The sequence below is a fragment of the Populus nigra genome, chromosome 2 (assembly GCF_951802175.1).
Source record: "Populus nigra chromosome 2, ddPopNigr1.1, whole genome shotgun sequence".
Taxonomy (NCBI): domain Eukaryota; kingdom Viridiplantae; phylum Streptophyta; class Magnoliopsida; order Malpighiales; family Salicaceae; genus Populus; species Populus nigra.
Window position 1 is genome coordinate 36022878 of NC_084853.1, and position 62294 is coordinate 36085171.

The 62294-nt window shown below is 31.6% G+C and overlaps 4 protein-coding genes across 4 annotated transcripts; 2 read left to right on the top strand and 2 right to left on the bottom strand.

Moving 5' to 3' along the window:
* The first annotated feature begins 6141 nt into the window (after positions 1–6141).
* LOC133681588 (large ribosomal subunit protein uL18-like) lies at positions 6142–9007 on the top strand. Its single transcript, XM_062104674.1, has 9 exons — positions 6142–6287; positions 6802–6871; positions 6954–7045; positions 7181–7307; positions 7387–7466; positions 7558–7674; positions 8038–8172; positions 8298–8467; positions 8744–9007. Exons 1-9 carry the CDS (start codon positions 6285–6287, stop codon positions 8844–8846), a joined length of 897 nt encoding a protein of 298 aa, XP_061960658.1. The 5' UTR covers positions 6142–6284; the 3' UTR covers positions 8847–9007.
* Positions 9008–11833: 2826 nt separating this feature from the next.
* Positions 11834–14634, bottom strand: LOC133683077 (peroxisomal membrane protein 13-like). Its single transcript, XM_062106590.1, has 5 exons — positions 14541–14634; positions 14050–14286; positions 13479–13774; positions 12582–12674; positions 11834–12442 (listed from the first exon to the last, which is right to left on the bottom strand). The coding sequence occupies exons 1-5, from the start codon at positions 14563–14565 to the stop codon at positions 12227–12229; spliced, it is 867 nt and encodes a 288-aa protein (XP_061962574.1). The 5' UTR covers positions 14566–14634; the 3' UTR covers positions 11834–12226.
* A 6109-nt stretch (positions 14635–20743) lies between these two features.
* Positions 20744–28000, top strand: LOC133682640 (uncharacterized). The gene is made up of 7 exons (XM_062106072.1): positions 20744–21358; positions 21454–21553; positions 23751–23813; positions 24938–25052; positions 26216–26298; positions 27016–27077; positions 27519–28000. Exons 1-7 carry the CDS (start codon positions 21081–21083, stop codon positions 27622–27624), a joined length of 807 nt encoding a protein of 268 aa, XP_061962056.1. The 5' UTR covers positions 20744–21080; the 3' UTR covers positions 27625–28000.
* A 12832-nt stretch (positions 28001–40832) lies between these two features.
* On the bottom strand, positions 40833–42952 carry LOC133681944 (cytochrome b561 and DOMON domain-containing protein At3g07570). Its single transcript, XM_062105156.1, has 4 exons — positions 42622–42952; positions 42149–42548; positions 41287–41576; positions 40833–41191 (listed from the first exon to the last, which is right to left on the bottom strand). Exons 1-4 carry the CDS (start codon positions 42793–42795, stop codon positions 40961–40963), a joined length of 1095 nt encoding a protein of 364 aa, XP_061961140.1. The 5' UTR covers positions 42796–42952; the 3' UTR covers positions 40833–40960.
* Positions 42953–62294: the final 19342 nt, after the last annotated feature.

Consider the following 62294-nt stretch of genomic DNA (forward strand, 5'->3'; position numbering starts at 1 on the left):
TGTAACTCAACTAACTTTTATTTAACAGTGAATTATTGTGTAGTTATGTTAATTATTATATAGACACTAATGATGATGAAAAAAATCCAGCAGGTTCGTATTAAATTAACATGTCACTAGACAAGTATTTCAAGCGTAAATCCTTTGAGGATGAAGAGTCAATCAAAGTTTCAAGTCATGTAACTCCATCAAGTTCAAAGAAAAGTCATATTGAAATCAACCCTGACAATTATAATGTAAGTTTTTTTAGTTTAAAAGTATTTTTAAATTAAGTTTACTTGATATGAATTAGTATATATGTTTTGAATTGATTTATAATGCATATCTATATAATATAGTATTTGTTAATAACTTGCCTCCTCATTGAAGAAACTCTAGCTCTGCCACTACCAATCATATTAAAAAAAATTAACAAAAAAAGGTTTTAAGATGAGTTTTTAAAAAATTATTAAAATAATAATATATTAAATTAACATGGGTTAATTTATTAAATTTGTAATTCAGATATACTAGAAAAGTAATGAAATCCCCAAGCCTTATATCTATATAAGTTTTTCTTCTACTTCATCATGTTCAAAGCTATAAGTAGGGGGTGATCATTTTTTGTTCGGTTTAGTTTTTATAAAAAAAAAAGTAACCAAACCAAAAAATTTTTAAAAAATCGAAATCGGTTCAAACCGACCAGTTTCGGTTCGATTTTTTAAAACAAAACCGGTTCAAACAGGTTTGGCTCGGTTTTTCCAGTTTGGATTCGGTTTTTTCGGTTTCAGGCTTGTAGAACTAGTCGGTTTTTTCAAAGTTCTAATTGGCTTAATCAGTTTTTTTTTCATAATTCGATTTTTTTGGTTATTTTTTTCTGGTTTTCTCGGTTTAATTAGTTTTTCAGTTTTTTTACTCACCCCTAACTACAAGTCTCTTTGGAAAAGTACAATAATCAATGACAAATGGATATTTCAATACATCCAATTCAATACAGGTCCCTAGCTCTTCTAGATCTCCATCAACTCACTTATGAACATACTAAACAATGTTATTTTAGTTATACAAAAAACAACTCTACACTCTTTTACTCACTTGATGAAAATACATAATAGCTAGCTCCATTATGTGCACCACTGCATGCACAAAAACAACTCTAATTCCTTGAAGGAACAGAAGATATCAATGTGCTAACAAATAAGTATACGAACATTTATACTCCAACTCACCTAAAAATGCATTATTGCTATCAGAAAAGCTCCTTAATAAATGGTTAGCGCCATCAATCTCATTTTGAATCTCGCTCGTATGCTTTTAATAAAAAAAATACTTAGATGTAAGGTGAGATTAGTAACTACACAAGCTTTTAAAATTGAATATCGCCACCTCCACCAAGTAGGAAATTCTACACATTATCATTAATATTTGCACATAAATCTCTTTAAAGATTGGGTCTCCACAAAAGCTAACTTGAAAAACTATGATAGTCTTATAGACCCAAAAATGTATATATAAAACTTGATAAATATTTTAGAGCTTGTAACACAAAACAATGATGTTATGTGTGAAATTCTCCCGACAATATTTTATGGATATGCTCGGATATGGTATCATAAACTTAAGGTTGGCTTTATCATTGGCCTTCATGATTTATGCATGAATCGTTTTAGTATAAGCATACCAGTAAAAAAAGTGTCACTAAGCTCTTTCCATCACACAACAAGAAGATAAAAGTACCGAAGTAAATCTTTGGGGGTTTAACGAGAAAATACCTAACATGAAAAATTTGCTTGAACTCATTGTCATTGAAGCCCTAACTAGTGGGGTCTACAACTATTTTTTATAAGAATGATTGTATAGTCTTCCTAATTGGACTCTTTTTAATATAAAACAGGTGATGAAAAAACATACTTGAATAGAGAAAGTGAATGTGATTAGATAAAAACACCCTTGTTTCCATCTATAGAGAGAAAAATCTCTCAATTGTTATCGATCTTTTAATAGGCCTACGGCATCCAAAAGAAACATTAAGGGATCCATCCACGATCACCTAACTTTCCATGAACTCCTGACCACATCTCTGACCATAATTAGTGCTTAAGCATTCGATCTTATCAAATATCATTTTTTTCTCACTAATGATTATTTTTTGCTCACACTTCTCTACCAATACACAACGAACACTATAAACCAATGAAAAGTACTAATTTCTCCACCGATAATTTTTATTTTTCTCTACTCACTCATCACGAGGCACTTATAATTCTACACATCAAGGTACCTGCAACACCACTTTTTTCTCACCATGAGTTACCTATGATGCCACACTTCAGGAGGTGAGACAACATGACTAAATTTTATATAATATATTGGTCACCATATAAGAAACTCCAGGTGAACTCAAACCTATAACAAATTCAAGCCACACAACAAGTTCATTCATAAATAGAACACACAATTTCTTCTACACTCATACTATTTTCTATTTTTTAATGCATTATTTATCCTTGTATATTACTCACTTAAGCACTAAAATGTTATTTTTATTAACAAGGGATTGGTTTGGTAGGATGCATCAAACCTAAAGACATTCAAGCCCAATCACCAAGTCTACAACGTAGCCCTCAAAGCCCATTTATATGTGAAGTTTGTACAACTTTATCGGTGCGGTAATGAAACAATGAAATGAAGAGAAACTTGTATATAAAATAAAATAGTAACCATCTAGGTGGTGGCCTAGTGGTAAGAGCTTGGGACTAAGAGGTTTGCTCCCTCTGTGGTCTCAGGTTCAAGCCCTGTGGTTGTTCATATGATAGCCACTGGAGACTTACATAGTCGTTAATTTCAAGGCCCGCGGGATTAGTCGAGGTGCGCGCAAGCTAGCCCGGACACCTACGTTAAACTAAAAAAAAATAGTAAAAGATGATGGCATTCTTGATTGGTTTGCATTAGCTGCTTGTATTAAACTTAAAGTTAACGGTTAGGATAATTTCAAATAATACGATGGAATTTAGTAGATGAAGCTTGTCGCACGTGTGCGGCGTCGCGGCGATCGCCCTCCACACTCAATTGTGTGTGGTATCAGGAAAATATAAGGAGACAAGGAATTCTTGTCTCTTATCAGTGTAAAATGGAATGAGAGTCGCCATCTAGTATTTTGGTCACTAGGAACCCTAACTGGTCTCAGAGATCGAGTACGGAGACTGGTTGCGTAAAGGGAAGGTATTAGCACCCCAAATACGCCCTACCTAAGGTAAGCTGCATTGTTTTATTTGTCTGATCAAAATCTAAGGTTTGGTAGCGTTTTCTAATTGTTTGTCCTGTCTATCTAAGATTCAAGAAAAGCCCTCCTAAAAAAGGAGGTTCTTATCTTAATGGAGTAAAACCTAACTATTCTCGTCAAAAATAAAAATAAAAAAAGCTATCTTTTTAATATCAGGAGTACGTTTTACATATAAATTCGTAATCCCGGATATTAAAAGAAAACAAAATAATTTTTTTGGATTTTTTTGAAATATTGGCCAAATTCTCGTGACTTTAATAAACTGGTTATTAAAGCCAAAATGCATGCTAAAATATTTTTTGAAGTTTTCTTTGTTGTATGAAAATATGATGTAATTTTTTCTTTGAGAGACTTGGCCGTATGCATGAAAACAAAAATATATATTTTTTTTTAAGTTTTGACGGAAACCGGGTATTTTAATACCAGATTTGTATTTTTACGATATAAAAAATACAGACCGATATTAATCAAAATGGCGTAGAAAAATACGCGGGAAAATCACACATTTTCAAAAATGATTTTTGAATATAATTTTTTTTTAACTGGGCTGACCCGACCCAAAAAGAGGCTAGGCCGAAATCAACCCAAAAAATAAAATCGGGCTAGGACCGGCCCAAAAGAGAACCTACTCGTGGCTGGACTCAACCCAGCCGCGTGGGCTGGGCTGATGTTCCAGCCCAAAAAAACCCAACAGGTGGTTACTGGGCTGAGCACAGTAACCCGTTATATATAATTAGCTGGTTACTGTGCGCAACACAGTAACCAGCTAATTATTTTCCACTTTGCTGCAGAACGTGAATTGCTCACGTTCTGCATGCAAATGGTGAACACAACAGAGGAGCCAGAAAAAGGGAGGAGATTACCTGGAGTGAGGGAGCGTGGTTGCTGTCTCCGGTGGTGGTGGTGGCGGGTCACGGTTGAGGACGATGGTTCTTTCTCTTCTCCTGCATGCTTCCTTTTCACTCCGCTGTGTTTCCTTTCTCTTCTCCTCTTCGTCTACCTCAGCTTCCCCCTGTTTTTCTATTCTTCTTTTATTATCTGCTGGTGGCTGTGGCAGCTACTGGGACTGCTGACGGTGGCTGGGAAACCAGGTGGCAGTTGCTGTGATGGTGGTTCTGCGGCGGTTCTTCTTCTCTGTTCTGTGTTCCTCCCTCTGTCTATTTCTGTTCTCCTGTTGCTCTCGCTTCTGCTGCTCCTTCTTCGATCTTTAACGATGGTGGAGCGGCTGTCGTTGGTGGTGCTGCTGGGTGGTGGCCGCAGGCCACGGTGGAGAGAGAGGAGCAGCTGCTGGGAACTGAGAAGGATGATTTTTTTTTTAACTTTGGACCCGAAAATCCCCCCTGTTTCTGCTTCGTTCCCTCTCTTTTTCTTTTTTTTTCTCTTCTATCTGGCCTCTGTTTTCTATTCCTTTCTCCCTTCTCTCGTCTTGCTTCCCTCTCTGTCACTGCCCTTCTCTTCTTCTCCAAAATTTTGCCACCCTCTTCTCTTCGTCTCTCTTCCTCTATTTATAAGCAGGAAAAGAAGGAGCCCCCCTGCTCTGTCCTATCGTGGTGCAGGGGGGAAAACGGGCTGCCTTACCTGTGCAGGGTAAGGTGGCCGGCTGTTTGCAGGGCATGGTGTCCCTCTCTTTTATTTATCACGTTGGCAGGGTATGTGGGAGCATGGGCTGTTGTCAGTTTTATGCAAGTGGGAGGGAGATAAACTGAGCGGGAAAAGATTTAAAATCTTCTTCTTCCCTGCCTCTGCATGGGCAGGGAAGAAGGGGAACAGTGCCGTTCAAAACGGCACTGTTTTGGTTTTTTTTTTTTAAGGAAAAGAAATGTAATTTGGAAGAAGAAAAAAAATTTGGGAGTGACCCAAAAATGGGTTATGACAAAGCTAATCGAGTATTGTTTTTTGTTTTTTTTTTAATTTTAATATATCTCAATTAATATAATACAATCAAATTTTATTATTAATAAATGTGAAAATATTTTTATTATTGTTTTGTTTATTCTTGCATTTCATTCAATTTAACAATGTTAATTTTTTTTCTCTAAATGAAGATAAATCAATAAAAAATAGACAACACCCTCAAGATGAAAAAATAAAATATTTGTTCATGTCAAAATATAAATAATATTTTAAGAAACAAATTTAATCTGAACATGATTTTCATTTTTCTAATTTTCTTTAAATAGAAAATAATATAGTGTAAACACATTTTGTAGTTTTCTGAATTGAAATATGCATAGAAATTTTAAGAAATGAATAAGTTTTTTAATTTCTCAATGAAAAATAAAAACTGAGAATGGAGTAAAAAATTAGGATTAAAAAATGAAAAACATTTTTATCTACTGAAAGTACCATTTTATTTTGATTTTTGTTGTTTTATTAAAAGCAAACCAGTATTCATTACAACTTTAGATTTAGAGACATTCGTCAATAATATTAACTCTATGAAGTATTGAGAATTTAATAACAAAATTAATCACTCAAACACAAACTATAGGACAAACCATCAAAATCTGCTGCAGCAGCAATAATAATAATAATAATAATAATAATAATAATAATAATAAATTTTAACTAATATTCAGATTTTTAAAAATTAATTAATAATGCTATTGAAAGGATTTAGGACCTATTTAAAAATATAATTACGGTAATTTTTTAAAAAAATTTTACTTAAAAATATATTAAAATAATATGTTTGAAATTAATACATTAAAATTATTTTAAAACACCAAAAACTATTAATTTAAAAATAAAAAAAATTAATTTTTTTTTAAAAACTTTTTAAATATAAAAACAATCTCGGAAACGATGGAAAATAAGTGAAAAACAAGGGATTGATTTGTTGTTTTCAATAAACTGGAAACCCTAAGCCGTACCCGATTTATCAAAAACAAATCGTGGCCGTTGATTTGCATCGTTGAGACACTAGGGTTTTACTAGTATTTTAGCAGCAGCACCTTTCTTCTGCTCCCTCGTTTTTTTCCCCTCTGAAGCAGGCTCTGCTGCTACCCCCCGAGCATCACCAATGGTAAGTCAATGCCTTGATTTAGCAACCTATCTTAACGTTCTTCTTGCTTTCATTGCTGTTATCTAAAGATTTCATTCTCGGTTTTGCTTTTTCTTTGTTCTTTCATCTTAGATCGTTTGCTATATTTATTCTTGCTTAGCATGGCTTGATGCTCTGGTTTCATGTACTAGAAAAACTGAACTGATGGAGTGAAATGATTGGCTTAGGCCCAGTTGAGTGATTATTGTTATTGTATAACGAGTTGAAGTTTGGCAAACAAGCTGTTCAAGTCGTATTTTAGGGGATGGTGTATGAATTATTGACAACGAGATAGTAAAGTTTTTCTATATTTGATTCATGTTGAGATCATTTTTGTTCCTTTTGAGATTCTTCTCCCTACTCGACTGTTGTGATGATACCATGAAACTTTTCTTAACGATGGTGTACCAATATAAACATATATGTAATAGAATGTTTTTGAGTGCTTGTTAAGTGATCAAGTATTGGCTGTGATAATGTTGATTGCTCATAACAGGCATTTGCCAAAGCCCAAAAGTCGAGAGCTTACTACAAGCGTTTTCAAGTGAAATTCAAGAGAAGACGAGGTGTTTTTTTCACTTATTTCAGATGGATTTCCATCTTTTGGCTGCTTCTTTCTTGACATAAACATCTGTTTGAATTGTGCAGAGGGCAAGACAGACTACAGGGCGAGGATACGTCTTATCAACCAGGACAAAAACAAATACAACACTCCAAAATACCGTTTTGTTATGCGATTTGTATCCAGTTTCTAATTTTACATTATCAATTTGTTTTCGGTTTTTCTTTTTTTGCTATTTCTGTTGGATATCTTGTTCTAATAGGTTATTTATTTATTCCCCTTTCTAATGTTTTCACCTTAACACCCATATTAGACTAACAAAGATGTAACTGCACAAATCATACATGCTAGCATGGCCGGTGATATTGTTGTTGCAGCTGCCTATTCCCATGAGCTACCCCGCTACGGCCTTGAAGTGGGTCTCACAAATTACGCAGCAGGTATAACAATCGGTCTCAGAATACTTGAGGTCTTTGTTTCTCACAATCAGGTGCTCTAATTGCTTCTGCTACATTCCAGCTTACTGTACCGGGCTTCTCTTAGCCCGTCGAGTTCTGAAAAAGCTTGAGATGGATGAGGAGTATGAAGGAAATGTTGAGGTATATGGCTGATTCACAGTGTTTTATCAATATGAAAATCGTTCTATTCTACTTGGGTGGATTGTAAGATATGTATTCTTCCTGTGTACAGGCAACGGGAGAAGATTATTCTGTTGAACCAGCAGATAGCAGAAGGCCTTTCCGTGCTCTCCTTGATGTTGGTCTCGTGAGGACAACAACTGGGAATCGTGTTTTTGGTGCTCTTAAGGTATGCAGTATTCTTGTCGTGTAGTTCAGCTTAAAGCAAAGTCAGAGGAAAACAAGTTCATTCAAATATCTGTTTTGGGCACTCCCCACTCTTCCTTATATTTTGCTGACTTTTTTTCCCTCACAGATCAGTAATGCTCTTCTATCAGTTGTAATTGTGAAAAAATGGGTCAACTCTTTAATGAAATCTGTAGCTGTGAAAACAAAATTTAGTAGACAAGTCCTTATATTCTTGGTCATGTCTGTCCAAATAATTTATGAACTTGTTTACAAACGTGGAGATCTTGTTACTTCTGTGGCCTTGAGGGGCCTTGAGGATACAAACCAATTAATAACAGGACATTGGCATTCTTTTCAAATTTAGGGAGCTTTGGATGGTGGACTTGATATTCCTCATAGCGACAAGAGGTTTGCTGGATTCAACAAGGATGGAAAACAGCTTGATGCTGAGGTTCACCGCAAGTACATTTATGGCGGTCATGTTGCTGCGTATATGAGGGTAAGGTTCCTATTTGTCTGCTAACTAGGGAGATTGTGTGATTTTGCTGCAACTTAATTACAGGCAGGACACATCTCTGTAAAGACTATTTGTTCTCCTTTTAATTTTATTGGTAACTTGTGCAGAATCTGATGGAAGATGAGCCAGAGAAATATCAGTCTCATTTCAGTGAGTACATTAAGAGAGGCATTGAACCTGATAACATGGAGGAGTTGTACAAGAAGGTCCATGCTGCTATACGTGCGGACCCTACTGCAAAGAAGAGTGAGAAGCAACTTCCAAAGGAGCACAAGAGGTGTGATTCTCCCCCTCCTTTAGCACAAACTCTTGGCAAAAATGTGTTGCTTGTATCAATCATGATACCCAATTTGAAATTCCCATGAGCTTTTTTTTTTGTTTGCTTAATAGGGATGGGGACAGTGACATGCTAATTGAGCTGCGGCTCATTGGCAATGTTCCTTTTAGTTGACTGTATTTTGGTGACAACTTTTCATGAAGACCATTCTGGATATCTCTATTGATGAATTTCTTCATCATGATTTGTTGTTTACAGTCTTGATTTTTTCTGCAGATACAACCTGAAGAAGCTGACCTACGAGGAAAGAAAGGCCAAGTTGGTTGAAAGGTTGAAGGCTCTCAATTCTGCTGCTGACGATGATGAAGATGATGAGTAAATTCAGAAGGAATTTATGCTTATCCAAACCTAAGACTTTGGTGGGTTTTTTAGTAAGATGAGGAATAGTTATTTTCCAATTTTATCTTGGATTGATTAGGGCTGATGCCAGCAACTTTTGTCATGATGATCAACGAAATGGATGGCACTTTTTTGAGAAAACCATTGGGTGCAATTTAGTGTGGGTTAGCTGCTTATTTTGATAGTTAAATTATCTCTGTGACTAGAAGATTTACATGCAAATGGGTATGCCTTGGCTTTTAAACTCGATGTGAATTCGGTGTTCTTGTGCCCCGCAACCATATTGCTGTTGGTTTCCTTTTTTATCTACAGTTACAATACGGATCAGGAATGTGCTATGGGGACTGGGGATCACACTATCAGTGGACTTTGTTGAAACTATGAGTCCAAGACGAATGCATTTGGAAAAAAGGGTAGAGAGCTTATTGTCTGCAGTAGTGTATTTGGTTCATTGCTTATTTTCTGGAGAAAAGATGTTTTTTAAAATGAATTTTTATTTTTTTAAAATTTATTTTTGATATTAGTATATAAAAATGATATGAAAAATATAAAATAAATTCAGTGTTTTTAAAAGTATTTTTAAAACGTAAAAAAAAGCTTTCAGTTGTTAATCCTCACCTATAAATAACAACATCCACAACTATAAATAGCAATATATAGCAAATATTTTGTGGTGTTTCTGAGGTATAAATCTGAAATAGACATGAGGCTGGCCGCGTGGAGCTGAGGAAGTGCATGTTCAGAACAAGGGTGAACCCATGGCCGAGTGGAACCGAGAAAGTGCATATTGCCTGTCACTGTTCCGGATCGCACAGAGTCGAATTTCTTTCATAATTGTTGATTGTTGTAACCATGTTCTTGTGTTTTTGTTTGTTTGAAATTATGGTAATGATGATAATTTAAAATATTTTTTATATAAAAATATATTAAAATAAAAAAAATTATTTTATAAAAATTATTTTTAAAATAAAAAGTTTTTGTTATTCGGCCTTTTCATTTATATATATATAAATTATTTAAAATATTGATGTTTTAAAAATGAAATTTGCTTAAAAGATATTTAACAAGGTTATATGTCTATAATATTATATTTAAAATATTTTTATTTTATAAAATAAGCTATACATTAATATATAATATAATAAATTCTTTTTTTTTTTCTATAATTATATCTTTTATATTTCATTCTTTTATTGTAAATGGTCAAATAGATACATTCAATGTGTTATATATATATATATATATTAAAACATATATAAGTTATTCTCCAACTTATTTTTCACGACATAGCTAAATACTGGAAACTGTTTTTCAATTTATTTTTCATGATACTGTCAAATATCAGGAATTTACTTTATATGAAAATCACTTTTCAAAAGAAACTATTTTTTAACAAACAAACGGAGCTAATGATTGTTTTGGATTTCACAATAGATCAAGGAATAAAAACATTGGATTGTAATGAGTGCCAAAAGTTTTCTATTTTAACTATTTTTTTAACTTTATCCTTTTGAAGTGGGTTAATTTAGGATTGAACTTGATGATTTCTTTCAATTAGCTTTGTATGGAGTTACCGTGACATTGAAGAAAAATATTAGCTATCGATTGATGCTCATTTGGCCACATAAAATTAGATTTCATTAATTTAGAACAATTGAAGGTTTAAGGACTGAAATTGAAACCAAAACAAGTGTTTAGGGATTGAATTAAATGAAAAGAAGAGAAGTGGTTGGTGCGTGTAACCCATGTGTCAGCTTGTGAAAAGGGCCGCTGTAATTGGGCAGAGCATGCGATGGCCATCAAACTTTGGAGATGTCCTTCCCTGATGTCGTTTGAATCGTCTTGACAGTTCTTCCTTCCAAGATGACGTGTGATGATGTTAGTGCAATAGTTTGGCTCTGGCAGACCATTCTTTTTTTCTTCCTTCTTCTCTCTCTTGTTCTTGATTTTCATGTCTGATTCTCTAAAAAAAAGCAAAGTGAGTTGTTATATGTTTTTAAATATCAAATTTGATCATTATTATTTGGATATAATCCTTTTTTTTTCAATTGCGTCCTTCAAACATGAGTTAGTTTAAAATTAAGCTTCGTAATTTCTTTAAGTTTGCTTTCTATGAGGTTATCTCGGTATCATAACTTAGATTGCAGGTTTGATATATTAACCTGAATTGAATTGAGTTTTTTTTATCATTGTTTTAAATTGATTTAAAAAAAAATCACTCTTCAAAATTAAAAATATTAGATTAGTTATGAATTAAGCTTCATTAATTTTTTTTTTTGTGGGTTATTCCTGTAACATGACTTGGGTCATAGGTTTGAAAGCTTAACTTGGATCACTTTTTTGGGTTATTTTTTTAATTGATTTTTTTTTTCATTTCATCCTCAACATTATGCTGGGTGGGAGTTGGACTTCATTTTTTTTTTCAATTTGTTTGTTTTTTTAGTTTATCCTGGTCTCATAACACATGTAAATTTGAAGAGTAACCCATTTTTTACTCAGATATTTTTTTGTGCTTATTTTTAATTGATTTTTTTTTAATTTTATTATTAAATTAAGCTTCATAATTATTTATTTATTTATTTTCCATAAGATTATCTAGTTCATAACTTGACTGGTTCTTTTTAGGTTTTTTTTTAATTAAATGTTTTTTTTATAAGAAAAAATTCATCCTTCTAGAATTTTGATAATTGAAAATTAATTTCATAATTATTTCAATTTAATTTTCATTGATCAATTTACTTTTTATAGAATTAAAAAATATTTGCTCCTGAAATACAAGTTGACAACGCTTGAACATTATTTTTATGCTAAAAATAAATTGATCCGACTTGCGGGTTAGCACAAACAAACAATCTAAATATTTCCCTGGAAAGTCTTGGACAAGCAGGGGATGGCGTTGCGAGATGCTTCTGGGTTTGGGAAATCATCATCCATTTATAATTGTCACATGATTCACTGCAAAGTATATGACGCAAAGAGGAACACATAATATTCATTATTCAAATTGCATTAATGAAAAGTTGAAGATACCAAGACAGATTATCAGCCATCTCTTTCTAACATCATGGGGGTGGTATCCATATCTTCTCAGTAACTTAAGGTTTTATGGTACAAAATGAGCACATACAGCAAGACCATGATATATGTTCTGTGGAGGACACAATTGGTTCTTCCAGAGAGGATTATTAGCAAACGAAAGACGCGTAGCAAAACCAACCTGGGAAAGTAGGTACGGCATTTTCATCATAGCAGGCCGGAACTAGAAAGGTAGGGGTGGTATGTCCTCCATCTGAACTGCTCCATCATACAGCTCTAGAATCTTGTGATTTCTCAAGAAAAACAGATATAGATTTAATATGCTCAGTTGCTAGGACTGTCTCCCCATACATTATCCCATGCACCACTTGGAGCAGCCTTTGGCCCCTCAATGTAGTTCTGATTCCCACGGGGGTTGTGGGGGACAGGGAATCCATCAGGTCCTGGCCCTTGAACCTTCCGGGGCTTTGATTTGATTCCCAACAATCTCAAAGCAAATCTAGCCAACTCTCCATACAATAACCCTGTGCGATCAAAGAGCTGCAAGCGACAATTTCATGAATCATTGTGCAAGGACATTGTCATGAAGCACAACTAAAATGAAGGTACATGAGGGCTCACTTTGTAATATCAAGTCTATTTTCAGAGAAAGGAAAAGTGGACATTTAACGAGCTTAACCTGAAGAAGGGCAGACATGAACATGTGGAATGCCTGAGTGTTCTGGTCAATCAAGAATGATATCCGGCCAAAAACATTCACAACACCTTGCATCTGTCGTACAGTTCAAAATAACAAAACATCAAACAATTGAACCTTGCAATGGAAAGGTACAGCAGGTTAAGAAATGATAATTTATCTATAAAGTCACCATTGCTAATTTACATAACAAATCAGATGTTAAGTTCAATATGAACGGGTGCATTTACTTCTTTCTTTTTAACCTAAAAAGCTACTCTTGCATCGCAGATATTTTATGAGTAAAAGACTTGTCAAGCTGGTATTGTAAGACAGCACATAAGGAGACAATGAATATTGCCCTTCAAATACTAAGAGACACCAATCATGGTCCATCTGATGGTTCTCGATGAAATACTCTGCAAGTGTGAGATTAAAGAATTGTAGATGTGCAAACTTCCATAGCACCAAACAATCCCTGTGGATTTTAATGGCTTGTAATTCTATTCTACAACCATGGCCATCAATAGGAGCACAGTGAAGGGCCATTTTATAGATCTATGAAAGCCAAACGTCATTCCTTAGAATGAAAAAATGTTTATAAATGCATAGTGAATGAGACAAAGCTATAAAGTACACCACTATTTTATGGGCAGCATGCTCTAACAGCCACTGTTCGGCATTAGAGGTATCAAATAATGAGAGCAGATTCCATTAAACAGCCTATCACAAGGTAAGTTGAAGGATTGACCCAAGAAGAAACATATAAATGTTATTGAGAGCAAACTTTTTCCTCTCTACAAAACGTACTGGTATTTGACCTGGTGGTGGTCTGTGGTCATAAATCAAAGCCAAAACAACAAGAAGAAAAAAAGACAAGAAAAAGGAGAGATCCCTTACAACTCGAAGAAAAGAAACCCAAAAGCTTGGAGGTGACGGTGGAGCACCAAAGGGATTATTTGGATCTTGATCACCGCAAGGACCCATGCCCACTCCATAACCACCCATTGGGCCACCAAGACCGCCACCAAGACCGCCACCGTACATGCCTCCATTATACATCCCCCCGTAACCTCCTCTATATGAACTGTTCCCATACATCCCACCACTATACCCTCCAGCTCCACCATACGAAGAGCCATACATTCCACCATAGGAATTTCCATACATTCCCGTACCGTACCCATTATTATAACCTGCAAAAAAATAACAAAACCCACACATGAAACTAGTCAAATAAAGCAGCAAAGCTATTATCCAACCCAGCAGTCACCTTTAATCCGTATCATATAGCTTTTAATTTTAATCTTCAGTATACCAAGACCCTATTACTCCCATTAAGTACACCGTTGTGATTCAATCAACAGCCCACATGAATTCAACATCATTTGTTGTGAATTTAACATAAATCACAGATTACTTGTTTACCATTTGCACACACTTGCAAACATAGGAAAGAAAAGCGAAATACCCGAATACATGGTTCCAGCGTTCTGTTGCTCCCAGGGCCTAGTGGGAACAGGTCTCCCAAAAGAATTAGCGGTGGCAACTGTATTCCCACCAGTAGCAGGAACAATTTCTCCCGGTTTCGTTGTTCCAGATGCCTCAACCACGTCACTCGTGCTTCCAGGGGATGGCGGTTTAAAAGGTGTAGGGCCAGATGATGATGTTCCCGCTCGTTCCCACGGTTTAGGAGGAGGGCTACTACCTGCGACAAGAATTACAGATTACAAACTACCCATGACATCAAAAGAAAAAACAGCAAGTAAATCAAGAGTTACAGATTCTCCAAATCTATATATAAGGGAGCTAGAAATAGAATCATCAATTGAAAATAATTTAATTTCTCTAGAAGAAAATTAAACAGATAAATAGAGGGTTTTTTTCTTGTCTTGATCCTCCAATTCGAAGCTGTGATTCTTACGGTGATGAGATGAAGAAAATAAAGGAAAGAGAAGGAACCTGGTTGTTGGGAATTGGAGTCCATGACCGAACAAAAAACTATTGAGCTCTTCTATCCAATATTGTCTTTTATAGCCGCCCGTCTTGGTCTCGGAGGGTCTTCTAATACTTTAGGTACTTTTCATGTTTTCTTAATGTGATCCCTCTACTCTCTTCATTTTCCTAATTGGACCCCTCCGATGATTCCAGTTAATTCCTTGGCCATAAGTATTGTTTAAATTCTCAATCACAATCAAATCTCTTTATCCGGATGTCTCTCGATCGCATTTCAATATAAAATAAAGAAACATTTTTTCAATTAAAATCTTATTATTTTTTAATTTTCAAACTTCATTGAATCCTTTACCATAATAATCTCTCAGGATTAGACCTTTAGCATATTACTACAAAAAAGATATCAAATGATGATAATAATGGTAACATAAAGGATGGGAAGTCGGATGTTGCACTTGACGGTGGCAATAAAAAGAGAAAAAAAAACGATCGGTGATGTTGGTCATAAATGACAATAAAAAAAAAAACAGATATGGTTGGTGGTTATGATATTAATAAAGTAAAATAAAGCAAGAAACGATAATTTTTTTTTCACATTTTAATTTTAGCTAACATGTCATGCCACAGGCAACTCATGGCCCGGAAATTGACCGGGATGTCATCGGAAGGGTCACATTAAGAAAAAGCAGAGAATTGAAGGACCCCATTAAAAAAAGTAAGAGTAAAGGTGCTATAATAAGAAAATGGGAAGAATACAAAGATGAATCATGCAATTACCAAAACTAAAACCGCGTATATCCCTTTTGGTCGTATTTTTTTAGTTTTAAATTAATATTTTTATGTTTTTAAATTATTTTAATTTATTAATATTAAAAATAAAAAATATTATTTTACAAAATTTCCGAACAAATTACACTTTCAAAAATATTCTCTCAAGACTCCAAACATGTAATTATTAACAGAAAAGGTGCGTGCTGATTTTGCCTCTATCCACGTGCCTTCTGTCTTAATATTATTACTAGAAAATGCTTCGTGATAAGCTGCTAATGGGATTTTAAATTAATTTTTAACTCAAAGTCATTGGAACGGTGCATTTTTAAAAATTATAAAAATTTTCAATTCAAATTATATCATAATAAAATAAAAAAATATATATATATAAACTGATAAATTGTAAAAATTATTAATATTAATTAAAAACTAATGTGAAAAAAACAATTTTTCTTTAAAAGAAAAATGTATATATAAATATTTTATGTTATTTTTCTTTTAATTTTATATTCTTAATTTTGATTGCTGGATACACGTGATTTATGTTCTTATAAATACATCATGGAAGAACAACTCACCTATCTAAAATTTAACAGGAAAAAAATAAAGATAAATTACAATAATATCTTATGAAATTATAGAAATAGTCTAAAAGATGATTTATTATCTAAAAAATTAAACTAAAAAATTTTAAATATGAGAGAGAGGATATTAATTAAAAATTAATTTTAAAAAATAGTTAAGAACTAAATGATTTTTTATACATATTTTTTAATGGTTTTTATTTTTCAAACCAATATGCAAATATATCAAGACTAAAAATCTATTTGATTTTGTAGTTGTTTGTATGGGTATACCCTTTTTTAATTGATTATAAGCAAAGCAAGGAAAGACATGCCTCTCTCATCAACTTTTATGGTCTATTTTGTTTTTTAACAAATCATTTACACAGCATTTGTATTTTTATATTTTTATTAGTGTAGGTGTTTGGGCTAGTTTACATGTATTTCGACTAATCTCATGGGTCCTGAAATTAACGACCATATAAGTCTCTAGTGGCTCTAAAGTTTGTGGGATCGAACTGGTGATTTCTAGGAAATAAACTCAGAATCTAATCAGTTTAACTACACCCCTCATAATTATATTTGTATTTTTAAAGATCAAATAAAAAGCTCCTTGATTTATAAATGTGTTAAGGTTGTTAAGTCTCCTCCACATATTTTTTTAGTTAATAATACATTATCACACCAATTTGATATAATTATAAAATTAAATTTCAATAAGTGCCTGCCTCAATATTTTAGCTAGAAAAGTTGAAGTAAGATAAATTAACCTCGTTATAAATTTATTTCCCAACTATTCTTCTAAAAAACCTTGAAAACATATATACTCATCATTTCAATAAGAATATATATATATATATATATATATATATATATATATATAATCTTGTGGTGATTAAAATAAATATTAATAAGAATTCAATCGAGAAAAATATATTTTATGAGTTGAAATTTCTCTTTCTCACTCCTGTTTTTTTATATACATAAACAAAAGCATATTTTTTCCTGTCATTAATATGGTTTGTCGAATAAAAATTTAATGTAAGTAAAATAAATAGAGAAAATTACTTTTACCCTTATATAGTTTTTTTTTTTACTTTGCCTCTATTTCTTCAAAAATTATAGTTTGCATTGTAAAATTTATAAATTCATAACATTTTATATCGTTATTCATGCTTGTCAAAAAAATTAATAAAAAAGAATGGATTATTTACAAAATTATCAACTGACGAAAAAGCTCTAATGCTAAATATTACAATTTTGACATCAAGTCAAAATAATCTTAGCCACCCAACGAAGACAATGTCTCATGATCTAAAAATCTCCCCAAAACACGTTGTGAAAATGACCGAAACCAGAAGGCCTCAGGATTGGAGCCCTTGAATTGTCGTCGGAGAAGGATGCTGCAAAAGAAAACCACCGGAAAGGGATGTAGGTGCTCAACGAGCTGAGCAAATGTTTTTATATAAAAAAAACTTGTTAGGTTAAAAAATTTAAGTATTGAGTCATTAGATCAAGTAATTTAAATAATATTAAAAAACAATAATGATAAATAAAATAAATAAACAATAAAAATTCATACTTAAATTTATCGAACAGCTCAATAGTGACCTAATAAAAAAAACTAAAAAAAATATATAAAACTTAAAAAAAAACATCAATTTAAAAAAAAAACTAAGAAAACTCAGTTTAATCTCAAGCAAACCTCTTAAATTTAGTTTAATCTTAAAAACTTACAACTTGTTAAATCATAGACTTGAGTTTAATGAAGAAGCTTAACTATCAATCAATTTAATTTTGAAGGATGAAATCATTAAAAAAAATTAATAAAAAAACTTTCAAAAACAACAAAAAGAATAAGGATAAAATATGAGAAAAAAACACATAAGGAGGATGAAATTTGAAAACAAATAATCTCGAGCAAAATAAATAGCAATTAAAAGAATGAGCATCAAATTTGAAAGATTAAAGAATCATAGGGGATAAAATTAAAAAATATTTGTAATTTAATAAATTATCTATAGATTAAAAAATAATAAGAGGTGAAATTGAAAAACATATGGAGGGCTAACTCAATAGAATCAAACCTAGAAGACAATAAAACAAAAATAAAGAGAAAAAAAACCAAGCAAATCCAGACGAACCTCCTAAATCTAGTCTAATCTCTAAAACTTGTAACTTGTAAAATCCTTCAAGAAACTTAACTCTTAACAAATTTAATTTTGAAGAATGGAATCATAAAAAAAACTATGAAATCCCGAATAAATTTACATGGAATGAGAAATAAATTAAATATCTACCTTAACAAGAGTGGAATTACTATTTCACATTTACCAAAAACAATCATCACTATCTAGTCCAATCATCTTGGACTTTACTCTCATAATCATTACGCAACACGTCATATAATATCTATCCATATAAATAATACACATATCCTTAATTGAAGTCCAAAAGAAAAGAAAACAAAATGTACTAGCATGTAATATGACAATTTTAAACACCGTATATGAAGTGTTAAAAGTTAAAAATGTAGGGTGTTACAAAAACATTAATAAAAAAACTTGCAAAAGAAAAAAAACAACAAAATAATAGGAATAAAATTTGACAAAAAAAAACCCCCAAGAAGGATGAAATTTTAAAAAATAATTAAAAATGATCCTAAATAAAATAAATTACAACTAAAAGAAAGGGATTAAATTTGAAAGATTAAAAATTATAGGGGGTGAAAATCAAAAAATATTTGTAACTTGATAGACTATTTATAAATTAAAAAATGATAGGGGGTGAAATATAAAGAAATTATTAAGGGCTAACCCAATAGAATTAAAATACAAAAAAAAAACAAAAAACAAAGAGAATAAAAAAAAACATAAGTTTAGAAAAAGGAAAAATAAAATAAGCAAACCCGGTGAGTCTCTTAAACCTGGTTTAATATTTAAAAGTCACAATCTATCAAATCTTTGAGCCAAATTCAATTATAAAGTCTAATCCTTATCCAATTTAATTTTGAAAGATGAGATCGGTAAAAAAATATTTAAAGAAAAACCTATAAAAGCAACAAAAATAATAAAGGTAAAATTTAAAAATTTAAAAAAAACCCAAGAAGGATGCATTAAAAAAATGATGCCAAATAAAACAAATAACAATTAAAAAAATAAGGATAAAAGTCTAAATATAAAAAACAAATCATAGAGGATGAAATTGAAAAATATTTGTAAAAACCAAGCAAACCCGAAAAAATATCTTGGACCTGGTCAAAATTTAAAAAATCACAACCCGTGAAGCCATGGATCCAAGTCTAATTAAGATGTTTATTATGAGCCAATTTAAAAATATCAATTTTAAAAACTTGTCAAATAAAAAAAATAGCAATAAAAATAACAAGGATTAAATTTGAAAAAAAAACAAAGGAGTTTGAAATTGTAAACTAATATCATTTATGATTTAAGATAAAAACTTGTCAAGCCTAAAACATTGATAATAAAAAAGAATAATGATTAAATTTGATAGGAAATAAAACAAAAGAGGGTGAAAATGTAAAACAAAATCAATTGAAACCAAACAAAAAATAACAATTAAAAGAGTTAGGATCAAATTCAATAAATTATTTAAGATAAAAAAATCACAATAAAAAAAGAACTATATCAGAAGAGCCAATAAATGAATGGGTTGTTCTTGAATTTTTAAGGGGCTGACATGAAAATTTAGGTGGGAGAGAGAGAATACATGGAAAAAAAAGGCTTGCCACCACCAAACTGCCATGTATCTTAGAACACACACCACCTCATTTAATTCAGGTTGTCCAGACCTTTCAAACGTTGTTTTGGTGGCCAGACGACTCTCATAAGCCACCTGAACAACACGGGGGTCGTTTACATGGTGACGTGTGCCGCACATGACCCAACAAGTTTTTTAATTATATTTAATAAATATAATTTACAACAATGCCCCCGAGCACCAATGAAAATTACAATAAAATCGATGTGAAATTATAAAAAAAATATTTGGGTGAGAGTTCAATTGATTTTGTTTTTAAGGACATCATAGTAATTATATTATTCTAAAAAAATTGAAAATACAAATATATCCTTTCGTAGTAAGTATTAGATTATTTTATTATAAAGTTAAATTAATATTTTTATTGTATAAAATAAAGTAAAATTATCAATCCAATCTTATACAATTTAAAAAAGATAATTATATCATGGTAAAAATAACTACCTTACCTCCATTATCTAGTTCAAAAAATGTTTTGTTCAAAAACAATATCATAATTATACTATTTCAATGAATAAAAAACTATAATAAAATTTCCTTGAATAGATTATTTGACAATAACAATTATAAAATGATAAATAAATCAAGTGAAAAAATTATTATATCACTTAAAAAATAGTTTTTTTATGATTTTTTTAAAGAAAAAATCATAAATTCATTATTACAATCTGATTTATATATATATATATATATATATATATATATATATATATATAATACTTCCCCCACTTCTTCTAGATTTTTATTTTAATTTTATATGGAGAGAAATCTTATTTTATCTAGTTTTTAAATCTACAAATAATGTCTTAATTTGATAATTTTCTTTCCTAGTTATTCTAAAGAAAAATATAAGCCACGTACCATATATTTTTTTCCAAGAAAGTCTAGGAGATGTCCTGGAGAGAAGAGAAAGAAGCGGGAGGGGAAAATAAAAAAGAAAAAGGTAAAAAATAATAATTCATTTTAGTTTTATTTATTTATTTATCAAGATTTAAATTTTATATTAATAAAATAAAATATAATTTTTAAAATGAGAAAGACAAAGTATTACGGCACTTCAAAATAAATTTTTATTTATCCTTATCATCATCATCATTATCCAAGCTATAAAATTAAAAAAAGAAAGCAAAGGCAGCAGCAACTGCTCTACTCGGAGCGTTGAATGCCCCAAATCCAGAGAGATTCCATTTTCTAACAACCAAATAATCCCCCAATAATAATAATAATAATAATAATAATCAGCACCACTATTCCATTCCTCTGGTCTACCACCACCTGCATGCTGATTCATAGCCAATTGTCTTTGTAGAGAGACTGCGTGTTACCCTGTGTGCATAAATGGCATAGAAATAGAGATAGAGACGCAGACACAGAGAGAGAAGCAGAGGCAGTGGTTTTTGTGTTACCAGTTTGTTTCTTCGATTGGTTGTTAATGGTGATGGCTGTTAGTGCAAATAATAATAATAATAATGATAATAACAATAACGACAGCAATAATCAGGAAGCCACGGCGTCTCAGAAACCTCCGTCAACGGCGAATGGCGTTCCTGTGAATTCAACCAACAACGGGGCTAGTCTTAGTAATTCTAACAACCTTTCAACCGGAGACGCCGTGAATTCCAAAACGCTGTCGTCTTTGAGGCACGATCCTGGTATTTCCGTCGAATGGAGTCCCGATGAACAGTCCATTCTGGACGATTTGCTCTCCAAGTAAGCTTTCTTTCTATATTTTTTTTTGTTTTATTAGTTATTTTAAATTTAATTATTAGTTTAAATGAGAGTGGTGCTATAATTTTTTTTTGCAGGTATGCATCAGAATCAAACTTAGTCCGGTATGCTAAGATTGCGATGAAGTTAAAGGACAAAACGGTTCGAGATGTGGCGTTGCGTTGCAGGTGGATGACCGTAAGTGCCATTGTGTGGTTTCGAATGGTTGATTATTTCCAACTTAAATGTTAGATGTTTAGAACTGATTTGACTTTTAAAGGTTGATTATATGAATAATCTAATGCTGATGTCCTGTTTTCGAGTCAAAACACCTGCCAACCATATTAATTTAGAGATGCTGGCTAAACCAGATCCCTGCTTTAAACATAAAAGTAGTCTTTGATTGGTAAAGTAATCGTGTTGGACTAACAGTTATGTTGGCAATGATATCAAGACAATGAATGTCAATGGCTCGGCTCAGAAAGGCATATTACCTGTACCAATCAATTTGCGAGGAGCTTAACATTTAAGGGTTTGGATTTAGCATGGGTGGCTTAAAAAACTACCAGTTTAATATATCAAATGATTACATGCAAACTCCCGTCAACAAATTGGACCTGGATAAACCCCATCTAGTTAGTTTCACCTCTAATGGGAAATGATTAGTTTTCCTATAATGCTGAGGTGTGATTGAATAAAATGAAAATTATTAGTTTTGTATTGATGAAGAGAAAATGAGTGAAGTTGTGACAGGTTCTGGTAAACCAGCAAGGGAGGTTTCTTGTTTTTCCCATGAAGGTGCAGTATTATTATTATCATTATATTTTATTTTATATCTTTAATGCAATGATTTAAGTTGGCAGGAGAAAAAGTATTGCGTGCAGTTGGGTATTTTGGGGAGTAAAATTGACCTTTGATGTTAGCCTCTACCTCTAGGATACCTGAGGTAGCTTTTCTAGTTTAGGGAAGATGGAGTTTTAACGAGTTTGCTATTTTTGCTGTGGTTAGGTCCGCTTAATAGGTTGGAAGATAACAAAATATCTGGCAAAAAGAAGGACGCATACAATTAATTTGAAATTGTGTGTGCCTTTTTCTGGGATCTTGTTTGCATAATATTCAATGATGAATAATTTGGTCTCATTGCAAAAAACTTACATGAATGTTGAGTCAGTAATAATAGAGAAACGATTTTTGAAGAGAACTCTTTGGGAATCTGGTGCCTGATGTTATTGGAGGTATTCTAGAAATGATGCAATATACTTAGATGCACTCTTGCCTTACTGGAGTGGGAGGGGTATTACAGAGGGAGGATCTCTTTATTTATGAAAGAGTTAAAACTATTTTAATTGGAAGATATCTATATGAGGTGATTTTTGGCTGCTCCCCCCTGCCACCCTCTAGATTGGTTTAGCAGAAAGGGAGTGTACCTGGGATGTGTGGTTTTTGGTTAACGGGTTCCATTTTTCAAATAGGTTGCAATCCAAGTGGAGTCTGTTTCAAGGATGGTGGGTCAAGTTAGTGGTTAACCCTCGAGGGCTATTGAATACAACTAAACAAATGAATGAAAGAATAAAAAAAAGAAAAAAAGAAGCAGTTAGAGGATAACCGCATCACTTATATGGTCTCAAGGGTTTTAGTGACTTGCACCTGTAGAAACTGTATATATCATCACATAATAGTTATGGAATATTCAACATACTGCATTTTTCATTGTAATTTTCTATGATGTTACACATTGTGCAATTTCTTCTTCTTCTTCTTCTTTTTTCCAGTTCGATACTAAAAACATATACCCCCCTCCATCCCATTTTGTTCGTCCACTATTGAATTTTTAACTATTTATTAAATTATCATTTATTGTATTGTCTGCTGTGCAAATTCTCAAAAACTTTGGAAAATATAGAATTCCATATATTTTGAAATAGATCTGTAATTAATTAAATAATTTAGGTTGAGATTGGAAAACCTTGTGCTGCTTTTCAAAAATGGACAAAACTGTCAGACATCCCTAAATAGAAACATGGTTTGACAAATAAAATTGTGGGATGGATTACCTGGAAAGAGTTCGAATCTTTATATGTGAATGATGAGAAGCATGGGATCTCTGTGAGAGGTTTATTAAGGAAATTGTCATTCATGGTTGATATTTGTTTCATGGCATTGTCCCATGTTTGTTTTGTAACCTCTCTTGAAGGATGGCTTACCCTTTTTTTTTATTCTTCTCTTCTCTTTTCTTTTCTAAAGTTGTTTTGGCTTTAAAAAGGTATATATATATTTATTACTCTTTTTTTAACATGATTGATGGCCAAAGTAGATTCATGCAAGCATAAAAAAATGCTACATTTAGTATGCCATGTGTATTAAGTAGTCTAACTGGCTATATTTTTATTTTCAGAAAAAGGAAAATGGGAAGAGAAGGAAAGAAGATCATTCGGCAAGGAAAAATAAGGATAGAAAGGTATGTTCTAACCTTCAAATACAATTTTGTGCAGTTTTTAATTAACTAGCAATGCTGGCATTGGAATACAGCAGATATAAACATACTGGCTAGAAAATTTGTGGACAGCATAACTGAAACACCAGAACAAACATTACATTTGTGTTCATGCATAGCAGCATATTTACATAAACAAACAATCACATTAAAGATTGATGAAGTTACATATTTCATCAAGTTCAACAGAACTATGTGGTAGCATAGTAACACGGTATATTTTCTAGTCACATGATTTGTTCTGTGTAGCAGATTCAGCCATTCGGTCACTCAAGAGCATGCAAGGATGGGATTAATTCCTTAACTTGTAATTCCACCGAAAGCCAAAAGAAATCTGCCTGATTATCTTAAGACCTGATTTGGGAGGGTAGAGAAAGAGCTCTTGAGTCAGTTTTGGTAGTTAGAAAAGTTCGTTGGTAGGTCTACCTTACCAGTCTAATGCAAATTGCGAGCTCCTTGGCTTTCTATGTTATTCTCTGCCACCAAGGATAAAATTGTCAAGGCCATTACTAATAATATAGCAGGCGTTCAGGCTTATCGGTGAAGGGAGTACCTAGAGCTCTTTCTTTCATTCAACAAAAAGAGAATTACCCCTTAGGTTGGATCTACGGTGATGATTCCTATAGAGACCAAAAGTGTAGTGGTACTCATGTAGATAAATTTATATACCCACATCTTATGTTGCACGCATTTAGCCACAAGTATTTTGGAGCACCCATTTGTTGAATGCCTGCATAAAACATGTACCTGGAGTTTTGATTGTTGGAAAAGTTTCAGCCTTTGGCATGGGTTTGAGATGGTCAATGGTCATTTATTTAACGTGTGTATTTGGAATTATAGTCATAAAAAGAGTCACAACTGCTTTATGATCTGCAATAGTGTATTCTATTGTTTCCTTGTCATGGGATGGTGATGGGGCTGTTTTGTGTATTTTATATAAAGCTTCTGGTTGTCTTCCATCTTACCCCATCAACGTGATGAATGGTTTTTACCTATTATTGTTTTATTAATTTTATTTATGTAGATTATTCTGTGTTTTTACTTTTTAGTATTCAAAAGCCCATGTAACATTGACATATGTTTCGCAGGAAAAGGCAACAGATTCTTCAACAAAGTCATCATCTCACCTGACAACTCGTCCCAATGGTCCTTCATATGCTCCAATGATCCCCATAGACAATGATGATGGGATTTCTTACAAAGGTTGGTTTGGTTTTGGACAAATTAGGAACATAGAAAAGTACGCGGCATACAAATACTATTCATTTTCATGAGTTATGCTCTTCCAAACTGATGGTGCTAGTTAGGATAGCTCATTATTTTGTTATCTAGTACAGTTTTGCTGAGTACTACTAATTTTGGAATTTGATATTTCCCCATAATGACCAATTATGATCACAAACTCAAGGAGATTTCATTACTGGTAATGCACATACTAGTTGTTCCAGTTATTAATGTTGAGTAAATTTTGGAAAAAATGTGGAACGAAGATGTACGTGGAACCTCAGTTGCTTTATTTGGCTGCTGCCTCATTTGGTTGTACCATTCACTCCTTATCCTGTTGGCTATTGGTGTAAAAGAAATTTAGCCTCCTGTTTTTTCCTCTAATTAATGTCGTTGTTGGTAGGAGTCATCCACCAATTTCTATATGGTCCTCAAATTTCTAAAACTGCCATGTACAGAATCCAATCAGCTGAATGATATTTTTCAAAATCAAGATTTTCTTTCTGCATACATATGATCTTGAATTCTCTGAAATGACAAAAGAGTTCAAGATAGTGAATGCCCTACCAATAGGAATTACAATTGGTTGGTCGTCAGTTTGTTAAAAAGCCTTCAAGCTAGAGTCAACATGCTTTGCAGGGTTCTCTAATACCTCTAGCTACAAGAATAATTTTCAGGATGGGAAAACAATGATTTCCTCAAACAATCATAATAAAAGGACACTGATAGCATTGGTTTGAGGTAAGTGCATCCATTGTCCTAATGGTTCACATCCACTCATTTATGTCACAAGGTTGGAGGATTTAGGCAAGTTTACCTCCTCCCTTAGTTACATGCTTCCTGGGACATAAATTGCGACATAATGCAACCACAAAGCCTATGTTATCTTAGTGTAGTTGTAACAACATAAATAGGGTTTCATAATTGCAGAATAAGACTTTGCTTTCCCAACCAATGCTAATCCTGTATGGTACAGAAATGCATAGGTCTTGATTATACTTCTGTCCGAGTAGTGGTTGAATTTGCAGAGCTTAAAGACATGAATGGCGAGCATGCACTATTAAATTGTTATTAGCTATGTTCTTTTTTCTATTTATGTTCATCACTTTTTTTTCCCCTTACTGATAGTGTGTCATTTGCAGATATTGGTGGTGCAACAGGAGAACTTCTTGAGAAAAATGCTCAAATCTTGAGTCAAATTTCTTCAAATTTTTCATCTTTTCAGGTGATACATAGAAACTTGACACCAAATCAGTGCCAACCAATCGTCATTGCATGAGATTTTTAACATTGTATCTAGTTGTGTTCTCAACGACCATTGCTGTTATTTACTTCTTTTGTTTTAGTACTTTTTTTTGCTTTTTATTCTTTTTTTTACCACACGCTTGTGCAACATGAATTGCAGTGTAAAGGAGCATGAGATCAGTAGGGTGTTTGTTATTTGAAATTGTTTCAGTTCAAACTTTTCTGCATAGCGTTTGAACTTGAAGAAATAGTCTTCGTGGTCAACATCAAAGTTTCCTGCTTCTGTGATGACAATGTTGAATTTTGAGAGAATCTAATTTCTATTTATGTTGAAAGTCGTCCATTTTGCTACAGTTGAACATTCAGATCCTGTGAATGTTGCAGTGGATTGTTTTTTATTAGGCACATTTTGCTTCTTTGTAGTGCAATTGTGAAATTGGGAGGGATAACTTGTCATCTATAGAGGTCATTGTGCATAAATGATTGTTGTTCTGTTGGATCAGAACCATGATAGCTGAGGTACCAAGTAGTAATTAAATAAATTGCTTTGTTACACAGTGTTATCACATTATAAGATAAATATTCACCTGTTGCAACATCTTATTTAAAATCAAAAGTGGATGATTAATGCCGGCATTCTTCATTTAATTGTTTCCTGATACATGATAATATCCAATCTGGATCTTTTTTTTTGCAGGTACATGATAATATCAATCTTTTAGGAAAAAGTCGGGAGAATATCCTTGCTCTCTTGAATGAGTATGCTCTTACCTCCTTAATTTATCATCTGACTGAGTTAATTCTGCTATATGGCATAGCTTCATACCTTGTGCTTGCAATCATATCTTGACCGTCTGGTATCTTCTAACAAGTGCACTTCATAATGCAGCATAGTGGTTGGTCAACCTATTTTCTTATCGTTTATAGCTGTTATAATTTCTGGGGACTTGCATGGTAAAATTTCAAAGTATCTGGTGGTGGTTTTTATCACCGTGAAAGGCTTTGAGGTAGTTTTTAATGATCGGTTACCGGTGAAATTTGTTAATTTGTATCGGCGGGGTATAGAACCCTCGCTTCAAGTAGTTTCATAGGGGCGTGTGTGGACATGCAACCAAGTTGGTCTCAATTCTACAACAATATAGCATAGTGCTACTAGATGATGAGCTTAATTCGTGCTTCTAATTTTAGTAAGTTGTGCAGCTTAAATGACATGCCAGAGACAATGAAGCAGATGCCCCCGCTTCCAGTGAAGATGAATGAGGAGCTTGCCAGCAACATCCTCCTCCCCCCATCATCCCATCAATGAAACCTTGATTCATGAGCTCGCTCTCTGGTTGCTGCCCCAGAGTATGGATCTTTCAGTCTGATCTGAATGTATTAGTGACTTTCTGTAATTTAGGTTGGCTGTTTCGATTATGTTAGAGAAGCCCGTTCCCCCCCGCAACAGACAAACGAATGGCTAGCTGCGTAGGGGGATTCTGACAGTACAAATGATTGAAAAACCAGTTTCTTCGCAGGTTCATTTTCGGGGGATGATGGTAAGGAACTTAAATCTTTTTTCTCCCAGAAAAAAAAGTGATTTTAGCTATAACAGATACAGCAGCTTATTTATGAAGAAGCTCAATTATGTTTCTGACACCATTTATAAGAAGAAAAGGTTTGGATCAAGGGCCTTTTCCGAATCCGGAACTGCTCTTGCTATAGGCTTATTCCGTGGCACATTGCATAGAGTTCTCCGTTTCTCTTGTACGCTACAGCCATTTTTCCTCCACAACCGTGACTAATCTGGAATGATGCAAATCTCAACCGCGACTGCTTTTAGTCCATGCTTGGATAATTCCTTTATTAAAGAACATTACAGCTACATAAAATAGCAGAAAAGTTGGGAATCAAAGTATAATATCTCGAAGTTGAACAGAAGCTCTCACTCTTGAAAGCAAGGAATGACAACAGGAAACTCAAAGCAATTAACGGCAACACGAAAAAGGTCTCTAATCCACGAGATCATGGCAAGATCTAACTGTCAACCTGCCATGGATAAAAAGTGGAATGCAATCAATAAACAACTCTACTCAAAAGTGAAGTGCAAATAACATATAATAATGACAAAAAAGTATAAATACGTTCGCTTTTATGAAGCAAAAGACCAACAAGTCTATGATATACTTTTTCAAGATCAATAAGTACATTTTTCACGTTTTTCTTCCAAACATCTGATCGTTATATTTATATTTAGAGTGAGTGTTTGGGAGTATGATAGCGGTTGTTTTTCAAAGTGTTTTTTATTTTAAAACATATTAAAATAATATTTTTTTTTAAAAAAATCATTTTTGACATTAGCATATAAAATGATATAAAAACATCTAAAACATATTAATTTAAAGCAAAAATAAAAAAAAAATTTAAATTTTTTCAAAAATGCTTCCGAAAAGCAATGCCAAACATATGAATTAATATCATTCTTTTTTACTTTTATAATCATAATAACATTTGAATTTTTTTAAATACAATAATAAAAATCTAAGAAAATGATTAAAATTACAAACACATTGACCGAGCTTAAAAGTTTTTTTCTTTAAAAATAAACTTTTGATCCAGCCCGCAACGGAGTGCGAACACCTGACTAGTAATAAACTATTTTACATGTGAGCAAAATTAAATATCTGAAAAAAAATCATTATAAAAGTTTTTTTAAGCAAACTAGAAAAAGAAGAAATAAGAACAATTTGAATGTTAATTTTTTTAGATACATGTGGAGGGTAATAGAGGTACTGTAATTAAATAGGAACTTTCTTGGTAGATAAATTATAGAAATGAACTTATTGGTTTAAGAAAGTGTCATAGAATTTAATGGTCATTTATTTTTCAAAAATGAATTTACTGGCACTTTTCCCTATAATAAAATAAGAAAGAGCAACCTTAGCCAGTCAACTATAAATTCTTCTTCCCCCTTGAGATATTGCAGGTGAAAATACGGATATGGAAAAGTAGGGCAACACAAAGCAAGAAAATGAACTCAAGGATTTTTTTATTGCTAAATGATGCTCATATCGACAAAGTAATGTCAAGGATAAACAACACAAAGCATTACATGATAAGGTGTATGCAATGTAAAATCAATAACACGAATACATTGTTAGCATTGACAAAGTAGAAGGTCTAGACTGCGACCATTTCCAATACTTAGGTCTATCATTGAAAAGAAGGGAACACTGAGGAACATATTACCCATATAACCAAGGCAGAGTGGTTGAAATGGGGAAGCAAAATTAGAATGTTATACGATAAAAACTCTACAATAGGTTGGTAAATATTACGTAAGTGTGGTTAGGCAAACCATGCTTCATGGTAGTGAGTGTTGTGCAGTGGAAAAAGGCATAAGCATAGAGTGTATCATAGGTAGGAAGGTTAAAATGGAAGTTTGTTAACAGAAGAAATGACTAGATAAGAAACAAGACCGCCCATGAGAAGGTGGAGCGGGCTCCTGCCGAGAACAACCTCAAATTTGAGTTTTTAAAGATGGTTTGGATACGTACAACATTGACCACGGGATACCAGGCGGAGAAAGAGATCATCAAAATATGATTCGCTTTTTTTTTTAGGTTGAGGGTTGACTGAAAATGATTTGGGCTAAGGCCATAAAGAATGATCTATCTAGCATTGCAAAATCTCATAGAAAATCTAGCTCGCAACTGAACCACTGAACTGAATGGAGAGTCTAGACAACATAAAACAGTTCAGCTTAATCAAATTTCCTTCCATCGACGTCAAAATCATCATCATCATCACCCTTTCTACTTGCTATCAGTAATGGTAGGAATATTGTTTATGATCTTAAATTAAACCCAAACCTGATCCATGAGGCGGGCTTCCACTGTATTTCTCAAAGCTCTTAACTACTCAAGATAATTGCATTATTGATGCTTATATCATGCTACAAATAACCGGTGTTTTAGCAGCTTTGTAATCCCAAATTACTACTATTAGTTGTATAATTAACACATTTTTCACTTCATCATACTTCACAATAACACACAGAGAAAGCCCATCAATTTGGGGTAATAATTATTCAGTTTGTCAAAAAATCCATTTGACAAATTAATTAGAATAAAAGAAAACTAAGATAGAAGCATAAACAAACCTGGGTAGTCTGATTAGAGTTCTGGGGAGAAAAAGACTCCAGATTCAGGACTCTAGCTTCAAGGTCCTCAAATTTCTGGTTCATCTGTTTAATAAAATAAAAAAAAGAGAATAAATAAGATGGAGAAAACCAATTATGAAAAAAAGGAAAGGAAAGGAAAGGAAAAGGAGGAAGGCATTATACATGATAAGAAAGGGCATATCTTTGATTGAAAAGGTCTCTCCAAGCGAATTGTGAAATTGCAGCTGCTGATACCGAAAATCCCACTGTGAACCACGCCAATCTCGTCCTCATCATTTTCTTGTTTCTTTCTCTTCTCTTCGGCGACTATTTTTTAACAGATTCAACCCGAAATTATAAGGATTTTATTTTTACAGAGGGGCAACATTCCACCTTGGATTCTAGGGTTGGTCAAAAGGTGTGATTTTTTTTTTTATTAACTTGTAAAAGATTTTATTTTTGCTAAATATATAAGGTTGATTCGAAAGTTGAATTTTAAAAATAAAATAAAATAAATTAAAAATTAGAGTTTTTATGTAGAATCCTATTAGTTTAAAAACAGGAGAAATTGGTTCGTGTTTAGCTCTAATTCCTAATGTATTTTTATTTTTATATAAAATTTTAATTAAATAATTTTTATTTTATATCTAACACAATATTTAAAAGAAGAGCTAAAATAAAAAAAATTATATTTTTACCTTTTATTTTTAGTTTTAAACATTCCAACAGGTACGCTATATGACCAGTTAAAATGCTTATTCTTGTTTTGAAAAGCTATTTCTACATTTCTCGAGAAGCTAAAAGTAAATGAAATGATATGTATCAGTTGGCCAACATCCTTTTCCTTTGTTTTGTATCTGTTGGCCAACATCTTTTTCTCTCTTTGAAAACATAACAAAAAGAAGAAAATAAACCTGTAAATTTCAAAGCCTTGCCTTGTGCCTCATCTTCTATGTGATTTTGAAAAACAAGAATTAGTTATTATCCAGTTAATTAATAAGATCAGTTGTGTTAATTAGTTGAAACCAAAAGATACTCTTGCTTAAAGACTTTTTTTATTTTTTTTATCTCTTAATTCTTGAGATTTTTTAATGTTAATTTGCTATTTATAATGATTTTTTCCCTTGTTTTATGCTTTTGATATGGGTTAAGGAAGACACTCTTAATTTATGTTGTTCTCTTCGACAAAATTGAGAGGAAGTAATTATGGTAGCTGATATTGATAACATGGAGTAACATATTTTAAATTTATTTTTGATTATTTGTTTTAATTTGAGGTCAATTATAGTAATGATGGTAGCTGATATTGATAACATGGAGTGACATATTTTAAATTTATTTTTGATTGTTTGTTTTAATTTGAGGTCAATTATATTTTATCTTGTTAAAAATGCAACCAAACCAGTATATCAATCTTCTTTTAGTTCCTAAAAATAGCCAAATTATAATGGTTATATGATTATATTAATGTCAGAATACGTAGGAGGCAATGCTTATTATTAATTCACTTGTATGAAAACTAAAAAATTGCTAGACATTGAATGCGAGCTTCCCTTACATCCTCTTATGAGGTTTTGACTTGAGTTTTTTTTTTAATATAGATGGATTCAAATTTTCCAAACTTTTTTACCAACTTTCTTATGAGTTGAACAACAAACAAAACAAACAACAAACAATTCTAATATAGAGAAGTCGAGTACATGCTTACTTTGTAAAGAATGGAGGAAACTTCAATAATCATTCTCAAATAAGCATCTTAAGTAGATGGCAATAAATAAATAGAGAAGTCGGTAAATTTGTTAGATTTGTTACTCAAATTAAAAATCATCAGCAAAGTGGAATGACTGAAGAATCAAGGGTAATTTTAATATTCATTTCCATGTTTAATTGTTTAACACATATTTTAACATTATTGAATTTCTCTAATTTTTTACCAGATTAATGATGCTCGACAAATGTATGTTTCTTGCGTTGACAAATGATTTCAACTAGAACATTGTTGGGTTATCTTAAAAAAAAAGGAACCCAAATGGCAATTTGAGCGTGCAAGTCAACATCAAAGGTCAAACAAGAAACAAAAAAGTCATGTCAATGCAAGTCCAGCTTCATCAGCTCCATCTACTACTGATTCTGTTAGTTTAGGAGAAGATAGAGAACCATTGATTTATCAAGATAGACCAATTGGTCATAAGGCTGCAAAGGAGCGACTTAAACGTAGACAAGGAAAAGATAAAGTTGGGGAGATAACTGTAACAAATCTCTTATAACAATTCATGGATACTCTAGTTGAAATTAAGAATAAGAAGAAACAAGACAGAAAAATTATGTTAGAGCAATAAGCTATGATGATTCAACAAAGTCAGGAGAAAGGATTGAGAAAGAAGAACAAATTATGAAAATGAGTATTTCTAATTTGGATCCAATTTCTGCAGCGTATATTTAAAATAGAAAGTTAGAAATTATGCAAAAGAGGGGTTTTAATTTTTAATTAACTTGATTGATTTATTGTTTAATGTGATGTATTTTATTTAAATATGTAGAAATTTCTTGGGTTATTTTAAATATATTGTTATAAAATTGATATCAATTCATAATACTTTTTTTCAAGTTCTTCTAACACTTAACAACAATAAGTAGGATTAATTAACTTAAAAGATAACAACCATAATGAATAAAAACATAAAATACTTGAAAATTATGATAACATAAGAAGCTCAAATGTAATGATTATACTTGTTGCCATATTGTTCCCATAAATGTTCAATCAAATCTTTTTGAAGTTGAGAGCTAGTTGCTTTATCCCTGATTTGATTATGAGTTTGAAGAAAATCATGTAGTTTTGGTAGTTGCTCTATCCCTAATTCGATTATAAGTTTGAAGAAAATCATGTAGTTTTGGTATTTTACCATGTGACACTGATGTAAAGGAATTGATTTCATGTTCATAGTCAAATCTAAGGTTCATTGCTCCTTCATCCTCAATAATCATATTATGCATTATTATGCTAGCTTTCATAATATTTGCAAGCGTTTCTTTATCCTAGTATCGTATAGGTCCGAGTACAATTGCAAAACGAGATTGCAACACCACAAATGCTCGCTTCACACCTTTTCTTGCAAACTTTTGTTTATTTGCAAAATATTTTCTCGTTGCTTCTAATGGCATTGGGATTGTCTTAACAAAGGTTGACCAATTAAAATAAATCCTATCTACTAAATAATATCCCATTATATATTCATGCCCATTAATTGTATAATTGATAGGAGCAGTACGGCCTTCAACAAGTACAGTGAAGATGGGTGACCGATCAAGAACATTAATATCATTTAGTGATCCAGGCTTTCCAAAAAAAGCGTGCCATATCCAAAGATCTTATGAAGCCATCGCCTCTAGAATTATAGTTGGTTCATGATAATGACCAATATACATCCCATGCGATGCAGTTGGACATTTCTCTCATTTCCAATGTATATAGTCAATGCTCCCTAACATCCATGGAAATCCATATTGCTCTCCAATTGATAATAATCGATAAATATCGGTCTCGTTTGGTGCCCTTAAATACCAATCACCAAAAACTTCTACGATTGCTTTGACGAAAGCTCTAAGACTTTCTATCGCATTGGTTTCCCTAATTCGAAGATATTCATTAATAAGATCTGTAGGAATACCATATGTAAGTATCCTGTAAGCTATAGTTACCTTTTGAAGGCAAGATAAATCAAGAACACCAATAGCATTTGTCCTTTGTTTTAAATATGGATTGTGAGCTTCCACTACATTTGCAATTCGAAGAAAAAGACAACGACTCATCCTAAATCTTCTTCAAAATTGACTTTCAGTGAATTTAGGATTTTCAAAAAAATAATCATTACATAGTCTTAACTCACTTTCTTTTCTTTTACGATTGACAATATTGTGACCAAGAAAAGAGCCACGATACTCTGTTCTCCGCCCTTGATTATTCGATTCCTTTTCAGCAACCACTGCGGTAGCAACTTCAAAGGCGAACATGGAAGTGTCATCATCAAAATCAAAAGCATCATAAAAATTAAAATTAGAATGACTTATGATAAATTTTAATGAAATATAATAAAGATTGGCGAGAAGAAAATGATGAGAAAAAAATGTTTAGGTATATGAGAATATTTATAGATGGATTTTTTTTTTCTAAATTTTGAAATCTTAGAATGTTTGCGGTTATTTTTTCAAAGTTTGAATTTGAATTTACTTTTCAAAAACCAAAATTTTAGCAGTAACATATAAAATTGAAAACTGAAAATATTTATATAAATAAATTTTAAATTTAAAAGTTTTAAATTTGAACTTAAAATTATATCTTTTAACTTTCATATTACTTCATTAATTTTATATTTAATTTTATAAATTACTCATATTAATTATATAATTAATAACATCATGAGTATATTATATAAAAAATAAAAAAATTAATTATATAATTATATTAAAATTAGTTTAACTTAAAATATATTAAAATATAATTGGCTTTTTTAAATAGCTTTTTACCATTGGAATGTACATAAACAAAAACCAAAACTATATTTACACTATTCAAAAAACTATTTTATCAATTTGACTCTTTAATATAGCATCTTCCATTGGAGATGCTCTAACCATGCCAACCTCGTCCTCACCATTTTCTCGTTTCCTTCTCTTCTCTTCGATGACTATATTTTAGCAAATTCAACCCGAAATTATAGGCATTTTATTTTTACATAGGGGCAACATTCTACCTTAGATTCTAGGGTTGGTCAAAGAGGTGTGATTTTTTTTTCTTTTAACTTGTAAAAGATTTTATTTTTGTTAAATATTTAAGATTGATTTAAAAGGCAAATTTCAAAAAAAATTAAATTAAATTAAAAAGGGGTGTTTTTGTGTAGAGCCCTACTAGTTTAAAAACTAGAGTAATTGGTTCGTGTTTAGCTATGAGTTACTAATATATTTTTATTTATAATTAAAATTTTGATTATATATTTAAAATTGAATGTATATCACAAAATATCATGACAATGATATCTTTGATTAACAACGATTAACCCTAGCTAATAATTACTTAAATCATAAATCTGACTCAACTTAATAACATCAATTTTTTAAAATAATTTTTATTTAATTACATAAAAATAAAAATATACTCTAAAAAACAACCTAATAAAATTTTAAAAAATAATAATGCATTGTGAAAAAAAACCCCTTCTAATATTATAAAAAAACTCCTATTCTCCTATTCAAAAATTAAGGAAAAGGTAAACGGTATTTTATAAAATAACATATAAGATCTAGTATTAATTAATTTGGGAATTTAATAAATTAATGTCTTGTAAATATTATATATTAATTATTTTTAAAAAAATAAATTTAAACTAATTAAATTAAAAAAAATAAGATATGCGAGCCTGACTTGGATTAAGAAGCCTTGGCGTGTCTAGGCCTTAAAGCCTAGGCTCATGCCTGGACTTGTTTTATTCCTTTGAAGCATCTTGTGCTCCTTTGAAGCATATATATGTATATACACCACATACAACAACAACTAGAAAGCAAAATAAATGAAGAATTAAAGAGTTGTCTTTTAGTAATTGTTATAATAGTTTTGAAAAGAACTATTACAATGGCTTTTTTTTTTTAAAAAGAGCTATCAGACAATTAATTTAAGAAGTTGTTATAATGATTTTAAAAAAGAGATGTTAAAGAATTAGTTCAGGCAACTGTTACAATGGTTTTAAAAGAACAAGGTTGTTAAGGAATTAATTCTTGGAGCTGTTAAAGATTTGATTTTAGGAGTTTAAAAAATTATTGTTTTAGTTTATGGGTGAAAAAACAAATTATTACTGGAGACCATGCAGGGGCAATCAAAGGTTTTTCTTTTGTTTAACTCAATCTTATACGTGCGAGCCCACTACTATTTTCTTGTTAATTACTATCTCATATCAAAATTTACTATATAAAAGTTTTATTTTTTCAATGTAAGATAAGAAGCCCACTAATATATATACTCTATGTCCACAATAAGAAAGTTGTGTTTTTCTAATGTGAGATAAGAAACCCTTTTGATTTAAATACTTCAATTTAAAAGGGAAAGATAATATCTTTCTAATGTAAGATAAAAATTTTTTTTGAAAAAATCTTTTATTATTTAATGCAATCCCCCTTCATATATTTCAGAATATTGTTTAGAATAAGAATATACTTGTTGGATTTCTATTTAAGTGTAATGCATCAAACTTGGTGTCTTTTAGAATATGAACCAAATCATATAAATAATGAGATTTAACTTATAGGATTATTGGTGAATTTTTAACTTCTATAGACCAAAATTCCTTATTTCAAGTTATGTATCTTATTAATCACATCATAGCCCCACCATTTCTTATTGTTTGACTTGGTTTTGCACTAATAGGCCATGCACACGCCTTGTTATTAATGAGTACTCTAGAGATTTGCTAGTAGATATCTCATAAGAGCAGCCCCACTCCACACTCATATACATGATTCCATCAAGTGTTCACTGCAATTTAAGCACTATCCATATATAATATGGAATTCATTAAGAACATTTTAGTTCATCCTTTCTTTAATTGCAGACTAGCATTATTCTCACATCATAGGAAAAGACTTGTTTTATAGTACTACAGAATCATAAAAGACTTTGTTATTACTTATATGAATCAAATTCATGGGATTTCTAATCACATATATTAGGTTGCCATCGTTTTGATTTCTCAATTAACATTAGTCTTATTCTCCTTGATGTTTCTAATATCATTTTTCTACCAAATTGTTTAGTCAGAGGATCAATCAAATTCATTTTTGACTTCACATAATCAATTTAAATAATTCTACCTTTTAGTAGCTATTCATAACATCATGTCTTAATCAAATATGTTAATTTTGACCATTAAAAGATTTATTCTTAGCAATAGCTATTTCCACTTGACAATTACAATACATTGATATAAAAGGTGTTGGTTTTGTACCCAATGGAATTTCAGTTATAAAATCCTTTTACCAATTAACTTCATTTCCTACTTATTCCAAAGTTATAAATTATGACTCCATAGTGGACCGAGTGATTAAACTTTGATTTCAAGACATTACACCACCATCAAGAATAAAGATATAGTCACTAGTAGATTTAATCCCATCTAAATTTAAAATTTAGTTAGCATCACTATATCTTTCTAATACAACGAGAAATTCACTATATAGAATATCATAATCCATGGTACCTCTCAAATATTTCATTAGCTAGACTATCACTGCCTAATGCTCATGATTGAGATTATGTGTATATCTACTCAATCTATACACAAAGTATGTTATGTCAGGTCAAGTGAAGTTTATTAAATACATTAGACTTAAGATGAGCAACAACTTCATCTTTATTTTTCTTTAATTAAGTGTTATTATTATAAGGAATATTCACAGGTGTTACATCAAAGTGACCCAACTTCTTGAGAAGTTTCTCTACATAATGTTCTTTTGTTAACAATATATCATTGTCTCTCTTTATAATTTTAATACTCAATATTACTCTAGTTTCACCCATGTCTTTCATATCAAATTTAAAATCTAAGCAACATTTAGTACTATGCACGACATTCATGCAAGTACAAAAAATAAGCATATCATCCACATATAAACTAATGATCACATCTTCATTATCAATAGACTTGGTATACACACATTTATCCATAGTAATTGAAGAAAAATCATCATTTAAAACAACCTGATCAAATTTCTCATGTCATTACTTAGAAACTTGCTTTAAGCCATATAAAGACCTTTTTAATTTGCAAACTTTATTCTTTTGTCCAGGTACTATACAATCTTCAGGTTGTAACATATATATTTCTTTTTCTACATCACCATTTAGAAAAGTGGTTTTAACATCCATTTGATGTATAAAAAGGTTATGACAGAAACTAAAGCAATTAAAACTTAAATTAAAGAATTCTAGTTATAAGTGCAAATGTATCAAAAAAATCTATTTTTTTTTAGTAAAACCTTTTACAACCAATCTTGCTTTGTATTTATCTATAGAACCATTAGGAAGATATTTTCTATTAGAACTCCATATGCAACCAATAAGTTTTGCACCTAGGGGCAAATAAATAATCTTTCAAGTTTGATTTTGTAAAAGTGAATCAATTTTAACTTTAACTGCTTCTTTCTAAAATAAGTAAAAAAAAATCATTTTCGAAGGAAGTTTCTTTCCTTTGTTCCTTACTCCTTCTCACTTCCTCAATATGAGTTTCATCAACTCTATTATTATCAATATGTGCATGAGAAATATTTTATTTAATAGATAAATGTGTTTAAAAAATTCTATATTTTTTGTTTTAATAACAGTATTGCAATTTAGCACATCACTTTTTAAAACTAAAACTTATATACAACATTATTTTTAACAGAACCAATAAACATACAATCAAAAGTTTTTGTTTTATTGAGGTAACATAACCATAGCTAGACACCCTCATACTTTTAGATATTTTAAATTATAAGAATAACCTTTCCATAATTTATAAGGTGTTAAATAAGATTTCTGATTATGAATTCTATTTTGTAAATGACATACAGATAAAATAGCTTTATCTCATAAATTATCAGGTGTTGAAGAACTAACTAGCATAGCATTCATAATTTCCTTTAAAGTTCTATTTTTTCCTTTTAGCTACCCCATTAGACTCGAGTGAATAAGGTGGAGTAACTTCATGTATTATACATTTTTTTACATAATAGTCATTTATCAGAACATACTCACCTTCTCTATCAGATCTAACTCTCTTTGTTTTTTTTTTTATTTAGTTGATTTTCTACTTCTGCTTTATATAATAAAAACATGTTATAAGCTTCATCTTTACTTCTAAGTAGATAAGTTTTGTATATCTTGAAAAATCATTTATGAAAGTCATATAATATTTCTCACATCCTCTAGTCAAAATTTGTTTAAAATCTTCTAAATATGTGCGTATTAAGCTAAGCAATTGAGTTCTCTATTAAGAAATGTACATGTTTTCTTAGTAATTTTAGCTTTAACACATATTCCATATTTATTCATAGATGAAGAATTCAAACTAGAAATTAAACCAATTGAATTCATTTTCTTAAGATAAGATAAGCTAACATGTCTTAATCTAGCATGTTATAGATTAATAGAGTCAAGAAAATAAGCAGAAAAATATGCATTTTTGTTCATTACATTAGCAACATTGAGTACAAAAAGTTCATAGTTACAATATCCTTTCCCTATAAATATATTATTTTAGTCATTACAATCTTGTCAGATTCAAATGACATTTTGATCTTAATTAAATTCTCCTAACAAAGCCGTATAGATCATATTTTCTCTTATATTAAGGACATGTAGCATCTCATTCAAAGCTAGTGTTTTGCCTGTAGTCAATTTTAGAAAGACTTTGCCTTTACCAAGAACATTTACGGTTCTTAAATCTCTAAGGTAAACCACTTCTTCTTCATCCTTAAAGGGTTTATAGGTAGGGAAAAGTTCTTTATTTGCACATATGTGTCTAGTAGTACTAGAGTCTACCACATAATTTTCATTATTGGTCACCATATTGACTTCAGAAACAACTACAATAATGATGTCTTCTTCCTCAATCATGTTAGCCTTAGTTTTAGCTAAAATCTCCCGAAAAATGTTAAAATCTTATTAATAAGCTAGTAAAAAATAAATCATATTTTATTAAAAACATCACAAAATTTGTTAAAATTGAAAAAAAACCTAAGACAAAATCAACAATGAATGATGAAATTAAAAAAAAAAACAAATGGATAAAAAAGAGATCTAGACATGTAGGCCTGGATTGGGTGGTGGGATTTGGTGGTTGAGCACATCCATGTTTAAAAAAAGCCAAGGCCCACACATCTTAAATGATTTTTTTTTTAAAGATGGATCACTACAAGATTTCACAGTTTTTTCATCGAATCAAATTCGTCGGTGTGAGATATATAAATATTTTTTTGAAAGAAAATAAACATGTAACAGGTCGCTCGTTTTTTCTTGGAATCCAGCCATTAGTTATGGCTAGAAAATTAGGATTGGTATTTTTTATATGAAAATTTGTTTTTCAACTTTTTTTCACCTTAAAACACCTAATAAACATCTATAAAACCACCCAATACAAAAAATTGTTTAAAAACTCAAAATCAAGACTGGAAAATTTTTCTTTCAACAGCAATTTATTTTTTACGTAAAATTAAGATTTTAAACCACTATCATCAAAAACATGGATGATATTAACATGGAAAGTATTTTCATTTAGTAACCAGTTCAAACGTTCAGTATGACTTAACACACGAAGGGCAATGCTACACAGTATAAATCGGCATTGCCAGGTAAAATCCAATGTCATCAATCAATTAAAAAAAAAAAAAAACATAGGCAGAATCGAAGAAGTATTCTGTTACAAATAGTAATGGAAACCTTGAAAGTGTAGCAGAATTAGGTGTAAGAAACTCATTTTTTCATCCACATTCGCACCTCTAAAATAAAAGCAATTACAAACAAGATAGCAAGAACACCTCCATAGCCACCCTTCCATTCTCGTCCCTCTTTACCTAAATGGATTCCATAGAAGACATTTGCTACTGCAAATATAATCAAAATCCTCCCCACACTGTAGTGGTACCAATTCCAATACTTCCTTACCTTTGACGACTTATCTGGTCGAGCCAAAAATGCCATCACCTGCGTACAAAAATACAGGCTACAGTCTCAGAGAGAGAGGGAGGGAGGGAGGGAGGGAGGGAGGGAGGGAGAGAGGGAGAGAGGGAGAGAGAGACCTGAAGGCATCCAAGAACAAGAAGGAAGACCCCAAGACCCTTGTGGGTGGAGACATCAGCACCAAGACGATTTTCGAGGATGATTCCGCAGATGACACCAGCTATGCCTAGTAAAAATCCCAATGATTGAATGCAAATATGGACGTAGAACCACACAGGATCCCATTGCCTGAAATAGCGAGCAACTATTGCTCCGATTATCATCAAAATGCCCCAGCCAACCATGTTCAATACTCCATGGCTCTTCCTTAATCTTGACTGTGGCCTTACATTGATATTGCTTGTTTGACCTGTCAGTTGCATTTAATAATGATAATTAATCCATATATATATATGATTGCTTGTTTGATCTGTCATTTACATATAATAATAATGATAATTAATGTATATTTACCGAATTCAAGCATAATAAATAAATAAATAAATAAATAAATCTTAATTACTTGCGGAAGAAAACCGAATTGTTTTTGTAGTAATTATTCTTCTTATAATTTCCAAAAATTCATTTGAAAACCTGTAATTTTACATTTTACTCATAGCCTTTAATTATTATTATTTTCACTTAAAATGTTATAAAGCATTTGTTCTTCTTCTTAAGATCAGTTGCTTAACAAGTCAGCTTAATTATGGTGACTTCAAAATCACATTTTAGAGTTATAATATGATCAGTATTCTGACCTGATCAAATAAAGTTTAGGTTAAAAATATAGCATGCTCCTGGCATATGGACAGCAACACCAATCATATTGTGTTGACAAATGATTCATGAACTAGTGCACATTGGACTATGTTAATTAATTAATATTTTACACATATAATACAAAAAAAAACAAAATTAATCATATAGCCTGCCTGTTCTTACCTGTAACATAATTCAAGGTTGTGGAGACCATGTCAGCGTGCCGGGTCAAGGAGAAGCTTGGAGAAGAAGGCATCACACCGGTCGGTCCGAGAGCATATATTATCCGAGTCGCCGGCTGGTCGGTGTTCAACTGGAAGGCTAAATACAGGCGTGAAGACTGAGTTACGATCATGGAAGTGTTAATTACTAGGTTTCCTCCGTCAAGTACCACTTCTTTTGAAGTTTGCCCTCCCAGAAAATACTTTTTTACTGCCGGAGAACCATCAGTTGCCGATATCCACCCCACAACAGCACTGGATCCTATCATCAAACCATTGCTTGAAAACCCTATAGCTATGTAACTATTTGCATCTGGTGCTGACAGAACAAAGCTCCATAAATTTGATGAAGTCTGCGCGTACTGCACATAACAAGAGCAAGTAGTGTTATCAAGAAATCAATTATATATGGTAAAGTAAATAAAGTAAACTTACTCGAAGGATGAAATCCTGAGAACTCCAAGCACTGACACAGTGGAGAGATGCTGAGTCAAAAGGGAGGCTGTTGATGTTTAGATTGGAATTGCAGGAATCTACTTGAGAGTTTACAAAGAATGCTAAGCCACATATGGTGAAGAAGATGATGGAGATAACGGAAGGTGCCATCATTTCCCTCTCTCTCTCTCTCTCTCTCTCTCGTTGGTTTAATGATGATCTGACCCTAAAGTGGCAAAGTAGTGGAATTGTAGTAGGTAAATATGATGATGTACATATGAATTATAAAAAGGAAGAGATCAATAGGAATTTTTGTTTAATAAGCAAGTAGTTGTGATGGAACAATGTTAATGTCAATGAACATGAACATGGGAATCAAGAATATTTATGTAAGAATTGGCTATTTAACCCTTGATCTGCTGTGAGTATAATTTTTTTTTTTAAAAATAAATTTGTTGAGTAGGCAGCTAATTCAATGTGTTTTTTAACATAAAAATTCAAAGTTTAAATTAAAAAAAATGCAAACATTTAATTAAATAAATTATAAATAAATGAAAAAAAACATTAATAATAACCATAAGAGAAATATATAAAAAAAATTGAGAAATGAATATAGATCAAGATATTCAATCACACAAAATGAGACATTCATCAGAATATATTCATTGAAATTATTTATTTAAATCAATAATAGATAAATTCATATCGTAAAAAACTCGTGACCTAAAAGATAAATACAAATGAAACTGGTTGAATAAACTCACACCCTAAAAAATGTTATGCAAGGCCGAACTCATCAAAACCCATGACCTAGGTTATGAGATAAGGATAAACTCATAAAAAATAAATTGAATAAAATCACAGAAAATAATGTTTTTTTTTAAAACTAATACAGAATGAGAAAATCATGCGAAACCGAATTTATAACAAATCAAATGCTGAAAGATGAAACCAAAGAAAAATATCAACCACACAATTGGATATAAAAAATGAGGATGAAAATAAATATTAATAATTAGAGGGTTAAATTGAATTGAAAAATAGCTTTAACAAAAGGAAAAACAAATCAAAAGAATGAGGGTCGAATTAGAAAAAAATAAAACAACAAAAGCTTTGATTGAACGATGAAATTGAAATCAAAAAAATCTTTAACAAAAAGGTCAAGGAAAAAAAAATAAAAATCAAAAGAATAGTAACCAAAATGAAAAAACAAAACATATGAGAAATTGTAATTGAAAAACTAAATTGAAAAAAAAATAAAACTTTTATTAAAGGAATAATAAAAAATAAGAACTTAAAAGAATGAGAATTGAAATTGAAAAAAGAAGAAGAGGACAATCATGCATTTTACTTGGCAGGGGAAAGACAAGAAGGGAAAAAAAAGAAAAAACGACCGTTAGTGACAAATCGACCACCATACGTTGTCATACGCCATATCATATGAAAGAAGACATGGTGGTGCATTTAATGAGACAACGAAAGGTCAGGTTTGGCTATTGAGTAGCGTCAAACGCGTCACTTAAGTAGCGTGGATGCCATCCACTCACGAGCATGTGCCATTAGCTTTTCTAAGTAAAAAATTAAAAAGTTAATGTGAAAATATCAAAACAGCCCCATGACCTTGGTAATTACCAAAAAACCCATGTGAAGTACAAAAATATTCCAAAATGCAAACTTGATTTTTTGTCTTATCTAAGACCAAAAGTGTACTTTAACTATACATTAATAATTAAAAAAACCAAAAAAACCATTCTCCAACAGCACAAAATTTTTTTTGATCCTTGAGGTAAAGAAATATTTTTACTATTTAAAAGTTTATGAAAAGTAAAAAAAATATTTGGTTAATAACTCTAAATTTTGTTGATTATAGGGGTAAAATAATATTTTTACTGCGTAAAAAAATAAAAAAACCTAGACACCCTCGAATAATCTTTTAATGATCAATAGGCAATGGAAAAAACCAAAACACCACCCCTAAAGGTTTTTTTTTTTCAACTCAAGGGCATTTGGATAATTTCACTATAACAATCCATAATAAATTGTGTAGCTACAATGAAAAATTGACGCTTTATAATGTTTCGTTTAATATGATTATGTAGTGATTTATAAGTGGGGAATTTTTTCTGTAAGTTGCCAACTGAAAAACCATCTTCATTTCTTTTTAATATGACTTAAAAGATGGAATTTACAATTGTGACAAACAAAATCCATGTATAAAGCAAGGAAATACGACCTAGGAAGATCCATAAAAACAATAAATGAATCTAGCCTAGCAATAAGGTGGTATTTGGTATGCTGGACAATAATGGTCTTGACAAGACAATTTTTTTGTGAAGTTGTTTGGTGTAGTATGAACATCAATTTTTGTCCTATGGAAGGTTATTCTAATGAAGAAAATTTTGTCCCGTTAAAAAGGACAAGACAAGCTTGTCCAATTCTCTGCACAATGGTTAATCTAGTTGATCCGAGTCAACATAACGATAAAAATGGTTATCACTACACCATTAAACAGTTTTACCGATGGAATACTTTCACGGTGTAAGACACACAATTCGTTGGTAAAAGTTTTGCCAATGGTCTTACCGACGGAACACGTCTATCGGAAAATTGATTATTGGTAATTTCCATTTCCGTTGGTAAGTCTGTCAGAATAAAAAAACACCGACGGTCTACAGACGGGGAAAGCACGCCAAAAAAAGATTCCCGCTAGAAATTTACCGACGGACGTATTCCGTCTGTTTTTCCAACGATAAATCACCGACGGCCAGTCCGTCGATGATGGTGGCATGGGCTGTAAATATTTCAGAACTCTCTGTAAAATACCGACAGATATAGTCTGTCGGCAATGTCAACGATAAATCACCGACGGACTGGCCGTCGTTGATTGTGGCATGGGCCATAAATTTTTTTCAACTCTTTGTCTAATATCGACGGACCGATTCCGTTTGGAAGGCCGTCAGTATTTATTAAAAATATTTTTTAAAAAAATATTTAGAATAAATAATTTTTTTCAAATATTATATTGATTAATAGTAAAAAAAAATTAATTAACCAAATAAAATTGTATTAAACATTAAAAATATAAAAATAATGTTAAATAATATTCATCTAAATATTCATTACAAATTTAATGTGTTTCAAAAACAAAATTAAACTAGAATAATTGCGGAGGAGGAGGAGGAGGTTGGTTGTTTCTAGGACCGTACGGCCAAAAAAGGACTGAACATGTATCATCACCCATCCTTGATCTAATGTCCATGACCATTTGATGAAGCTGATCATAATCCATCGAGAGTCATTCATATTGTTGTTTCAAGGCCATGAACTCCTCAGACTGGGTGCTAGATACTGATGGAGAGCTCCCAACGGTTGAGACACTATAGGCCATCCACAAGTTTTCGTTCGTAGTGTTGGAGAGCCCGTAGACCTGATTTTTATTGGGTCCAACAGACAATCCTACCTCCATCAACAAATCCGGATTGAAATACGGATGGGTTGAAGGATCGTCTCCATATCTCTCCCTCAACTGGCTATTATAGATCTCCTGAAAATTTTTTAAAAAATCATATTTAATTCAAAAAAAATAATAACTTACAAAATAAAATGATTGAATAAACATACCACGAAGTGTTGAGCACGATTGTCCATGAACTGTTGCACCCCCTTTTGGCGGTCTTGACTCCGCACATGCATCTCTACAAACAGCTTCATTGGGCTCGACTCACGTCCAAGAGATGTAGCTTGTAAGGAAAAAAAAGGTTGCAAGTTAAATATATTTATAAGCAACGACAAATTAATTAACGATATATTTAATTTAAATTAATCTTACCATCCGCTTCGCATGTGCACTAAATGGAATGGAGCCGCCGGTGTGCATGGTCATCGAACCATGAATTTGCCGGTTCTGGTTGTCGGCACCGGACTGTGAACGTCGTGCGAACCGCTCAGACATCATGTGCTCAATATATTGCGTCCATATATCCCTCGAGATGAATGGCGGTTTGAATTCCTGTCAAACAACCACCTCATTCCATCCTTTTAGACCGTTATCTCTTGCATATCTTTTTGCTTTTTTTGTGTCATACCAAAAATCACGTAATCTACTTTCATAGTAAGAAATTAGAATTTAGAACATAAAATTATAAAACAAAAAATTATATTATTTTTTATGTTACCTAATTGCGGCGTGATTCTCCCATACCTCCTTCTAAACATTGTTGTTTGCGTTATCTCACTCAAATTTATGTTGTGTATAAATAATTTATTTAAAATAAAAATAGTACAAGATATAAAATTATAAAAATAACTTATTAAAAATAAGTTGGAAATTAAAAGTTAACACCTACTTGAAATCGTCAAAACCATGCATCGATATTAGGTCTCCACTCAGGATGTCTGGAAACCTGACTCCATTAAACAATGGAATCTCCATCGACGATTTAATTGCCGATGTTATTGTCCGGGCAACCTTAATGTTTGTGAACGTAAAATTAAATAAAATTAATAAAATATTAATTAGTTGTTTATAAATTATGTTGTAAGTATATACAAAAAACTAAAACCTAAACAAACTGACATTGAAAAGGTCATCCTTCCATTGTGCCTGGTACTTGCGGGTGAATTGACCCCTTATAAAGGCATACCGCCTCTGCGTTGTGAAACCGCACTAGAAGAGGCAGCATCACAAGTTGGCACAAATGCCTCTTTGTGATCAATATCTAAGGATAAGTCATTCTCGCTGCTAGAAGAACTAGCTGCAACCGTCTGGTGATGACGTGTTGTTGATTTCATTCTACGCATCTACATAAATTTATACGAATAATTACATAATTAAATTCGATTATGTTAAAAAAAATCGGCAGCACCTCCCCTATACTGGAGACTGTCCACAGTTTTCAAACTTGCAAATATTTATAACAACCACAAACCAATTGACTCCATTGGAAAATCTTATATACAACCTAGCATCTATAGAAATTTAACATTTATATATTTTAACCTAACATCTATAGAAATACATAAATGATAATTAAAATTAATGGAAATAATAAAAAAACATAACAAGCAATAATAGAATAAAATTGAGTTAAAATAATTAAATTTAATTTTTCATTTCCAATTACCATTTCCATGGTAAATTCAATCATAACAATTAAAATTCAACAAAATTTTGAAATAATTATTACAATACAAACAATAAAATAATTAAATTTTCATTCTATATATCTACACAAAGTTATATGAATAATTACATAATTAAATTTAATTATTTGAAAAATATTCGTCAGCACCTACCCTATATTAGAGAATACCCACAGTTTTCATACCTACAACTATTGATAATATCCACAAGCTATAAATACCGACGGGTCGGATTCTGTCGGTCACTGTGGCATTGGCTGTAATTTTTTTGCAACTTTCGATAAAATACTGATGGGATGGATTCCGTCAGTATAGCCGTCGATAATTGTGGAAAATGCTGTAATTTGTTTTCAACTCTCGGTAAAATATCGACGAAACATATGCCGTCGGTATGGCTATTGGTGATTATGGAAAATTCTGTAATTTTTTTCAACTCTCGGTAAAATACCGACATGATAGATTCCGTCGGTAGTTGTGACAAACTTTTGCATGTTTTGTTTGTATTGCCTATCTATCCTCCTGCACAAACGCTTAAATTGCAAATTTACAGCACGCACAACACAATAACACGAGCAACAATTATAAAATAAATATTTCATATTTCAAAATATCATCCATAATATTACATTATAAAAAAAAGGCCTTACACTTTTGTGTTCTAATCATATTTAGTCAGAATTTTCGTATTTGTCCTCAATTGAATTGTTATCAGCTTTATCGCACTCTTTAATGTGGTTATCATCTTCTTCATCAACATTCTCTAGTCCACTAAAACTCAAAACAACATTCAACTCCTCTGCGTCAACATCAACAAGACTATCATCGAAAACATGAAAATTCAAATTTTCTTCTAAGTCAATCGAAGGAGTAACTCGGTATGGTTCAACCAACTCACTAGCTTGAAAGACTTCATCTATCACACTTGTGTCTTCGTTTTCATCTTGAACAACCTCGACATGACCCCTAGGTTTGGTTTTTAAAATGGATAACCAATCAACTCTTGATCGGTCCTTTATAAAGGAAGAGGTGTATGTGTAATAAACTTGTTGGCATTGGTTTGTGAAAACAAAGATATCGTTTACGTTGCGGAGTTTAGCTTTTGAGTTGATTTCAACAAGACTATAGTGAGGATCTACTTTGATTTCTCTGTCAGTTGTGTCATACCAATAACATTTGAATAAAAACACTCTATTCTGCTCGCTATGATATTGCAATTCGACGACCTCTTCTAATCTACCATAGTAGTCAACTTCAAACTTACTAGAAGTTGATCCCTTAATACAAACACCGCTATTGTATGTTTTTCTTCCATGCCCATATTCTTCAGTATGAAAGACATATCCATTGATAAAATACCCGTTATAGCACTTGACTTTTCTTTCAGGGCCCAGACTTAGTAAAGACAGTGTAATAGCAGCACTACCTCCTATTTGATAAACCTTGTATATCAAATACAACAATAATCAATAAACAGATATTTTGTAATATTGATTTACAATTACCTTGCAAGAGATAATGAGTTTGTGATATGACTTACATGTGTTCTAAACCACGTGGTAAATTGTTCATCTTGTAATTGAAAGATTTGAGATTCGGTCAGCTGTGAGTTATTGGACAGTAAATATCATCGATGTTGCCTACAAGGTTGTTCCAAATTATATGAGTTTATGATATCACAATATATAAACAATACACTATTGACAAAGTTTAAGTAGTACATCTACTTACTTAATAAAAGGTCTCAGCTCATCACAGTTAAATAGAACATAATTGTGTGCTTGTTTAAACTCTATTTCAGAAAAATATCTTTCCCTTATGGCATTTTTAGGTGTGGGTCGTCCAGGATTGGAGAATATTGACAAGTTCCCACTTGAAGGCACTTCACCACCATAATCATGTCGTGGAACACGGTTGATACTCGTTCTCAAATGAGGTTCGAAATAGTAGGAGATAAATGTTGAGATCTCCTCAACAATATAGGCCTCACATATTGATGCCTTAACATGCGCCTTGTTCTTAACCTTTTTTTTTTTAAGATTGAACAAGTACCTACATATATAGAATTAACCAAAAATTATCAATGAAAAAAAACAATGAAAAAACGTTTAATTACGAATTACATTGCAACTGTAATATCTAACCTCTCGAATGGATACATCCATCTATACTGGACCGACCCTCCAACTTTTACCTCAAACGGTAAATGTATAGGTAGATGCTCCATTGAGTCAAAAAATGATGGAGGGAATATCATCTCAAGTTTGCATATTGTCTCGATAATATTCGTTTAAAGCCTTTCAATGTGATCAACATTCAACTTGCTGGAGCATATATCTCTGAAGAAATGACTGATCTTCGTGAGTGCAACCCATATCCTCTTTAGCAACAAATCACGAAAAGATAATGGGATGAGTGTTTACATAAAGACGTGGCAATCATAACTCTTTATTCCATATAATCTGCATTTCTCCATATTAACCAGCCTTGATATGTTCAAGGCATGTCCATCAGAAAAACGCAAACTCTTAAACCATTTGTAGACTAGTAGGTGTGCGTTTTTCTCTAACATTTAGCTTGCTCTTGGTTTTGCGACCCGTGACCCATCACAAACCAACTTCATATTTTTACGGTTACAGAACAACATTAAATCCAATGTAGCCTTGATCTTGTCCTTTGTCTTCCCCTTCACATCCATGACGGTGTTGAAAATGTTCTTAAACATGTTCTTTTGAATATACATGACGTCAAGGTTATTACGGAGAAGATTCGTCTTCCAATAAGGAAGCTCGCTAAAGATACTTCCCTTTACCCAATTATAGGTCAAACCAAAACCAGGAAACTTCTGCTTACTTGATTGGAGACCAAACACAATGTCACCGTACTCTGATACAATATCATACAATTCTTTACCAGAAAGATGCGGGGATGCAACATCTTTTTCAACTTTGCCAATAAATAAATCCTTTTTGTTCTTTTGTACCTGTGATTCGGTGGCAAGAAATGACGGTGACAGTAAAAAAAAGAAGCTTTACCCCTGTTTGTTAGCGTGAATGCCTTGTTGTTTTTCATACAGTATGGACATGCTAGTTTTCCATAAGTGCTCCAACCAGAAACTATTCCATAAGCTGAGAAATCATTGATAGTCCACATCAAAGCCACTTTCATAACAAAATTCTGTTTCCTCGAGATATCATAAGTCAAAGCTCCAGAGGACCACAACTGCATCAACTCATCAATCAACGGTCGAAGACAAACATCTATATTTCGCCTTGGACTGCTCGGACCTGGTATGACCATAGATAAAAACATGAACTCCAGCCTCATACACATCCCCGATGACAAGTTATAAACCGTTAATATGACCGCCCAACAAGAATAAGGAGCAGTAAATGACCCGAATAGGTTGAATCCATCTGTACAAACCCAAGACGCATGTTCCTTGATTCAGCTGAAAAGTGAGAATGCACACTATTAAAGTGTTTCTATGCTTCGCCATCAGAAGGATGCACCATCACTCCATCAACCGCATGATGTGATTGGTGTCATATCATGTGCTCAGCAGTCCTTGGTGACAAGAATAACCTCTGTAATTTAGGTGTGATTGGGAAGTATCTAAGTTTTTTATATGCCACGAGAGTCTTTCCCCTGCTAGTTCTGGGTTTGTAACAGAAATGCCCATATGTCATGCACTCGGTCAGCTAAGCATTTTCAAGGTAGTATAACATGCAGAAGTTAGGGCACATGTTAATTTTCTGGAATCCTAAACCGAGGGGTGTCATCATGGACTTTGCAGCATAGAAGTTCTCTTTCAGCTTGTTCCCTTCAGGTAAAATGCTTCTTGCCCATTTAATAATTTTGTCATAACCAACCTCACTCAACTCGTGATCTGACTTGATGGTGAACACCTGCGCTACGACCAATAATTTACCGTGGTTCATGCAGTCATCCCATAATGGTTCGTCAGAATCTTTCAACATATCAAAAGACCTTGCTGCATCTGCATTAGGTTCTTCTTTTATGATTGGACATTGACTGACATTACCTTCATTCATTCTCATTGCATCCATAACCATATTCCTGTAAGGATTACTGTTATGATTTACAACTTCATGCACGTTGCTAGCACTAGAAGTTGACCCAATTACCTTTTCTACCATGCTCTCATTAGGAACAAATAGTTCTCCGTGTGCATACCAACAAAGGTAATCCTCTATGAGCCTTTTGGTTAGAAGATACATCGTTACAACATCTTGATGCAGAAACTTTTTATTTTTACACTTCCTGCATGGACACCTAATACCGCCATCAGTAAAATTCCTCGAAATAGATGTTACGAAATTAATAAAACCTTGAACCCTGTTACAATAATCCATCCTCTGCAATCCTTGGGGTAAGTCCCGATACATCCATGAATGATCATCCATGACTTCTATCGAACCTCTGTAAAATTATGACGACAAAATGTATTAATTAACTATGTTACGTAAATAAATTTGTAAAAATATTGGTTTGCCCCGACATTATCCAACAAACTAAAAAAACACTTATGTTAAATATTCATTATCAATTATCAATTATCAATTATCAACGTCCATAAAAATTTATACATATATAAATTTACGGAAATCACAACTTCGCAATAGAATTGATAAAAATTAAAACGGACCCGTTAAACAAGTTATTTATTTCATTACAACACATTTAATTTGGTGTAATTCAAACAAAGTTTCAACAATTTATAAACAAATACAATTTGACAAAATCTAAAACAAACTATAGCAACTACAAAATTATACATTCATACTACAAGTTTCTTTGACAAATAACAATCAAATAAGTACATATGTTAACAAAATACATTTACTAAAACAACAATAAAAAACAATAAAATTGACATTTAAATGTTAAAACTAAAAAAGATAGATTTACTTACAAAAAAATATAAAATCCATAATAAATTGCTCGAAGAACGGATGTTGTGACCACAAACAAAAGTATAAGAAACTTGAGTGCTTGTGTTGAGAAGAGGGGGAAAGTTGGGATGGGGAAGAAGAAGGAGAAATAGAGGGAGAGAGAGTCGGTAGAGTGTGTATATATTGACTTTTACCGATGGAATCACCGACAGACACGTCCCGTCGGTATACCCGTTAGTAAGTCTGCCGGTGAATGTGTCATGCCACTGTACAGAAATCTCGGTTTGAATCCCTTGGTCATTTCATTGGTAAAATCATCTGAAAAAAAATCATGTCATCACATCGTTGCAACTTTTCAAAAATCTATATATTCCGTCGGCAATACAGTCTGTATATGCCAACAGAATAATTTCATCAGTATATACCGACCGTATTGCTGACGGATTCTATGTTGTCGGTAATTATTACCGACATCAAAGGTCTGTCAGTATATACCAACAAAATTAGACACGGAATTATGTCTGTCGGTAAAAATTACCAACAAAAAAATTTCGTCGGTAATTCCATTGGTGTTCGCTGATTTTCTGGTAGTGTATTATTATAGTTTTAAAACTCAACTATGAGTTAACCCGGGGGAAGGCCGGGCCACCAGTTGGGTTAACCATTGACCCAAATCAATGTAAAAATAAAAATGATTATTATCATACTTTTAAAACCCACTCGGTGATCGGCTCGGGGCCAAGGTATGGTTGACCATTAACTCAGGTCAGCATAAGAATAAAAATAATTATTATTACAACCTTAAAAATTGACTCTAGGGTCGACTTGATGATAGGTTCAGGTTGGGTTGACCATTGACTTGGGTCAATATAAGAATAAAAATAATTATTATCATAGTTTTAAATTTTTACTTGGGAGTTGATCTGGGTCAGGCCTAAGTCACAAGTCGGGTTGACCATTGACTTAGATCAACATAAGGATAAAGATAGTTATTATTATAGTCTTAAAACTATACTTTGGGGTCGACTCGAGGCCAAGCTTAAGTCATGGGCCAAGTTGACCATTGACCCAAGTCAATATAAGGATAAAAATAGTTATTATCATAGTTTTAAAATCCAACTAAGAGGTCAGCCCGAGGTAAGGCCCAGGTCATGAATTAGGAGGTCAACTCAGTTTGACCTAAAGCAACGTAAAAATAAAAGTAGTTATTATCATAGTTTTAAAACTCAATTCAGGAGTTAACCCAAGGTAAGGCTTGAGTCACGGGTCTAAAGGGTCAAACTATGTTGACCCAAATTAAAAAAAAAAAAAGCAACCTCGTTTTGACTAAAAAAATTATGTATATAAAAAGTCAATAGATGTTTTACCTATGTTTTATCTTAAGTCGAATGAGTTGCATGTTAACCTGAGTTTTTGATCAGGTCATGTCGGATCAATCCTTCCTCTAATTTTTTTTAACCTAGACTAGTTCAAACCTCGAGTCAATTGATTCTTGTCTAGTATCTACCAAACAAAAAATAAAGCAAATTGTCTAGTTTAATTCAAAGCACACTAAATACAGGATAAGACAATTAGTCCAATATACCAAACACTATCTCGGGTCGAATGACATATGTTGTCTATCCTTTTTCCCTTGTCAAGTCATTTCTGAACTAAAGTGGGTAAATATAACAATTTTATATGTATGTTGCTCGAGTCTCTTATAAAACCAATAAGTTTTTTATTTATCAAATATGATGATGCTGATTTTTTACCAAGAGAAACAAATTTGTTGTTTGGGCAAACACACTTATTGTCTTGTTGTCGTTTGGGTCATGATCGAAACAACAACACCCATGATATTTGGGCTCTGGCCCAAATAAGAAGACTTTATACTTGTGGTGAACTGTCCAATACACACACACTTGGATATTTTTTTTAGTTTCGAGGAGTCAGAATAAGATATTATGCACCACCACACACTCAACATTTTCTATATTGATGGATTATCTGCAAGTGCACAGTTGTATGTAGGGTTGGCACCATATTTCTAGCCAATAGCTGCAATGCAACACGCACCACGTTCTATGCAAATTAAAGGTCTCCTCTTTTGACCAATGATTATTTCTAATCAATATGTCATTTACATTCACCAACCACTCCATCAATAACAATGTCAAATATTACAATCAATAGTAGGCACCAATGTTCTCACTTATCAATTGACATGCTACTTTCTAAGATGAACTAACGTAACTAAAATCTATAAATACCTTAGATTACCAAGTAAAAAGAACAAGTCATAATTTTTTCAAACTTAACACTTCTCTACATTTACATTTTCTCTTAGTTTTCCCATACATTATTTTGTTCATACACATACTAACTTAAACATCATAAAGTCCCTCATTATATAGGGGATTTATTTATTTAGAAACGATCAATCCCAAACACCAAGCCCACATGTCTTGGTCTAAGATCGTAACCCATAATTAACCTAATTTTATGTAAAGATTTTTCACGACTTCATCAAAATCTAACTAAAGTTCTAAATAGCTCTAATTAATAGTATAAAATATATTTTATTGGAAACTTCTTAGAGATTATGATTATAAAGATTATTAATTCCCTTAAAGGTAAAAGATCATTAATACATTATTCTTTTGTGCTTTTTTCTAGGAATAAACATAAAGTTTTTTATTTTTTTATTTTTTATTGTCATAACCTAAATTTGACTCTATTTTCTCTTGATTTAATTTTTAGAAAGATAAAATTAAAAATTAAAAGATCAGGGATGGATTTTGATTAAGAGCGTGAATTTTTAATTTTTTAAGGAATTAGAAACTAAAGTGTATGGTTGTTTTATTCCAAAAATCTAGAAAAATTAGAACATCATGACAGATTTTATAAGTTTCTCCTTTTCAATTTTCCTTTTCAAAATCTTGAAAAAGAAAAAAAAAAATTTTCATGTCATATAGGACTTTTTATTATAAATAAAGATACCTAAATATAGATAAGGGATCCCTAATAAAGAGGACTAAAACACCAAAATTTTCCTACCAAAAATCCAATCAACCTGTAAGTGGCCCAATTAACCCAACTTTTAACCTAACATATCTCCTCCTTCAAACCCTATTGCAAACCTCCATAAACCTTCCTAAGCCTTCATAAACCATTAAAATCCACTGAGACCCTTACACAAGATTGACCCACCAAGTAGTCCAAGACAAACCCATCATTACCATCTAAAAAAAACACCATCTGCCACCCTTTAAACCCACTATAAAACACCACCCATCAAATCCTTAGACCTCCATAAACCACTCATAACCACCATGCAAAAAAAAAAAAAACCATCATCCACCATAAGCGTCGTTCAACCAAATCAATACTGCCTTTTTACACAAAAATATCTCCGACTGAACCTCACCAGCAACCATCTTAGTAGTAATATTGTTAAGCCACACCAAAAGACCCGATTTCCATAGCACACCTTCTCAACACCTTGAGCTAACCTCTCATTAAAAATCTTAATTACCACAACTCTATCATATACCCATTGTCCCTCTATCATTCATTAACAAGGCCAGACCTAAATTGCAGCAACCCATCACCTTCACTACGAACCGTAAAGCTTTCAACAATTGTCAGTCCAAAAACCTTTACCAGTCACAACACAGCTCTCGACAGACCCAATGACAGCCACCACATCGCTTGTAGCCTAAAACCACAAAGCACTAAAACCAAACAAATCAGTTGTAAGCCAGCCCTTAAGCTACAGACTCGATCTCCTCTCAGCACAACCACAACACACCTCAAAACAAAATCACAACAACCTTGATTTTTCCCATAAATCACAACCTCAAACACCTTTTTTTATTATCTCCAATCTACCAATAAATCATGATTGATCTTTAACAACCTCTATGAACTTGCGGGAGAAAATTTTGTTTCTTTAAGTTGTATATGCTTTAAGATTTATCACACGTATTTCAAGTTAAGATTTCCAACTGCTGCCATTAGGTACCACATGGATTAGATGCGCCAATCGTGTCCAAGTCACATATTTTTTGCACTTTATTTTCTATCAAAAAGTTAATTTTAGATTTAAAATTATTTTTTATATAATTTTTTTTTAGCATGCTCTTATTATTCTTGGGTGGATTTGATTAAATTTGTATGTGTGGATAGTTTGTGTTTGTGTTTTGCATTCAATGTATTTTAGCTTTGGAATTTTGATTCAAAATGTTAAAATCTTCATAATTCTTTTTTAAAAGATGATAGATATATGTGTGTAAAAAGTTTGTGTTAATGATTTTCATCAAAAGGTCGGTCATTGATAATATGATCACTTAACGAATCTTGTGAATTGCATGTTAATAATTTGCTATTTTTTATTTTAAAAAATAGTTTTTTAGGTTCAATAGAAGAATATTATGATCACTCAATAAGTTTTTTTTTTTAAAGTAAAAAAAATCATAGCAAAAAAACTTAGGCTAGGTCAACATAACCCAAAAAAACCTATTGAGTGTGAGTGGTGACCTTTAAACCTGTTTTGAACATAATCTAAGAAACAATCTCAATGCCTGATTTACCATTTGTTAGCCTTTTAGGTCAAATGGCCATGTTTTCAAAGTTAGGATTGGGCTTGAAGCCAGGTCCAGGTTCCAAATAACTTTTTTTTAGGATTAGTAGCTTTTACGAAACATAGATACACTAGTTTAGGCCAATTTTAACAATAACAGAGTAGGTAATTTTATAATTAGATACAAGCATAATGTGTCTTTCTTTTAGTCTAACCAATCTCTGATCTAAAAATTTCTAAAGACTAGTTAGGGTTCATGGTTATCATAAACTAGCTGGCAACTCGGATATTTATATTCTTACATCACCTTTTAAAATCACCATGGTATTGGGTGCGGTAGAATGACAACTTTACTAGGGATTAAACAATTATTTTGTAAGGGATGGGCTTTGTGGTTTGTTTGAATGATGTACTTATTCTGCTATTTTTTATTTAATACTGGTTTTATGTTTATGTTTGTATTTTTTTTCTATTATTTTGTGTAACATGCATATGAACTTAATATGAACTTATGCCCCTACACCCACTACACTCATTTTTTGGCACACATATTACCTTAAGTTATCAATAAGGAAGTTAATAGTGCCTCGATGGGTTTCACCCCTGACTAGCACTCATGAAACCTCAACTCTCGTTGAAAGTCTACAAGGTTGTCATTGGTATACAATGGGATTTCTTTAGTTTATATTTCTATGCCTTGTAGGCTTTGGGTTGGCCTTTTAAGGTTTGATTACCTAGGCAACAAAGAACCTTTTAAGACCTTAATGGTTGTCATTAGTATTCAAATTGTCTCATTTGAAATATGTACTCCTTATCAAAAAGTTAAGAGACTTTTTATATGTCGAGAGAAGTTAGATATCCACGGTAAATATAGATTTTGACAAAAATTTGGAAACTTGGTAGAATTGCTCAAAATACCTTATAAAAAATGAGTTGTTAAATCTATGAAATAGTTTTGGGATCCATCATATAAATGCTCCACATTTGGAATAGTTGACACGATGTCCACTATCAAATAATATCAATAGTTACTACAAATACCTCAACTTGCACAACAATTTTTTTTAAAATTATATCAAATTATAGTGACATAGCTATTACTAGATTGATGGCATGTGCCGCCTCGGAGGCCAAACTAAAAAATTTTCAACGTAAAAAAAGGATGCTCGAGTGATGCAAATGTTCCTAAAGAAGCAAAAAAATCCAAAACTCGTGTTATGAACTTGACTAGGTTCAATAAGCTCAACTAATTTAATAATATGAATAATAGAAATGAAATGAAAATAAATAAATAAAAATTAACAATGCTCAACTAAAAACAATGAAAGCTTGTCATATCTTTTCAATACTATGAAAAGATATCCTCTCAATATTCGTAAACGGTTTCCATGATCTTATTTGAGAATGAAATAAAAATTAAATGAGAACATGATAATCTCATACAAAGAAAAAATTAAAAAACAATGAAGCACAATTCTTATAATATCAAATATTGAAGGATGAAAGAGAAAAAAAACATAATTTAAGAAAGGTAAACAAATAACTTGAGTCAATCCAAGTTAACTTGTCATGCTCGTGACCTAGGACATGAGATCGGGATAACATGATAAAAAGGAAAGTGAAACAAAGCACAAAAATCAATTCCCAACCAATTAAATGTTAAAGGATAAAATTTAAGAAAACAACAATTTTAAAAAGGACCTAAAAAGACCAATGTTAATTTGAGCTAATCTTTAAAACTTGTAACTCTAGTTATAAGCTCGAGACTAACCTTAAAGAAGGCAAGCTTTAAAAAATCATGAAACAAAATCTTCAATCAACCAAATGTTGGGGGATGAAATTGAAAAAAAAATCAAAAAATGATCCAAAATAAAACAAATAAAAGTCAAAAGAATAAGGACCAAATCTCACATAAAAATAAACCGAAACCAAATATTGAGGGATAAAATTAAAAACAAAATTCAATTAAGATAAGGATAAAAAAAACAAATAAAAATCAAAACAATGAGGACCAAATTTGATATAAAAATTAAATGAAACCAAATGTTTTTAGGGATGAAATTGAAAAATTAAATCAATATAAAAAACATTTAGAACAAAAAAAATAGCAATAAAAAAAATAAGAATCAAATTTGATACAAAAAACAAATAACTTTACAAGTTTAAATTATGGCATGACATTCAAGTCCCAAGGTGAATAGAAAAAATAAAAGGATAAGAGGGAAAAAAAGACCACCATAGCCTAACCACTGCGTTGTTATATACACACGTTTGACCACTAGGAAAGGTGTAGAGGAACATTTCCAATACCATCATGGAAGCTAGCATTTTGTCATTGAATAATACCTCATACACCATCTAAATATGATGGGCGTCTCCCACACATTGATGCATGTGTTTCACATGCCAACCTATTTATCCTGTTTGTTTACTCTAGTCCCTATATTTGTTTTATTTTTAATTTTGATCCTTTAACATTTACTTGATTTAAATTAGCTAAAATTTGCTTTATTTTGCAAAATCAAGCATCGATTGAACATTAAAAATTTCTCTTTATATTTCAAGATCTCTGTTTTTTAGACAACAAAAAAACTACCAACCTAAATCCCAGATTAAGCTAATGTGAATGGACCAAATTGAAGAAAGAAAAAATTAAGGGATTAAAATTAAAAAAATAGACATGGACTTTCCATCCAAAAATGCAAATTAGTTCTTGAAATTAGCAAAATAAAAGAAGATTTAACATTTCTTAAAGCTTCATATTCAATTTATTAGGCTTTAATTATTTTAAATCAATGAAATTAAATTTTATATCACCAAACCAAGAATTAAATGAGTGATAGAGCAATTTGAGGAAACGTATTAAGGATTATCTATAGTTTAAAAGATAACAACTTTGATGATCTTATCTCTTGTAGATTTATTTTTATATTATCCCTTATTAATCTCAGTTATTTAGTCTTTGAATTTGTAACAACTGCATCATTGTACAATCCTTGTAAACAAGAGTTTTACTAATGAAAGAAATACAAGTTCAACAATATTTTTTAGCTTGATGTAAGAATCTTAATACCTGCAAAATAGTCCTCTTTTGATGATTTGGAAACTCTTGAATGCTTAAATCAGTTTCTTTGTAGAAGAATAGTGCAATAAATATGCAAAAGAATATAAAATTCCAATAATAAGGTTGTTTGTTTTTGTTTTGGTATAAAATTCACCCTAATAACGTTAATGAATGATAAAAATCTCTTATATATATATATATATATATATATATATATATATATATATATATTAATAGAGGATAAATATCTCTTACACATGTATTAATGATATGAAAATATAGTAGGTCATATGAGTCAAACAAATACTCCAATGGACTAGGTGTTAGGTTCAGGCCACAAAGCAAGGCCTTGAAGCTGTCAGGACGCGTATTGGGTCCAAAAGCATGGCTTGGGCCCAAGAGATGTTAGACGTGTGGCCTGAGCTCACGAAAGGTTAGACACATTGCCTGGACCCAAACCTGTTTTCAGAAACCCTCTTAAACATGGATCATCATTAAAATAAGCTTTGACCAATAAAATATTGTTTAAAAGATACTAAGAAATTATGGTTCATCAAATTGGATTCAAATTTCTCTATTATTAAAAAACAAATACATAAAGTCATTATTTGTTTTATTCTTCTTTTATAAAAAAAATAAAATATTAAACTTTGAGTAAAAAAATATTATTTTACTTTTAAAAGATACTTTATCACCAGATTGGATAGTAATTTTTTTAGAAACGAAGTTCACTTTTATAGTTTATTTCTTAAGAAAAATCATATCTACTTATGCAATCAATATTACCCTATTAAAAAAACTACCAATTAATTAATTGATTTTTATTTTCTTAAAAATATTTTATAATATTGTTTTTGAATGTTCTTTTTCTCTCGCTTGTAAATTAGTTTACAATTGTAAATTAGTTTATTTCTTAAGAAAAATCATATCTACTTATGCAATCAATATTACCCTATTAAAAAAACTACCAATTAATTAATTGATTTTTATTTTCTTAAAAATATTTTATAATATTGTTTTTGAATGTTCTTTTTCTCTCGCTTGTAAATTAGTTTACAATTGTAATTTAATTTTTTTATATTATTATTATTATTATAAATATTGATTAAATTCAAATTAAATTATGAAATAAAAATTTGATAATATAATTTTTATATTTGTAAATCTTATTTTAAAAATAAACAATTAATGATTATTAGCATAATGAGATGCTCTCAACATTTTGTAATAATTATAGAAATTAAAATATTTATTTAAAAAATCCTAACAACACTTTAGAAAAAATTCCAAAATCCAAAATTGTGAGTGTTGACAATTTTCTAGAAGGTAAATAAAGACAATAAAATTTTTTCAAAGGTGGAGTATTGATTTCATAGAAAAATAGATATAAACTTAACTGAAAGAAAAACTTAAAACGACAATTATTAGTTTAATTAAAATATTATAGAACTTATTTATCTTTTATATTTAAAAAATAAATTATCTTCTTTGATTATTTTGAGTGTTTGACAAGTGTCATTCACCATTGCAAAAACTATAATGATTGGAACTAAAAGAGAAAAAAACATATATTTTTAATCAAAAATCTTATTTTATTACTCGTTCATTTCTTTTTTATTTTGATAAAAATAAAGTTTATTATTATAAGTCTTGTTTTTTAAGTAAAAACTTATTCTAATCGTAAAAGCAAGTTTTAATTAAAAAAAATTAGAAAAACATGAATCTATTATTTTTACGCACTTGTATGAAAAAATTAACATAATATTTGAGATAATTGTATAAAATATATAATAGAAAATATATATTTTATTCTTATTAAATATTAATGAGAAAAATATTTTAAAAATATTGCTTATAAGGTTAATACATAATTTTTCATAAATTAATTGATAATATCATCATTAAAAAAGTAATAATTTTCTTAAAAACACTAACATAATTGGGTTTCACTTAAATATTGTTCTAACAAATTAATTTAAAAAGATTATTT

What these genes read in the sequence shown, in the direction of transcription:
- LOC133681588 (XM_062104674.1), top strand. An exon ending in AGTATGAAGGAAATGTTGAG is followed by an intron (nt 7,467 to 7,557) that starts GTATATGGCTGA and finishes TCCTGTGTACAG; the next exon opens with GCAACGGGAGAAGATTATTC. An exon ending in GTGTTTTTGGTGCTCTTAAG is followed by an intron (nt 7,675 to 8,037) that starts GTATGCAGTATT and finishes TTTCAAATTTAG; the next exon opens with GGAGCTTTGGATGGTGGACT.
- LOC133683077 (XM_062106590.1), bottom strand. Translation starts at nt 14,565, where the DNA reads ATGGACTCCAATTCCCAACAACCAG. An exon ending in GGGTTTCTTTTCTTCGAGTT is followed by an intron (nt 12,675 to 13,478) that starts GTAAGGGATCTC and finishes ACTGTACGACAG; the next exon opens with ATGCAAGGTGTTGTGAATGT. An exon ending in TCATGTCTGCCCTTCTTCAG is followed by an intron (nt 12,443 to 12,581) that starts GTTAAGCTCGTT and finishes TGTCGCTTGCAG; the next exon opens with CTCTTTGATCGCACAGGGTT.
- LOC133682640 (XM_062106072.1), top strand. Translation starts at nt 21,081, where the DNA reads ATGGTGATGGCTGTTAGTGCAAATAATAATAATAATAATGATAATAAC. An exon ending in TGCGTTGCAGGTGGATGACC is followed by an intron (nt 21,554 to 23,750) that starts GTAAGTGCCATT and finishes TTTTATTTTCAG; the next exon opens with AAAAAGGAAAATGGGAAGAG. An exon ending in TGATGGGATTTCTTACAAAG is followed by an intron (nt 25,053 to 26,215) that starts GTTGGTTTGGTT and finishes TGTCATTTGCAG; the next exon opens with ATATTGGTGGTGCAACAGGA.
- LOC133681944 (XM_062105156.1), bottom strand. Translation starts at nt 42,795, where the DNA reads ATGATGGCACCTTCCGTTATCTCCATCATCTTCTTCACCATATGTGGC. An exon ending in AACCTTGAATTATGTTACAG is followed by an intron (nt 41,577 to 42,148) that starts GTAAGAACAGGC and finishes TGCAACTGACAG; the next exon opens with GTCAAACAAGCAATATCAAT. An exon ending in TTGTTCTTGGATGCCTTCAG is followed by an intron (nt 41,192 to 41,286) that starts GTCTCTCTCTCC and finishes TTTTGTACGCAG; the next exon opens with GTGATGGCATTTTTGGCTCG.